Consider the following 58,230-nt stretch of genomic DNA (forward strand, 5'->3'; position numbering starts at 1 on the left):
TGCTTCCTTACTTTGGTCGGATTTCTCATAGGTCAGCCTAACAGTTAAAATGAATGTATAAGTGAATGAAAGAATAGATACATGAAAAAGTTAAAACGTTAATGCATTACAAATAATTAAAAGTTGAGAAAAATCAAAAAATATCTTTATTGTTTTACTACACTCATATTCACTTATATTGATTTATGTTCCTCTCTGAAGAACCAGCACCTTACCGTGGTAGAGAGGTTTGTGTGCCCTGATGAACCTGGGGGCTGTGTTGTCTGGAACCTTGTGTTCCTGGTAGGGTCTCCCATGGCAAATTGGTCTCAGGCAAGGGGCCAGACTAAGATTGGTTCAAAAGACCTCATGAAAGACGACACACGAAGTGAGGATACCCGGCCCGGAGGAAGCCGGGGTCCCCTTCTGGAGCCAGGCCCAGAAGGAGGACTCGTCGGCGAGCGTCTGGTGGCTGGGCTTGCCACGGAGCCCGGCCGGGCACAGCCCGAAAAGGCGACGTGGGCAACACCTCCGCTTCTCCGTCCCGCGGGCCCACCACCTACGGGAAACAGCGATGGGGTCGGGTGCGCTGCCAGAAGGGTGGCAGTGAAGGCAGAGGGTCTCGACGACCAGACCCGGGCGACAGAAGCTGGCTTTGGGGACGTGGAACGTCACCTCTCTGGGGGGGAAGGAGTCGGAGCTTGTGCGGGAGGTGGAGCGTTACCAGTTGGATCTGGTTGGGCTCACCTCTACGCACAGCGTCGGCTCTGGAACCTTACTTCTGGATAGGGGTTGGACTCTATTCTTCTCCGGAGTTGCTCAAGGTGTGAGGCGCCGGGCGGGTGTGGGGATACTCACAAGTCCCCAGTTGGGTGCTTCGTTGTTGGAGTCTACCCCAGTGGACGAGAGGGTTGCCTCCCTACGCCTGCGGGTTATGGGGGGGAAAACTCTGACTGTTGTGTGTGCTTATGCACCCAACAGCAGTTCAGAGTATACGGCCTTCTTGGAGACCCTGGAAAGAGTCCTGTATGGGGCTCCTGAAGGGGACTCTTTAATCTTGCTGGGAGACTTCAACGCACATGTGGGCAATGATGGAGACACTTGGAGGGGAGTGATTGGGAGGAACGGCCCCCCTGATCTGAACCGGAGTGGTGGTTTGTTACTGGACTTCTGTGCTAGTCATGGATTGGCCATAACAAACACCATGTTCGAACATAAGGATGCTCATAAGTGTACGTGGTACCAGAGCACCCTAGGCAGAAGGTCCATGATCGATTTGGTTATCGTATCATCGGACCTGAGGCCGTATGTTTTGGACACTCGGGTAAAGAGAGGGGCGGAGTTGTCAACTGATCACCATCTGGTGGTGAGTTGGGTCGAGTGGCGGGGGAAGCCTCTGGATAGACCTGGTAAGCCCAAACGTGTAGTTCGGGTGAACTGGGAACGTCTGGAGGAGGCCCAAGTTCAGGAGGCCTTCAACTCACACCTCCGGCGGAGCTTTTCGGGCATTCCTGTGGAGGTTGGGGACATTGAACCAGAGTGGTCGGTGTTCAAAGCCTCTATTTCCGAAGCCGCGGCGGGGAGCTGTGGTCTCAAGGTCCTAGGTGCCTCAAGGGGCGGTAACCCTCGAACCTCCTGGTGGACACCGGTGGTCAGGGAAGCCGTCCGACTGAAGAAGGAGGCCTTCAGGGATTTGTTATCTCGGGGGACTCCCGAGGCAGTTGCAAGGTACCGACAGGCCCGAAGGGCAGCAGCCTCAGCCGTGGCCGAGGCAAAGCAGCGGGTGTGGGAGAAGTTCGGAGAAGACATGGAAAAAGACTTTCGGGCGGCACCAAAGTTGTTCTGGAAAACTGTCCGACACCTCAGGAGGGGGAAGCAGGGAACCATCCAAGCTGTGTACAGTAAGGATGGGACGTTGTTGACCTCAACTGATGGAGTGTTAGGGCGTTGGAAGGAGCACTTTGAGGAACTCCTGAACCCGACAACTCCGCCCTCTATGTTAGAGGCAGAGCTGGAGTATGAAGGGGGATCGACACCAATCTCCCGGGGGGAGGTCACTGAGGTCGTCAAACAACTTCACAGTGGCAAAGCCCCGGGGGTGGATGAGATCCGCCCAGAAATGCTGAAGGCTCTGGGTGTTGAGGGACTGTCATGGTTGACACGTCTCATCAACGTTGCGTGGAAGTCGGAAACAGTACCGAAGGAGTGGCAGACCGGAGTGGTGGTTCCCCTTTTCAAAAAGGGGGATCAGAGGGTGTGTGCCAATTACCGAGGCATCACACTACTCAGCCTCCCCGGGAAAGTTTACTCTAAGGTACTCGAAAGGAGGGTCAGGCCGATTGTCGAACCTCAGATTGAGGAGGAACAATGCGGATTCCGTCCTGGTCGTGGAACGACGGATCAGCTTTTTACTCTCGCAAGGATCCTGGAGGGGGCCTGGGAGTATGCTTATCCAGTCTACATGTGTTTTGTAGACTTGGAGAAGGCGTATGACCGGGTTCCCAGGGAGTCACTGTGGGAGGTGCTGCGGGAGTATGGGGTGAGGGGGTCTCTACTCAGGGCCATCCAATCTCTGTACTCCCAAAGCGAGAGCTGTGTCCGGGTCCTCGGCAGTAAGTCGGACCCATTTCAGGTGAGGGTTGGCCTCCGCCAGGGCTGCGCTTTGTCACCAATCCTGTTTGTAATATACAAGGATCGGATTTCGAGGCGTAGTCGTGGGGGAGGGGGTCTGCAGTTCGGTGGACTAAGGATTGCACCACTGCTTTTTGCAGATGATGTGGTTCTGATGGCTTCATCGGTCTGCGACCTTCAGCACTCACTGGATCGGTTCGCAACCGAGTGTGAAGCGGCTGGGATGAGGATCAGCACCTCCAAATCTGAGGCCATGGTTCTCAGCAGGAAACCGATGGACTGTCCACTCCAAGTAGGGAATGAGTCCTTACCCCAAGTGAAGGAGTTCAAGTATCTCGGGGTCTTGTTCTCGAGTGAGGGAACAATGGAGCGTGAGATGGGTCGGAGAATCGGAGCAGCGGGAGCGGTACTGCAGTCTCTTTACCGCACCGTTGTGACGAAAAGGGAGCTGAGCCAGAAGGCAAAGCTCTCTGTCTACCGGGCCATTTTCGTTCCTACCCTCACCTATGGTCATGAAGGATGGGTCATGACCGAAAGAACGAGATCGCGGGTACAAGCGGCCGAGATGGGTTTTCTCCGCAGGGTGGCTGGTGTCTCCCTTAGGGATAAGGTGAGAAGTTCGGTCATCCGGGAGGGACTCGGAGTTGAACCGCTCCTCCTTCGCGTCGAAAGGAGCCAGTTGAGGTGGTTCGGGCACCTAGTTAGGATGCCACCTGGGCGCCTCCCTAGGGAGGTGTTCCAGGCACGTCCAGCTGGGAAGAGACCAAGGGGTAGACCTAGAACCAGATGGAGGGATTATATCTCTTCTCTGGCCTGGGAGCGCCTTGGGATCCCTCAGTCAGAGCTGGTTGATGTGGCCAGGGAAAAGAAAGTTTGGGGCTCTCTGCTGGAACTGCTACCTCCGCGACCCGACCACGGATAAGCGGGAGAAGATGGATGGATGGATGGATGGATGATTTATGTTTATTCTCAACCTTGATTTTTTTTTGTATGCATTCATTTCCTTATTTACATATTTATTATGTATTTATTGATTTTTTTTGTTTTGATTTCTATATTTTTTCCATCATTTATTTTAAATAGTTTTGAATGGACTTATTTTCTTCAGGTAGTATCATGCTCAAGTGTTGAAATGCTTTCATTCATTATTATTATTATTATTATTATGACCATAGTCAATGTTTTTACTAGTATCAACTGATACTTGCAGGAAATGTACACAAGAACATTTCATAAGCTGAACGATAACGATGGAGCACTTTTGGGGTCATCATTTCAGTTATACTGTTAAAGTGCCTCTATAAATGTCACGATCTGTCTGTTGTGTTTTGTCTTGTCTTTTTCTGTCTTTGGTTTCATGTTTATTTTGAAAAGTCTTCACCCCCTGTCTTGGCTGTCACTTTCTGTCTGTTCTATTTTGTATATGGCTTCGCCCTCTAAGGCTATCGCTATTGGGTAATCCCCCTGCGCCCCCGTGCAGCACTGAAACACTTGTAGTCCACGCCCACCCTCGGGCCTCCTTCCGGTATAAATAGGAAGGCAATCTGCTCCCTCTTTTCTTCAGCAACCAGCAGCAGTACTGAAGCACAGGAAAATTAAGTCATGAGCAACAACTGTGTCCGTGATTGTCCCTCATGTAAGACGGGGTATATCATGAGCTATGACCTACACGCGATATGCGAATCCTGCCTGGGGCCAGAGAACGCGTACGCGGCTCTCAGCCAGCAGGTCGCTTGTTCGCATTGTGCACGTCTCCCATCAGCCGACAGGAAGCGAAGAGCGGACGCTCTAGCTGCTGCGGCTGAGGAGGACGATTGGCCCGTCCAGGAGCACAGGGACAACAGCCTGTCTCTGGAGCCGAGTGCTGGGCAGGAGTCGGACGACTCCTAACCCGTCCCCCTCCATGGCTCGCCATGCGGCTCTCCCCTCCCCCCCGGATGGGGGAGACGGGGTCGGAGCGAGGTACGGGTGTGGCGGCCGAGCACGCGGTCCCCTTCTCTGTTGCCATGGCGCTGCCGGCGTTGGGGAGCATCATGCTGGAGCTGCCGGAGATCATCGGCAAGGCGGCAGCCTGCAGAGGTCTCCTCGTTCCCCCAGGACGGGAAAGGGTGGCTCTGGATGACATGGCCGGAGCTTTTTCCCGGGTTCAGACGGGCAGGAGTGACCCGATCTGGCCGCGCTTCCCAGCCATTAGGAGGCAACAGGAGGGGGCTGCGGCGAACCCGAGGACCCTGAGGGCTCCAGTGGCCACCTTTGTTCCCTTCACTAAGGTGGAGGGATTCACTGAGGAGGGTTTCCCAACCACCCCCACTCTGGAGCCGAGCTTGACGGCGTTTTTTGGGGTTAGGCAGGCCAACTTGATCGCCGGACGGGGCCCTACGTTGGCCTCCCCCAAGGACCAGTATGTTGCCCGCCAGGCTGACCGGGCGCACCAATGTGCGGTTCAGGCGTCTGCGGCGGCAAATAACATCGCGTTGCTGGCCAACTCGGTGGTTACGCTGGTGGAGCGGCTCCAGAGGAGGCGGAGGAGATCGGCGGCCAGCACGGCACTCACGCTGTGCGCATCCGTGGCTGTCTCCCAGGCGAGGATTGCAGCGTGGATGACGCAGATCCAGCGCCACCTCTGGCTGCAACAGGCGGCTGTTACAGAGCCGGCCAGGAAGGTCTTGCTGGATGCTCCGATCAGCCCGGACGGGCTGTTCGGACCCCAGTTTTTAGCCATGGTAGAGTCCATGAAGGCGGCAGCGGAGCAGGCGGATGATATCCGCCAGCACGTTGGCTGGCTCAAGCCGGCGGCGAAGCCTCAGCGGCATCAGCGGCAGCAGCAGCAGCAGTGGCCAACCCGGCCACAGCAACATGCAGAGAGACGCTCACAGCAACCGCAGTCGAGGCGTCAGACTCGTCCGTCGGTGGCGGCAGGGGCACCGTCCCGCGCCTCCGCCCCCCCACCAGTGGAAAGGGGGGGGTCAAAGGGGAGTGAGGTACTCCCGTTCGTCGTCTGCTCCACGAGAGCCGCCGAAGAAGCAGAGCCGGCCATGACGGTTTGGGGGGGAGTGTGAAGGAAATAAAAATGAAAGCTTATTTCCCAACCTCTTGTCTGATTCATCAGTTTCAAATGTGTTTCATATATCCCCCACTCTGAGTGAACCAGCTGCCTATTGTTTGTAGATGTAGGTGCATTAATAAACAAGGCAAATCAGGCTGTGTCTCAACGCCGTGTATTCACATTAAGCAGGTAATCATACAACTGGGGTAGAGTCACGTGAGGCAGATATATATATAACACAGGCACAATACGTCCACAGGGTGGAGCTGCAACCTAGCCTAAACCATTCTGTAACATCTCCCTTCCTTTTGTTAAGTAACAACACAGGATCAATACTGCCATTAAACTGTTGACCTTTAAACAGAACATTAATCAAATGATTTCAACAACAAATAGTGCACCTAGCAAAGACACTTCAATAATAGCCGGATCAGAACACATCAGCAATAAACTCAGAACAATCAATCACATTTGTTTTACAATCTCTCCACTTCCTTTTTTTTTTTCTTTTTTAAAATCTTTATCGTCCATGTGTGTTTGAGTGCGCACAGTCCAAGTGTGTGTGTGTGTGTGTGTGTGTGTGTGTGTGTGTGTGTGTGTGTGTGTGTGTGTGTGTGTGTGTGTGTGTGTGTGTGTGAGTGTGTGTGTGTGTGACCTAGAGGTCAAGTCTGTCAGGAGGTCTAATCAGCCGTCCGCTCCGGGAGAAGGCCCGACCCTGTAACTCACGGCATGGTGTACCCCAGGTCTGCGGGGAAGACCGCGACGACCTCGGGGGTGATGGCCTTGGAGACTCCTCGGGGACGCAGACGACCTCTCTGGCGCTCCCCCCACTCGCAGGCTGCTCCGGGGCGGATTCTGAGAGAACTGACGGCTGGAGAAGGGCCGCCTCTGCTGGTCGAAGATCAACCCTGTTGCGCCGATACGTGGTCCCCTCCACACCGACCAGATAGGACCGGAGTCTCAACTGCTGAAGGCACACACCTCTCCTCCATCGGCCCGTCCTGTCTCCCGGGAGCGGCTTCATCCGTATGGGCTGGCCGACGTTCAGCTCCGGCAGATCCTTGGCAGATCTGTCATATGTCAGCTTTGCTGCTTGATGTTTCACTTTCAGCTTGTCAGGAACACCCGTGATGACCTGAGGCACCAGTAGCTGGTCGGCCACAGGGAGAAGGGTTCTCAGTCTCCGCGACATAAGCCGCTGTGCTGGGCCGCAATGCATACCCTCAGTGGGCGTATTTCTCCAATGCAATATGGCCCTCCAGGGGTCCTCTTTGGCACGGTCTGCCCTTCTGCACAGGCTCTTTACAATTTTCACTGCTGACTCCGCTTTGCCATTAGCCTTTGGGTGCCTCGGTGAGGACATGACATGCTCAAAACCCCACTCTCTCGCAAACGCCCGGAACTCTCCACCGGCAAACTGGCCTCCACCATCAGAAATGGCCCTGTCTGGGACACCGTAGCGTGCAAACTGTGCCGTGCATCTACGGATCGTGGTGTCCGCTGATAGGTCAGGGAGCAGGTCGATCTCCCAAAAGTCAGAATAATGGTCCACCACAAGCAAGAAGTTCTGTGCTGCGTAGCTGTACAGATCCATGCTTACTAGCTGCCAGGGACGTGTGGGGAGCGGGTGTGACATCATAGTCTCTTTCTGTTGTTCGTGTGCATACTCATTGCACACAGAGCACTTTTGCACATAATCCTTGACTTCCCCTTGCATACCGGGCCAGTAAAGTGTATCACGGGCCTGCCTGTAGCACGCCTCGCCCCCCACGTGGTTGTAGTGGATCCGTCTCAGCATTTCCGGGCGCATAGCTTTTGGAATGATGACGCGCTGACTCCTGAAGAGCACGCCATCCTGTGCACTTATCTCATCTCTGACGGCCCAGTAGTCCCTGACGGCTACAGGGGTCTCCTCTTTGTGTCCTGGCCATCCCTCCAGCACGACAGACTTAAGTGTTTGAAGACACACATCCTCCTCAGTGTGTGTCCGAATCTGTGCCAGGCGTTGGCTGCTGACATTTAAATAGTCTGCCTGCTGAATGGCCGCCGTGTCACACTGCTCCTGCTGCATGCTGCAGACCATTTCACGTTGGTACAGTGTGTCTGTTCTCTGTGGCGGGGTGGTGGCTCTGCTGAGCGTGTCACTTATGTACATCTCAGGGCCTGGTTTGTATACCACCGCAAGGCAGTAATTCTGAAGTGTGAGGAGCATGCTCTGAAGGCGCTTTGGCGCACTGAGGAGGGGCTTGGTGAAGATGGACACCAGCGGGCGGTGGTCGGTCTCTGCAGTCACATCACCCCTCCCATATAGATAGTAGTGGAAGCGTTGGCAGGCGAATACGATGCTCAGGCACTCCTTTTCAATCTGTGCATAATTTTGCTCTGTTTGGGTCAATGCCCGGGAGGCGAATGCGACAGGCTGTCCCCCTTGAAGCAAGCAGCAGCCCAGACCCGCCTGACTGGAGTCGCTCTGTACGGTGACTGGCTTGCGGACGTCATAGTACCTTAGGACTGGCACCGCCGTGACCAGTGCCTTGATTTCCTTCATGGCGGCATCATGTTTGGGCAGCCAGTGCCACATCACATCCTTGTCCAGCAGTCTCCTCAGCGGCTCACATACCGCTGACAAGCGTGGCATGAATCTGGACAGATAGTTCACAAATCCGACACACCGCTGGACCCCTTTTGCGTCTGTGGGGTTTGGCATGTCCAGCACCGCCCTGACTTTGTCAGGGTCAGCCTTGAGGCCCTCCGCGGACAGTATGTGGCCGTGGAAGCGGACCTCCTTCACTCGGTACTGCAGCTTTTTCAGGCCCAGTCTCAGCTTTACTTCCCTGCATCTGTCCATCAGAGCGATGAGGTTTGTGTCATGGTCGCGATTGGCCTCATCCTCTGTGTCCCCACAGCCGACTACAAGGATGTCATCAGCTATGGGCTCAATCCCTGTCAAGCCAGCCAGCAGCTCATGCTGCTTCCTTTGATACAGCTCCGGGGCAACTGACACACCGAAAGGAAGTTTCAGCCAGCGTTTCCTACCCCACGGTGTCCAGAATGTTGTCATCAGGCTGCTTTCTTCATCCAAGCGGCACTGCAGGAATGCATCACGTGCATCCACCAGGGTGAATATACGTGCCTTTGGCAGCTTATACAACACGTCATCTAAAGTGGGCATAAGGTAGTGGGACCGTTTCAGAGCACGGTTGAGATGCTTCGGGTCAATGCATAGTCTCAATTTGTCTGGCTTTTTTACTATGACTAGATTGCTAATCCAGTCCGTGGGTTGAGTGACTGTGGTCAAGTGTCCCTCCTCTTCATATCGATCAAGCTGAGCCTTAACAGCTGCCTTGAGGGCCACTGGAACGTTCCTGGGAGCACACTGCACCGGTGTCACAGTGCTGTCCAGCTCAAAGTGAATATCACCGGGCAGAGACTCAACAGGGCTGGTGAACACGTCGTGGTAGGTGCTGACAAGACACTCCTTGGTCAGGTCTCCCTTCCTGCAGTGCTCCACCTTATTCAGCTCCTCAGGAATGGTGAAGCGTATCAGACCAAGTCTCTCACATGTCTCACCCGAAAGCAAGGGCCTCTGGCCAGTATGCACGATCTCAAAGTCCAGTCTGTGCGTCTTACCCCTAATGACGCATTGTGTGCTGTACACACCTAATGAGCTCATCCACTCACTGTTGTATAGTTTTAATTTGGTGAGACTCTTCAGAAGAGGCGTTCTAGAAGCCAGTCTCGTCTTGTCCTTGATGCTCATCACATTGCAAGTGGCTCCAGAGTCGAGCTGGCACCTCTGAACCCCACTTTGCAGTGGCAGGTTGACAAACCACTTTTTACCTTGAGTGTTCACAGCCCCCACGCTCTCCGCTGTGTACACGTCTCTCTCATCGCTGTCCTCCAGTTCCCCTGGCAACGGGTCATCCACAGCATTCAACTGGCGTGCCTGCTGGCCTCTTTTCATGCATACTTTTGCAAAATGGTTAGCAGTGCCACACGAGCGGCACGATTTACCAAAAGCAGGGCACAGGTCACGCCCACGCTTGTGCCGTGTGCCACAGTACTTGCATTCGCCAGCGTCTCTCATGCTCTGTGGTTGTGCAGATGTGTTGGTGGACTCGGATGGCCTGCTGGCAGACCTCCGTCCATATCGCTGTCCTTGTGTGGCATTAATGCTGTCCCCAGGTCCAGAGCTGCCCAGTGACATGGTTTTTAACTTGCTGTCCATGACCTCGGCTGCACGGCAAATTTTAATGGCCTCGTCCAATTTAAGGTCCTTTTCCCTTAGTAAACGACGTCTAGCACCCTCGTCAGTTATCCCGAGAACAAGCCTGTCCCTTATGAGTTCATCTTTTATAGCTCCATATTCACAAGAGGCAGCCTTTTCCCTCAGCCTGGTAGCAAACGCATCCAAGAGCTCTCCATCCTCTTGTTTAAGGTTGCCAAAAACGTACCTCTCAAAGATTACGTTCTTTGCGGGCGTGAAGTATTGCTCCAGTGCCACCAGTATATCACCCGCATCCTTTTGTTGGTCCGCGGTGAGTCCCAGGTTGTGTTTGTAAACATGGCGGCAGTCGTTCCCCATTAGCCTCCTTAGCGCAGCTGCTTGTACCGGCTTTTCTTTCTCGCTGAGCCCGGTCGCAAGCAGATAATCCTCAAATTCTGCTCGAAAGCTCACCCAGTTGCCGTGGATGTCCCCCGCCATCTTCATAGGCTCCGGAGGTGGGATGCTGGATGCCATTGTTCCAACGTGACGCTAATGCTAACAGGCTAACTGAAACTGCTAAACCTCACCAAAACAAATAAATGCACGCCGTCTCAGCGACGGACAGTAGCATGCAGTCCACAGCTGGGTCCTATTTGAGCTTCTGACACCATGTTTGTAGATGTAGGTGCATTAATAAACAAGGCAAATCAGGCTGTGTCTCAACGCCGTGTATTCACATTAAGCAGGTAATCATACAACTGGAATAGAGTCACGTGAGGCAGATATATATATAACACAGGCACAATACGTCCACAGGGTGGAGCTGCAACCTAGCCTAAACCATTCTGTAACACCTATGACCTATCGGTTAATAGCCAGCAGGGTTCGTTACAAAAGCTTGCACATTTTAATCTATCGGTTAATAAGTTGCAGAGCACAGTAACTACGCCAGCTGCCTCCAATCTGTTGATTAGTAGGCAGCAGGGTTCGCTGCAGAGGCCTGGTGGTTATAACTTTTCGGTTATTAAACCACAGACCTGACGGCATTCCTCTGTCTGAGATACGCCATATACACACGGTCACAATAAGCCCATGAGCGCCGTGGTAACGCCTCATGTGGATATCACTGCACACACCTCCACTCATCCTCTGAGCGTGTACGCGCCTCATGATGAGAGTCGGAGTGAAACGCAGCGTGTGGAGGCCCCCTCACAGCCCTTTCGCTCTAGGCTCGCTCTGGCGTGGCTCATCGTCATGACGACCACAACACATCTCGAGCATATGCGGCCGCTCTCAGAGTGTTTCTCGGAGTGGCAGCGCTAGTGTCTGATGGACAGATGGATGAGCAGGTTGATCAGCAGAGTGTACACCCTGCAGTTTGCCTCCCCCCCCCCACAGTTCAACGGGATACAGGATACACGCCTGTCATCCCGAGAACAGTGTTGGGCGCTCCGAGCAGAGCTACGGGAACTCCTGTTGAAAGAGGCTATTTCCAGGGTTCCCCAAGGGGAAGAAAATCAGGGGTATTACTCCCGCTACTTTCTTATCCCGAAAAAGACGGGGGGAATGAGACCCATCCTCGATCTGTCAGCTTTCAACGAGGCAATAATGAAAAGGCCTTTTCACATGCTGACGGTCAAAAGGGTGCTAGAGTGTGTTCACCAGGGAGACTGGTTCACCTCTATAGACCTAAAGGATGCATACTTCCATGTACCCATCATCCCACAACACAGGAAATTCCTGCGGTTTTCATTCCAGGGAATATCGTACCAGTACAACCGTCTGCCGTTCGGTTATTCCCTGGCTCCTCGCACCTTTTCAAAGTGTGTAGAGACGGCATTGCAGCCGCTACACAGAGGAGGGATGAGAGTACTGTTTTACCTGGACGACCTGCTGCTGATGGCTCACTCCAGGGAGGAAGTGACTTTACAGACGATACAACTCATATCGCATCTGTCAAAGCTGGGTTTCATGATAAACTGGAAAAAGAGCTGTCCTCTTCCCTCACAGAGTATTGTTTACCTGGGTGTGGAATTGAACTCAGCCCTCATGAGAGCGCGACTCTCACGGCAGAGAGTGGAGACGCTGACAGCTCTCCTTCGACGCGTCACACCCCGCAGCGTGGTGACAGCCCTCTCCGTGATTCGGCTGCTCGGCATGATGGCAGCCGACCACGGGGTGATTCCCCTGGGTCTCCTTCACATGAGAAGACTCCAGAGGTGGTTTATTCGCCTACGCATCGACCCCGTGCGACAGAAGAGGCGCATGGTGGCCATCCCTCTGTCCGTGGGTTCAAACTTAACCTATTGGAAAAGTCCCCACGTCCTGTCAGAGCGTGTGGCCCTGGGCAGAGTTACGTCACACATCTCGGTGTTCACAGACGCATCTCTCTGAGGGTGGGGAGGAACGTGCATGTCGCAGGCAGTGGGGGGACAGTGGCCGGCTCACATGTTCTTCCACATAAACGTGCTGGAATTGATCTCCGTACGGAGAGTAATTCAGCATTTTGCCTCGTTGCTGCAGAATCAGCATGTATTAATTCGCACAGACAACAGAGTCGCGGCAGCTGACATCAATCGCCAACGCGGGCTACGCTCAGCGCAGCTTCTGAACACAGCCAGACGGCTGTTGATCTGGGCGCGCGCACACCTGCTCTCCATCAGAGCACTGTATGTGCCCGGCGAATCGAACAAAGGGGCAGACCTCATGTCCAGAGGAGGTCCTCGCCAGGAGGACTGGAGCCTACATCCCGAGCTGATCGCCCAGGTTTGGAGCCGGTTCGGGAGGGCGGAGGCGGATCTGTTCCCCGCACGCGGGAACGCGCAATACGCCCTCTGGTTCTCCCTGTCAGCGCGGGACCTCCCCCCCCTGGGGGTGGACGCGTTCGCACATCGTCCATGGCCCAGGGGACTGCTGTACGCTTTCCCACCAGTCCAGCTGATTCCTCGGTTCCTGGACCGAGTGCAGGAGGAGTGGCTGTCAGTGATCCTAATTGCCCCGGAGCGCACGGGTGCTTCCTGGTTTCCATGCCTACAGCGTACGCTGTCAGGCAGGCCGTGGGAAATTCTGTGGCGCGGGGACGCTCTCTCGCAGGTGGAGGGAGCGATCTACAGTCACCCAGTGATAGGCCAGCGCTTATGGGCATGGCCCCTGAACGGGAACACTTAGACAGGTTGGGTCTCTCTCAAGACGTTGTACGCACCATTCAGGGAGCCAGGGCCGCGTCTACCAGAGCGTCCTACATAGCCAAGTGGGCAGTGTTCCAGCGTTGGTGTGTAGAAAGAAGCCTGGACCCCACTACGTGCCCCCTGCCTAACGTGCTGTCATTCCTCCAGCTGTTGTTGGACAGGAATTTGGCTTTCAGCACAATCAAGGTATATGCGGCCGCCATATAATCTTGTCACTTGGGTTTCGGAGCCGGGACGTTGTTCAGTCACCCCCTGACGAAACGTTTTCTGCAAGGGGTACGAAGACTCAGACCGGTATCACGCGCACTGGCGCCTCAGTGGGATCTGGCTTTGGTGTTACGAGTACTAAGCAAAGCCCCATTTGAACCTTTAGAGCAGGTTCCCCTTAAAATGTTGTCAGCCAAAGTAGTACTGCTTTTGGCTCTAACATCAGCAAAAAGGGTGAGTGATCTATCCGCTCTCTCGGTGGCCCCGTCATGCCTCCGGATACAAGGAGATGGCAGTTCGGCTGTGCTACGTCCTAACCCAGCTCTTTTAGGTCAAGAGTGATAACCCTGGATGAGTTTTCTCCGCCTCCTCATAAATCGGAGGAAGAAGCTACATCTCATCTCCTCTGTCCGGTGCGCGCGCACGGCGGCCTGGCGCCGTTCTCAGCGCCTGTTTGTGCACTATAGAGAGCGCTCGATCGGGCAACCTCTGTCTGCACAACAGCTGTCACACTGGCTGTGTGAGGCTGTGTCACAGGCATATGTCTCCTCGGGGGTGGAGCCCCCGGAGAACTTCAATGCGCACTCCACCAGAGGAATGTCCTCCTCCACGGCTTTGCACGGAGGAATGTCAGTGGAAGACATTTGCACGGCTGCATCTTGGTCTTCCCCCTGTTCATTTATACATTTTTATTTGAGGGATGTCTCCTATTCCTCTCTGACACACCCTGTACTGGGTGTCCTGTCCAGGGGTGAAAGTGGTTTGAATTTCTTGCAGGTACTATAATGCTACCCTGACCTTCATTGGTTCATATTGTTCTCCTCCCGCCCCCAGCTTCATGCATCACTGAACACAAACTTCAAATGTTTAATGTCTTTATGGGGTAGAAATTAGAAACACTTGACAATATGTATAGTCAATTATTTATTTTCAATTGTGCATACAACTTGTGTCAAAACTTAACAGACCATTAGCAAGGCATGTTGAGGGAGGTAAACTACACACTTTTCCACATTTTCCACAGAGGGCTGAAGTAGCTCTCCTCTTCTGTGTACCGGCGAGCCATGCAGCTTGTTGAGTGGGCTGCTCTTCTTCCTTTGCCCAGCCAGGTCTTCACATAAGGCAGTGGATCCCACTGTCTGCATGGTGGTCCCACAGAGCTGATGAAGAGGAGATTTGCTGCATTTTTTGTTGTAAGTTTGCTCCTATACTCAGTTATGATGTTATTCATTGTGCTGAACCCCCGTTCACAGTCAGCATTGCTTGGAGACAGTGCCACTGCCATGAGCAACTTCTTCATTTTGTTGGGAATGTTTCTTCCTCCACTGGCCTTGTATTCTGTGAATCCAAGATGGGCCTATTGTTGGTTCACATGTAGGACATCACACAAAGCCCTCACCTCATTATCTCCAAATCGAGGATTGTCATGGTCCCAGTTGTCAGGGTTGAGGACTGCCATTTGATTGATAAGGCTGTTATAAGCCTCTTTTCGGTTGGCTGCAACACTGGCCTGTGCTCTGTTTGCTGTGGTTGTGAAGAGTCTTTCTTTCATATTGTCTGCCACTGCTTGGATGAACTGAGCAGAGTCAATGATGGGAGACCTGCCAACTCTTAAATCCTCTCCCTTGAGTTCCATCACTTCCTCTGCCTGACTGGCATCAACTGCATGTTGTCCTGGGTAGCGATTGAAACTTTCTATGCGTTTGACATAAGTCGTCATGATGTAATGGGCCTTTGGGAGTGTGGTCTTCCTGTTCTGAAGAATTTCTGACAAGTTCTTAAGTTCAGTCAGAACATCTGCCATCAGTGCAAGACTTTTCAGGAAGTTGATGGAGCACAACTTAGAAAGCAGACCTTTGAATTTGGCCCTCCCTCTGCTGTCCCTTGTATCATCCTCTGATGCCTCACGGAAATGTTGTGCCAAGGCTGGATAAGACTGCCAAACTGCAGAGACTGCCCTCCATGAAGAAGCTACCCAGCGAACACTGAACACTTTTCCAATCCTCCTGAGGGCGATGTCCAGGTTGTGAGCAAATTCACTCAGCTGCCGCATGTTTTTTGGTGACTGGCTATATAATGAATATAGGCTGTCCATGAATGCCTGGAAGTCCTTTGTTCCCCCTGTCACATCCAGTGCCTGGTCAACAGCAAGCTCCAGTCTGTGATTAAGGCAGTGCCATAGTATGATGCCTGGGAAGTCATCCTGGAGCAACTTCCCAACACCTGACTTCACTCCCAGCATGACACTGGCCCCATCACTGCAAAATCCAATGAGGATTTCTCTCAGCAACTCAACAGTGAAGCCATTTTTAAGCAATCAACCCATAATCTGTTCCTTGATATGAGCAGCAGACATACTATCCAGCTCAACCAGGTCCAACGGAAAGGCAATGGGCTCCATGTCTCCATCAACACTAGCCTTCAGGAACACAATTAGTGTTGATTTGTGCCCAACACTGGTTGACTCATCAGCCAATACTGTGATTTTGCTCTTGGTCTCTATTATCTTTTTTAGAAGTTCCTTTTTCATCTGTGATGACACATGCTCAATTATGTCAACACAGACAGTTTTGCTCTGCAAAACACGCCCCGAATCAGCAGAATTTGCATGCTGCAGGTCAATCAGAATCTCAAAGTCTGTGAAAGGCTTGTTGTTCTTGGCCACATAATAGGCTGTCATGAATACCTTGGCAGTAGACTCAAACACAGGCTCCTGACTACTCGCGTTCATGTTCAGAAGAATATCTTTATTTGCTGTCTGAATAATCTTGACTGCTTCATTATGTGCTGCAGAGTTCTCGTGTTCGCGGATTTTTTTGCGCAGTGATGAAAGCTGGACATCCCTTGATTGACCAGCTGGGATTATCTTTCCATCAGCCCACTGAATAGTAATATTAACACCACGGGAGGCCATGACACCCAGATCCTTCACATCATGGCATGGGGTACAGCCTAGCCTTCCATTGTGAGCATACATCCATCCATTCATGTTTGAACTGTTCATATTGTTATTCTTTCCATATAGAAGGGTATGCAGTAGGGCTAGCATCACCTGTGGTGGCTTCTGAGGGACCTGCTGCCACTTCTTCTGGCTGAGTCTCCTCTTCCTCCCTCTGGGCCTCAACTGTTATAAATTAGAATAAAGATGTATAACTAAATTCACCAGACAGTCAAAAATGTACAAGTCTCTGTCTTTCTTTGAATTTTCAGAATATTGGTTACATAAATTAAAATACTAATAAAATAAAATGTATGCCACAATGTGCAGATTAAAATAGAAGATATCAAAGCAAAATATTTAATGTTAAAATAGTATGCTGTGTACATGTTGTGTTCTGAGTAAGATAGCCATTGACTATATAGAGCAGGGGTGTCCAACCTTTTTTGAACCAAGACGGTGGCAATCGTTGAAGGGGGGGGGGTTATTAACTATAGTTATTTGACCACAATATTTGAACTCAATTACAGTTTATTTTATTTTCAACTATATTCTTCTTCTTCTTCTTCATATTACTACTACTACTACTATTATTATTATTATTATTATTGTTTTTGTACATGTAATATTTTTCACTCCCTTCTCTTTTTCAAGTGAGGGTGCATAACATTCAACTGGGACCCTTATGCACCCCCGTAGAACCGGGCCTGGAGGTGGCCAAACTACGGCCCGCGGGCCACATGCGGCCCGTTGATGTGTTTAATGTGGCCCGTCCAATATTGGTATAAATGAGCCAGGGTTCCCGCACTGATCTTAAAAAGCCTTAAAGTCTAAAATACAACGATCCAATTTTTATTTATGTTATCCCCCACTGTCCACACGCCGCGCGCGCCGCGAAAAGTCCCTTCCTCCCTGGTCGTCGCAGCTGCGCGTGGACGTCGCCCCGCGCGCGGGAGAATGAGATTAAAACAACCCTCAGCCCGACATGAATCAAGACGGAACCAAACAATGCCCCCCGGCCCGGCTGTCACATTGATACATCATTGTGGCCCCTGAGCCACAAAGTTGGGCCACCCCTGTTGTAGGACATTAACGATAAAACAGAATATTGTTGTTTTACTTTTAGACATCTCGAGATCGACTGGGGATCGACTGGTTGGGCACCCCATATAGAGATATACAGTTTGCTAGTTAGCTAACTTATTATATTCATCATGGCCATGTTCATGTCCATTCTCTGGGCTAAATAAGCATCATCACCTGTGTTATCTGTGGGCGTTGTTTTTCAAATTTTAAGCACATTCTGAGTTTCTTCATCTCTCTCCTTTCTCTTAAACATCTGAAGAGTCGTCGTTTGCATTTTTGCTTTAATTACCACGTAGCCTAATTTTCTAGCTGTCATTCAGTTACTCCATTCTTTTCTCCTCCCGCTGTTCTGATCAAGTGGGGAAAAGCTAATATGTGACCCGCTCTATCGAAATCAGTCGGAAGTCGCAACGGCTCATTTCAAAATAAACGTGGATTTGCGTAAAAAAATAGTTTTTCGGGGTTCGGGTGTTTTGTTTGATTTTAAATAAACAAAGTCTTGGCTTTCAGAATATGAAACTTGTTTCGGCAAATTCAGATGATAAATACAACTTAGAAGCTTGTAACGGCATAATTACAAGCGGAGAACGGAGTAACTTGAGGTCACAGCAGGCATAACAGCAGCCGGTGTTTCTCGTTAGTGTTTTCCCCGGGACACAAACACAATACGCACAAACGCAAAAATACACAAACACACACACGTATACACACACACACACACACACACACACACTCGCGAGCTTCCCCCAGACCAGTAATCCAAACCAAAATATCTGCCCTTCGTAGTATAAATTCCACGGGTGGAGCTGTCAATTCTTCCTGGTCCTCCGAACCGCCTGGAAATCTCTTACCGGTACTAAGGACCGGGTAGGACCGGCACACTTTCAACACTGGTCCTGTCGGAGTGAGTGATATCAGGGAGCCAGCTGTGCGCCTCTCTCCTGCCTTTCGGCACGCGGAGAGCGGCCCTTTTTCCCTCTCATAGGAGGGATGTTCCTTTTTCCTCTGACACACTTTGTACGGAGTGCCTGGTCAGAGTGAGTGACGTCAGGGATCCAGCTGTGCGCTCTCCTGCCTGTCTGCACGCAGAGAGCTGCTGTTCCCCCACTACGATCGCAGGACAAGGTGGGACTTTCGTCTCTAATTTCTCACAGCGGACGGTAGGGGTTTCACCAACTAATCGACTAATCGACTAGTCGACTAGTCGACTACCTTTACCACTAGTCGGCGCTGTAGGCCCTAGTCGTGGAAAAAAAATGGAGGTAAACGAGGTGCTGCAAAATGCTACAAAACACGTCCGACATTCTTATGTATGGCAGTACTTCAACGAAGATGTAACCAACTCCACAGTGAAGTGTCAGTTGTGTACAGCTGTACTGAAGTACAATACAAATGCATCTGCTATGCGCAACCATCTGAAGATGAAACACCCACTGCCGACAGCTAGCACTAGCAGTAATGCTAGCACCAGTGAGCAACGGACCGGCGTCAGCACTGAACAGAGGCAAACGAACAGCAAGAAAACACGGGTCAACAGTGATGCGGATGATGAGCTACGGGATTACTGCCAGCGGACACCACATATCCCCACAATGGATAATCCACTGGAATGGTGGGCAGAAAACGTGCACCGCTTCCCCCGCTTTCAAGGAGCTACCTGGCTATTCCAGCCACAAGCACCCCGAGTGAGAGGGTTTTTTCCCTGGCAGGCAACACTGTCACCCGAAAGCGGTCAAGCCTTCTTCCCTCACATGTCGATGCGTTGGTGTTCAAACCAAAAATATGGAAAGGTGGACGTTATCGTGGAGGACAGCGAAGTGTTGCGCAATGCGCTGTTGCGCACTGGATTTACGTGGCATTTATGTAAACAAGAGTTTTTTGCTGTCGATTTTGGTGAGTCCAGTGTTTGTTATTTACTCAGCCATGTAACACAAATTAAAATGCAGTGTTTAATGTTACTTTATGAGTCCCAATAGAAAATACAGTTGTAAACCTCTCTTTGTGTGTCTCTATTATGACGTAACGACTAGTCGACTAGTCGACTACTATTTTGAAAAACTAGTTGACTAGTAAATATTGGTAGTTGTGAAACCCCTAGCGGACGGTATGTATTGTTCCCAGCCTTCACCCCGTCGGGAAGATAGGCATGTTTTGCTATGTTCCAGGTACGGTGATGTGCCATTACGCATGGCACATCAGGCAGGGGGATGTTATTGAGCAGATATGTCTTTGTTTCTAGTGCCGAGCGGACCCAGTGGGGCACAGACTACATCATGCTTCGCCCTTAACCCAATAGCGATAGCCTTAGAGGGCGAAGCCTTATATGAAATAGAACTGAGGTTACCTACTGTAACCCCAGCTTCTATGAGTAAATGGCGCAGCCCTCTAAGTGCGGGCCCCCACTGGCTCTACGAATAGCTGAAGAAAAGTTATTTGGTATGGGAGCAGATTGCCGGGCCGCCTTCCTATTTATACCGGAAGGAGGCCCGAGGGTGGGGCCCACCTTGCGGGTGGGCGTGGACTACAAGTGTTTCAGTGCTGCGCGGGGGCGCAGGGGGATTACCCAATAGCGATAGCCTTAGAGGGCTGCGCCATTTACTCATAGAAGCTGGGGTTATAGTAGGTAACCTCAGTTTTCCCTCCTACCTGATTACCCGATTGTGTTCACCTGGTGCCCCTGAGTTTTCTCCTCCCTCCTTACCTGTGTCTTGTTTGTGTGATTAGTCTTGTGTGTATATAAGTTCTGGTTTTTCTGTCTGTCATTGTTGGTTCATTGTTTGTCTTTGACTGTGTCACGGGGTAGTGTTCTATTTCTGACGCTTTCCTTGGAATAAAGGTATTTTTTGAAATCTGCATTTCTGTCCTGCCTGCTTCACTCAACCCTGACAGAATGAACCAACCAGAAATGGACCCAGCAGATGATCCATTTGAGGTAGAATTAGAGAATTGTACCTTTTTTTTGGCTTGCTGCTTTGATTGGTGGAAGGGAGCGTCCAGTGTTCGGCAGAAGAGTGCCGCTCGGGTAGAGGCGCACCGGTTGGCAACAGAGAAACCATGTTTAGTTCTTACCTGACTGGATTTTGGACTTCCTTTCGACATGTGATTCCCGGCCTGCTAGCTCCAGGCATGCTAGCCCCCTGCCTCCCAATTCCCAACCTGACACCATACGTCTCGGTATGTTCCGTCTGGAGTCAAACCCTGCTTCTTCCCCATTTCCTGCTCCTGTCCAGGACTAGTTTGGCTTTTGGAGTTCCACGGAGCCTCCAAAAGGCTCCTAAGAGAAGGAGTCGCAGGTCCAGGCAAGCAGCCAGAGCCCCAGAAGCCATGGTTCCGGCTCCAGTACCGGCCCACACAGCCATAGTTCCGTGCTCCAGTGCCGGTCCACACAGTCATGACACTGTGCTCCAGTACCATCCCACACAGCCATGGTTCCGTGTTCCGGTTCCGTGCCCAGCAGCCATGTTGCCTGCTCCAGTACCGGCCCACACAGCCATGGTTCCGGCTCCAGAACCGGCCCACAAAGCCATGGATCCGTGCAACAGCACCGGCCCACACAGCCATGCTTCCGTGCTCCATTACCTGGCTCACACAGTCAGGGTCCAGGCTTCTGTTCCGTGCCCAACAGCCATGGTTCCGGCTCCAGTACTGGCTCTCCGGCCGACGCCAGCTCCTCGTGTCCTGTCGGCGTACCGGCCGACTCCAGCCCCCTCTCGAGTCTCTTCTCAAGTTCCCCCTTGAGTCCCCGCTCAAGTTACCTCTCGAGTCCTCGCTCAAGTCACCTCTCGAGTTCCCTTTCGAGTCCCCTCTCAAGTCACCTCTCGAGTTCCCTATCGAGTCTCCTCTCGAGTCCCCTCTCAAGTCACCCCTCCAGTTCCCTCGAGTTCCCTCTCGAGTCTCCTTTCGAGTCACCTCTTGAGTCTCCTTTCGAGTCACCTCTCGAGTCCCCTCTTGAGTCACCTCTCGAGTCACCTCTCGAGTCACCTCTCGAGTCCCCTCTCAAGCATTCTCTCGAGTCCCCTCTTGAGTCCCCTCTCGAGTCTCCTCTCGAGTTCCATCTCAAGTCCTCTCTCCAGTCCCTACTCAAGTCCCTTCTCAAGTCCCTACTCAAGTCCCTAGCCTATGTCCTGTGCCGTTGGAAGTCCCGCCCACTACTCTTCTGCCGGTTTCCTGCCAATCCTATGTCCTGTGCCATTGGAGGTCCCGCCGACTACTCTTCTGCCGGGGGTCCTGCCAACCCTATGTCCTGTGCCGTTGGAGATCCCGCCGACTACTCTTTTGCCAGGGGTCCTGCCAACCCTATGTTCTGTCCCGTTGGGGGTCCCGCCGACTACTGTTCTGCCGGGGGTCCTGGCAACCCTATGTCCTGTGCCGTTGGAGGCCCTGCCGACTACTCTTCTGCCGGGGGTCCTGCCAACCCTATGTCCTGTCCTGTTGGGGGTCCTGCCGACTACTCTTCTGCCGGGGGTCCTGCCAACCCTATGTCCTGTGCCGTTGGAGGCCCCGCCGACTACTCTTCTGCCGGGGGTCCTGCCAACCCTATGTCCTGTGCCGTTGGAGGCCCCGCCGACTACTGTTCTGCCGGGGGTCCTGCCAACCCTATGTCCTGTCCTGTTGGGGGTCCCGCCGACTACTCTTCTGCCGGGGGTCCTGCCAACCCTATGTCCTGTGCCGTTGGAGGCCCCGCCGACTACTCTTCTGCCTGGGGTCCTGCCAACCCTATGTCCTGTGCCGTTGGAGGCCCCGCCGACTACTGTTCTGCCGGGGGTCCTGCCAACTCCTCCGCTGTGCCCCCTGTGTTTGGGACGTCTGGGATCCATCCCTTGATGGGGGGAGAATGTCACGATCTGTTTGTGTTGTGTTTTGTCTTTTTCTGTCTTTGGTTTCATGTTTTATTTTGAAAAGTCTTCACCTCCTGTCTTGCCTGTCGCTTTCTGTCTGTTTCCCCTCCTACCTGATTACCCGATTGTGTTCACCTGATGCCCCTGTGTTTTCTCCTCCCCCCTCACCTGTGTCTTGTTTGTGTGATTAATCTTGTGTGTATTTAAGTTCTGTTTTTTCTGTCTGTCATTGTTGGTTCATTGTTTGTCTTTGACTGTGTCAAGGGGTAGTGTTCTTTTTCTGACGCTTTCCTTGGAATAAAGATATTTTTTCGTTGAAATCTGCATTTGGGTCCTGCCTGCTTCACTCAACCCTGACAATAAATGTATAACTAAAAGAGATCAAACAAAAAGGACAAGACGGACTGACTTCAGAAATATACAGACATTTATTTACAAATACGTTTGCATTTGCATTGACATTTAAAATTCCAAAATAGAAGATATTAAAGAAAACAGATTTAGAAAATATTATTTTATGCAGCATAACTTAGCATAGGCAAAGTTTGTGCTGTTGTCTTTTCATCTGTATCATAAATATACATAAATAAGATCTGTGCGCACTTCAACAGGTGTAATGGTTTCACTTCACCGAGCAGTCGTCCCAATCAGTATGCTTCATCACACTCATCATCCTCATTATTATTATTCATCATTCTTTACCAACAGGAACAATCAATTTGGGTCTTTTTGAAACATTTTTGTCATATATACATAGTTATTATATAAAAGACAGAATTCCTACCCCATGATACCTTAAACATTCATTATCATCTGCAGTGTGCGCAAATTAAGACAGAGTTATGGTTTTAAATAAACCGATATGCATGATGCAGATAAAAGGACACAGCCATCTACAGATGAGGATTAGGGCCACATGTGAAATTATTTCTGAGATCTGACCAAAAATGGAAAAAAAATTCTGAGTAAAAGGTCAGAATTCTGAGATTTGTATTAAGAAATATTATATTAAAATTAATAAAATAATGTATATATTATTTTTTCTCAATTTATAATGCCTTAATCCTCTTCCGTAGCCCTCTTTACATAAAGCCATAATTATTATTGCTGCTCTGAATTTAAGAAAAATAAGCTTTGCAATAAGGAATTATTTTACTGTTCAAAACTCTTTGAAATAGATTCGGCATTTTATTTTACATGTGTACATATACATATATATTATTTAAATCTGACCCTTTCTTCACACTAGAAAAGTAGATTAAAATGATTTTCTGCAGTTATATATTTTTACTGTCACTAATCACGTTTGTTCTGCTTAGTTATCAGTGATGTTGTCGAGTGTTTAGAAGAGACATTATGAGGATCCGCCAGTGACTGTAAGACCTCCTGCTGTCCAGTCAGATGTTCATCCATCGTCATCCTGCGGGGGTCTGCAGGGCAGCTAACAAAGGGGCTTTAAAGGGATGGAGTGAGACCTGAAGGTGGAGACTAAAAATAACCTTAAAAAGACCAAAGTTCTGCTTGTTGACATTTAAAAAATAAATCCACCTTTGTCACCTAGCTAACAAGGTGACATTTGACGCCGAGATCCCCACAGCAGGAGGTCCAACAGGCTGGCCTCATGCCTCTCTGCCCCTCTGACACATTTTAACATCCTCTGACTACGTAAAGCTGGTGCAATTATGTACAAAGCAAGTATTTTTTTAACATTGTTGCGTAATCAATAATGACAAAACAGAAAGGAAACAGAGGGAATATTACGAAGGACATGCAAAAATATATCTCCACAGTGGTTTCAGATATTAAGGACTCTGCTTTACATTAACGGTGCATTGCATGAGTGCCCTACAGTAGCATTTCACTTATGCAGCTTTGGTTATAGTTAATAAATTAAGTCTGAACTGCCAAATTAAATCTGAAACCAAAAACGACATTGAGGAAAAGCATGTTGGGAGGAGCTTATGTTGATTGTTACAAACCTGCAGTCTAACAGAGTGATAGCAGCGAGGCCTTGCAGCTTAATGGCAGACAGAACATAATGTAGACGAGTATTTTTAGGCTGCAGATAGTGGGGAGGAAGGATTTCAATGTAAGTTCACCAGTCATTTAGTCCCTACACACATTTATTGTCACATCATTTCCCTTCCCCATCTTCCAAATTCACCAACCATCTATCACTTTTCCCTCTGTCCTCCTCTGAGGGACGTTTGTGTGCGCTTTCGGTGGGCGAACATTTTCACACAAATGGGTCCGCATTAATTTGCGTTATGCTGTTAGTGATATTTTTTAGGAACCAGGAAGAGTGTGTTGTGAATATTTGTTTGGTTTCTTCAGTGTTTTCTAAAGCATTACAGGATGTAATTCCCTAAACATGCAATGAAAATGCAACAGTGAAATAAATTACATAGAAGCACACCGACGTGTGTCTTTTGATTTTTCGTGTGTTCCTCCCTTTTTATCCATGGTATAACACCTAGCTGTACATAATTGTGAATGGTTATGTGGAGAAGAGCACAGCACAGCAGTAGTAGATGTTGGTTGGGTTGTACAATAAATGGCACAGAAGGGAATGATAACCGTGCAGAAAGATTGCAGACTGGTCTTCACAAAGGTGTAGCAAAATGGAAACAAAAAGCAGGATGATACAGAATGGATCTGTGGAGTAGTTGTGGAGACGCAGGAGTCCTCAGAAGAAGAACTTCCTCCTTGGTTCTGAAAAGTATGGGTGCAGAGATTGGACTAAGGCTGAATGTAGCATGGGGGCTGGGCGCTAAGTCCTGTGGCCCTTCAGGAGAGCCCTTTCTCTGTTAGAATTTCTCATCGGGAATCAATGTGTTGAACGGGTGATCCCAGAATGTGGAGGTGATTCCAAAACCTGGAAAGAGAAATGAAGATTATGGACTGAATTTATATAGCGCTTTTCAAGTCTTTGCAACCACTAAGTGCCGAGCATCCAGAGCCTGGAGAAGTACTCAGAGTTTGTACTTGAGTAAAAGTAGAAGTACCAGATTGTAGGAAAACAGGTTACAAGTACAAGTCCTGCATTCAAAATGTTACTCAAGTAAAAGTACAGAAGTATTAGCATCAAAATATACTTAAAGTACCAAAAGTAAAAGTACTCGTTATACAGATTGGTCAATTTCAGAACAATATATATAATATTGGTATAATGATGATTGATCATTAAAGTGTGAATTTACTCCAGGTGGAACTAAAGTCTGATTTAAGACTTGATTATATTTCACATCATCATCATCATCATCATCATCATCAATCCAAATCTGTAAAGTAACTAAAGATATCAAATAAATGCAGTGGAGTAAAAGTACACTATTTACCTCTGAATTGTAGTGTGGTAGAAGAACATATATATATATCAGGGTTTCCCACTCATAGACTATACTTGGGCGGGCCGCCCAGGTATATTAACGGCCGCTCAAGTATATTTCGCGACCCATTACGTTTTTTTTATAATATATATATATTTTTTTTTTGTCCGCGACCAAGACGCCACCTGCGATCGATTAACTTGTGGACAATTATCCCTCGCTCTACGCCTCCTCTACCCAGTCCCGAACTGGCCATCGGGAGGACTGGGGCGTTTCCCGAGGGGTGACTGGCTGTCTACATGATGTGGCCTGCCGACATGGCCACTGTTATACAGATCATAAATCAAAGCCCTTGATTGGTCTCTGTGTGTCATTCAAGCTCGGGATAACCTCAGCTCAGGTGAGGTAAAGGACTCTCTGAGTGTTTAGATAGTTAACTTAGTCTAAGTTCTCAGTGGGTCTCAAACGGTTTCGTCACCATTTATGTAAACACATACAGTATTTCCATTTGTGGGGGGAGTGATTAGTAAAATATGCATGAATAAAAATAAAAAGTTAACTAGGGGAAAAAAGGTAAGATACGCTTTATGATTATTGAAATGTATACAGTTCTGTTTCATATAGGTGTTCCCATAGATTTAGTCTCTTTATTTTCCCCTCAAAATGCACCAGATTTATGCATTTAACTCCAAAATAAAAATCTTACCGGGGGAGCATGAACCCAGACCCCCCTAGAGGATTTGAGGTCCACCCCCACTTAAAATCACATGAATAGGTTCCTAAATACATTTACCATTTAAAAAAAAAAGAGTAACCCATGTCCATATGTTTATTTGTGGGTAGTAGATTTAAACTATAGGGCTATCACTATGGGCCCTGCCTGTACCTGTTCGCTCTGCCATGGCGTGAAGGGTCTGCTAACAAAATGACCAACAGAAAGGTTAATGTTAATGTTGTTGCACGTCACAAAGGCGCGTCACCTCAAACGGTAAGGAGGAGGACTTTATAGGTTATGCAGGACTTGACCGGCAGCCAGTGGAGGTGGATGAGGGTGGGAGTGATGTGCTGCCACGGCTTTGTGTGCGTCAGTACCCTAGCAGTACAGTTGTGAACATACTGGAGCCTGTCCAGGGGTTTTGTTGTTGACTCCAAACAGGACACCATTGCAGTAGTCCAAGCGGGAGGTGACAAAAGCGTTGACTAAGGTTTCTGCAACAGACTCCGAGAGTGACGGTCGGAGTCTGGCAATGTTCTTTAAATGGACATTTAGAAATGGAAATTTGGTGACAGACTTGATGTGGGAGTGGAAGGAATGGGTGGAGTCAAAGATGACACCCAGGTTGCGGACTTCAGGAGATGGGGAGATGGACCAGCTGTCAACCTCAAAGATGAAGTCACCTTCTGAAGCAGCGCGTTGGGGGCCATAACCATGAGCTCTGTTTTCCTTAGTTACTCATCCCCTGCCCTCACAAACACTGTCGCACATCGCCTAATATGCCCTCTGTGTTCTGGCCCAGATTGTGCTCTCTGTTCCCTCTGTAAAAGTGACCTTGGGTTTATGAAATGCACTATATGAAATAAGTAATTATTACTAAAATCAATCTTTTTACTTTATCATTTATTTGGATTGTGATTCCATTGAGAGCATTTTGGACTTCAGTAGCTTGCCCAAGGACACAATGACATCTTTACTGAGGAGACCGGGGTTGGAACTACTGACCGACTAATTAATGGATGACCCTATCTTGTAATACCCTCTGGTTTCAGGTGCTCACCTGCTTTCTGGTGCTCAAAGTGGTGTTTGACGTGGTAGGCCTTCAGGCCATACATATAGGAGCCCTTCTTTGGCGACCCGTAGTGAAGGTAGTAGTGGATCATATCGTACACCACGTAGCCGCACAGTCCTCCTACAAACACGGAGGTCCCCAGGATCTGCGGGAGCGTGCTGAGGAGGATTAGATAGAAGCTTCCCACCACTAAGGAGGCCAGGCCGGGGGGGAAGACCAGCCGAGCGCCGTCGAACGGAGACTGTGGAGACAGATATTATGCAGTGAGAAAAATTGCCAAAGTCAGCCCATTTTTCAATAAAGATGATGCTGAAAAAATTCATTCATGTGTTCATTTGAAGTAGGATGGACTATTAGCTCTTTTTACAGGTCTACCAAAACAGTCAATCTAAAAACTCCAGCTAATTCAGCACCACCTGTGTCATCCACAGGCACAATTGGACTTCAACACCCATGCAGATGACATTGTACATAATAGTTGTTGTCAAATGAATACACTCAATAGGGGCACTTTTTGAACAAAAGCTAAATGGCCGAGAAAGTAAAAAAAAAAAAACCCTTCTGGGGTCATTTGGGTTCATTTTCCATATCTCTGGCCCCCGCCGGTCGATTTTGATGATTGACACCTCTTTGTAACCGTTAGAGCCAATAGAATCGAGGGGAGGTTCCTAAAGTTCCTATTGAACACACCTTTTGATCAGAACACAGCAACGGTAAGACTTATTTTCCGATTTGGTCCTGTAAAGCTACTTTTTTATTTTTATTGTTTGTTGTCATTTCGCCGCGAGTTCTGATCGCTCAATGATGATACTTAAACGTCTGGAATCTGTGGAATCTCAGCTTGCTAATCAATATCTTATTTGTGCAGATACGATAAGTAATAAGGGTATTTTAACGTGAGTTTTGTGCTAAGTGTGTTAGCATTTTTTCACTCAGGGCTAATTCAGAGCCTTTGTTATTACCCTTATGTTTCGTTTTGCTAAAAATGGTTAATTTTGTCTGATAGCTGAGTTTCTTCCCATTAAGTTAAGTGGATATGACACATTCATAGTTTATTAAATGTTAGGAAGCCCTCAGACGCTGTTTCTTGCAAAATGTTGCGTGTTGCCCCCGGGGTTGTGGGGTTTAACTGGATAATTAAACATTAACCAGCCATGGTAATAAAGTTGTGCAATCTCATTTCCTACAGCGCTAGTGGCTCCCATTAAGATTATTACAGATGTTTTATTTTAAAATTGCAGTTGCTAGCTTACCAAAACTATTTTTAAAAGTATTTAACGCAATTTTTGCTTCTCTTCTTTCAAACCCGGTAAACTTTTGAATTGATTTAAGATATTAATGATAACTTTTAAGGCTGGCAGCTACACCTCAGATCTCGGCAAGGTCCTCAGCTACCAATTCTGCGATCTACGTTGAGGACTGGTTGCTTTCAATCTTATTTAAATATGGAAAATACATTTCATTATTGTTTGTCTGCCATTTATTGTTGACTTCAAAAGGACTTTGAAACTTTGTGTTTTTGCTATATGAACAGTGGCGGCTGGTGGAAAATATCTTTGGTGGGGCTGTTGATATAGTGAGTAAAAAAAATGTTTTGGGGAGAAATTACCCCTTAAATTGGGACTTCTGGTGATGTAATGGCCCCATAAAATCGTGGTTCTAGGGCCAGGAACAACCAGGCTGAGTCGGGCTGAGTATGCTAAACTAACTGCGGGCAAGCCAGCCTCCACTCGGGAAAACCTAGTCAAGCCAGCCCTCACGTGATATTGCGGTGCGCGAATATACTATGCATTACGGTAGAGTAAAAAAAAAAATCATCCCTCTGTGTTTAGATGAGAATAAAACAAAATTTCCAGTATCAAAGACTCATTTCACTTCATGGTGATAGCAGGACATCCCATCTAGTCACTCAGAAAAAATCAGGACATTCTGATGTACAGTTTCAAAATAAAAGACCTTTGAAATCTCTATTGTATGAGCTATCATCCCTGTTTTTAGATGAGAATAAAACAAAAACTGTCCAGTATCATAGATCCATCTCACTCCAGGATGATAGCAGGACACCCCATGTCGTCACTCAGAAAGAATCAGGACATTCTGATGTACAGTTTCAAAATAAAAGACCTTTGAAGTCTCATATGAGCCATCATCCCTGTCCCCAAAGGTCTTTTATTTTGAAACTGTACATCAGAATGTCCTGATTTTTTCTGAGTGACTACATTGGGTGTCCTGCTATCACCCTGGAGTGAGATGGATCTATGATACTGGACAGTGTTTGTTTTGTTCTCATCTAAAAACAGGGATGATAGCTCATATATGAGACTTCAAAAGGTATTTTATTTTGAAACTCTACATCAGAATGTCCTGATTTCTTCTGAGTGAATAGATGGGGTGTCCTGCTGTCACCATGGAGTAAGATGGATCTATGATACTGGAAAGTTTTTGTTTTGTTCTCATCTAAAAACAGGGATGATAGCTCATATATGAGACTTCAAAGGTATTTTATTTTGAAACTCTACATCAGAATGTCCTGATTTCTTCTGAGTGACTAGATGGGGTGTCCTGCTATCAACCTGGAGTGATGTGGATATATGATACTGGACAGTTTTTGTTTTATTCTCATCTAAAAACATGGATGATAACTCATACAATAGAGATTTCAAAGGTCTTTTATTTTGAAACCCTACATCAGAATGTCCTGATTTTTTCTGAGTGACTAGATGGGATGGCCTGCTATCACCCTGAAGTGAAATGAGTCTGTGATACTGGACAGTTTTTGTTTTATTCTCATCTAAACACAGAGGGAGGATTTTTTTTTACTCTACCGTAATGCATAGGATATTCGCGCACCGTAATATCACGTGAGGGCTGGCTTGACCGTAGTCTAAACTAGAGCGAGAATCGCTGTCAAAGGGGCTACAACTACAACAAGATGAACATATATGACCGTGATTTAATTGTAATACACGTTTCAAAATGATGCCAAAGTAACAACATACTGATACCGGATAGTAAAAACCATGAATTAAGGCTTTGACAAGTCTGCAGACAGACGGCAGGCGAAAAACCTTTTAAAATGCGTGTTTTCTAATGGAGATTTAGCTAAGCTAACATTGTAAATGCTCCGACCGTCCACACTCAAAACAACGGCCTATCCAGACATAAATAAACCAGCGACTGTATTCGCCATGACACAGACAGTATGTGGTTTGCACTTGTTTAACTTTTGTCTAGTTTCTGAACAGATATGAAGAGCTGTGAGCTCTGAGTGCTAAGAGCTAACGGCTGTGTTGTTTTTCTGGGGAGCTCACTGAAGATGACGTCACGGCTCCGCCTACACTGCGTTACTATAGATCAGGGGTTCTCAACCTTTTTTGGGCCAGCGCCCCCCTGTCCATTATCCAGGTCTCTTACCGCCCCCCATCAAAAAAAGTAGACTTATTTTCTACCCTGAATATTAATGTTGACTAATATTCTGTGTTATATCATTTAAAAACCATGTCACTGAATGCCAAATAATAGATTTGATTTAACTGGGCAGTTGGAATATCATTATCATTAGTTTACCAGAGAGCAGAAAAGCCATGTGAATGTGAATAAAAATGATATTTATGAGTGTTAAACAAACTCAGACAAGAGCAGAGAATACAAACAGACTGCTACGGAACAGCAGCAATTTCAAACATGTCCAGTGCAGAACAAACAGTAGGCTACAAAACTGTACATTAGGCCTACAGAACTAACAGGTCGGAAAGGTGTTGCATTTCGCCAAATTGCGGGGGGGGGAAGGTTAGTGTGAGCCCTGCGCTTGGTGGTTCTCCGCCAGTTTCTTCACTGCGGGTTGCAGAGAACTTAGTTTCAGTCGCAGTGCACCTGAGGCCGTCAAGTTCAAGCGATTGCGGTACTTGGACTGCATGTGGAAGACCTGGCTGAATCCCTGCTCCACGAGGTATGTGGTTGGGAAAGCCAGAAGAAGCAGCCTCGCTTTCTCCCAGAGAGCCGGGTAACGCTGAGAGTATTTGACCCACATGTTGCCCCAGCCAGAGGTGCGGAAAATAGCCTGGGCCTCATCGTCACTCTGGATGTCGATGAGATGCTCCTGTATTGCTGGCTCGCATTCCGCCACGTCCGCCTGAAAGGGCTGCACCACCCAGGTGGGAACATCGAGGTCCAAAAGATCTCTGAAGCGGATCTTCAAGTCGGCATTCACCATCCTCAGGTGGTCTGTGTAAATGAGGAGGCGCTCATCGGTAAGAGCCTCAAACACCTGCAATGAGTATAACCAGGAAATTGTTATCGGTGCAGAATGTTACCATCCGATTTTAAACTGGTTATTTTATTGCTAATTAGTTTACGAATTGATGTTTCTTTATTCTCATAATACATTCAAAACATAAGGTATTTATACTAACCAGGAACACAAATATAGTGTTGCATAGAGTAGCCTACATTTATTACATGTATTATTTATTATTATCATTATTTAGTAGCCTAGGCTGGATCACCTTGGTCAACAGCTGGAAATGAGCAAACTGCCTCCTGCCTATGCTCTGCCGGTATAGATCCAGCCTGGAGGTGAGACTGTGGATGACCGCCTTGCTCTGGATCAGAGTAACTCCTTTTCCTTGGAGCTTCAGCGTGACTTCATTCATTTTTCCAAAGAAGTCTGCGAGGTACATGATGTCGCAGCGGCTGGATGACACCTGTTCCCCGAGAGCTGCATCCACCTCCTCCAGGAACTCCACGATGCTGTCAAACAGCTCACAAAAACGAGCAAGGCAGTTTCCTTTTGAGAGCCAGCGGACATCAGTGTGGAGAAGAAGACGCTCAAAGGTCTCATCATTTTCCTGACACAGCTGTCGGAACAATCTGTTATTCAGGGCGTGGGCTATTATTTTGTTTATTGCCTTTACTGCAATATTGAGAGACTCGTGGAGACGTGGACCTTTAGATTTGGCCACAAGGTTGTGGCGGTGCAAGACACAGTGGACTGTGAGGACATGCGGGACCTGCTCCTTCAGCAGAGTGGTGAAGCCACGGTACCTGCCAACCATGGAAGGGGCACCGTCAGTAGCACATGCGAGGATGTTGTTGATCGGGATTGACTTCTCCTGTAGATAAGCATCCAGTGCATTAAAAATGGTCTGGCCCTTGGTGTCTGTGACCAGATATTTGGAAAATAAAAATTCCTCAGCCATCTCCTGACTGTTGGAGGTGCTATAGCGGACATAGGCCATCAACAGAACATTGTTGTCAGAAGTGGTTGTCTCATCCAGCTGAAGGCGGAATGGAGTTTCCCGCAGGATGGCACACAGCTGCTCCTCTGTATCAGCACCCATTTCATCAATCCTGCGTGCTACGGTGTCCTTACTGAGTGGGATGGATTTCAGCACCTGTGTGGGATCACGCTCCATCACAGTAGATATGACCTCTTTGATGGCAGGGAGTACCAACTTCTCTCCGATTGTGAACGGCTGCCCACATTTGGCTATCAGCAAGGAGATGTTATATGACGCTATTAGCCCGCTGTCAGTCTGGGTGGTCTTCCTAGCGAAGAGACTGCTGATGGTGCTCCTACCATGTTTCTCTTTGAGGGCCTGGAAGAACGGACGCTCCTTATCTGCCTTATCCGGGTGGATCTTGGTAAGGTGCTCCTTTGAACGTGAGGGTTTCATTCCCTCATTGGAAAATACATGTTCGCAAAGTAAACACATTGGGAGCTGTGCATTGGTAGGAGACGGTATGAAGCCATAGCTAAGATATTCAATAGAGTACTGTCTGCATTTTATCTTTTTTCGCGGCCATTTTGCTGATGTGATATGATTTTTGTTGTTTTATGATGCTAATATTTAGGGGGGGGGGGGGGGGGGGGTAGTGTCACGATATGGCGGCAAACGCTAGAGGGCTAGCTGGTGACATGACAAGACATCGTGCCGGGAGCGGACCGGAAGTCGTTGTAATTTTGAACAAACAGAGCTCTGTGTGGAGCAGCCTGGCTAGCCAGCTCTTCCATGTCGTAGCAGACATAGAAACGGGTATTATTTTCATAAACTGACCACTTAGTTTGAATCTGTCAGTGGAATTTGTCATATCAAAACATATCAAAATTTAACAAAGTGACACAGATTATTAACAGTCGCGATCCCAAAATTACTACGACTTCCGGTCCGCTCCCGGCTGCTTTTTGTAGGGTACGTTCGTAAATGCGCTCAGAGCGCTCCGAGCGTCCCCGTTCCACAGTCCAGAGGGCTGCGCTCTGAGCGCTCACAGCTGGGTGCTCTGGCGGAACAGACGGGTTGTCCGAGCGGACTGACCGTTCGTGCATTTACGAACGTACCCGTAATAACACTGCTGACAGCTGACCAATCGCAAGCAGAGTTGTGGTTTCCTATAGCAACAAAAGATGCTGACAGCTGCTTTTTGTACAGGAAAAGACGCTGTGGCCAGCGTTTTTCATGACAAAAAGACATTATGCGTGAACGCCCCCCAAGAACACCTCAACGCCCCCCTTTCAAAAATATTGCTTCCAGCGCCCCCCGATGTTCTCTGAACGCCCCCTGGGGGGTGGTACCGCCCCAGTTGAGAACCAGTGCTATAGATACTACCCCAGTTCCTCACGAGTCTAAAAAACAACTCACGTGAACGCACGTAAGCAACGTGGGCGCCAACGTGAGCGCTCTCGTGACCAAAATATTTGACGGCGCTGATTGGCTGAAATTATGTTTCGGCGGCACAGTTTACTATTGAGACTTTTGCAACGTGCTGGTTGCTGCTGTTTGGCTCGGGGGCAGCGCCCCGTAATGATAAACTAATGCCAAGGGCAAGGCCAGGCAGGAAACATGTGACTTATCAGTAACTTTAGACATCGTAACACAATTTTAAACAAGATTTTATTGTAGATTATACATTTTACTGATACCAATTGTATGATATTTACCTTGTTCATTAAAAATAAAAAATATATATATTTTTGAAATATATATATATTTTTATATATATTTTTTAATTTAATAATTTTTTAAATAATTTTTTTTGTATGTGGGAAGAGGTGGGGCGGCGCCCCTAGCGCCCCTATGGGCCGGCCGCCACTGTATATGAATAACGTTTATTACTGCTATTTGTTTTTCAGCTTTAAAAAACCACAAAAGAAAGTTTGTTTTAAGAGAATCATAAACGACAAATGGCCAATTTTAACTACTGATAACAGTACATGTGCACTCAGATCAAAGTAAAATAAAAAAGTAAAATTGAAACTACTCTATGGAGATTGGGAAGCAGTTGTCAGAAACAGAAAAAGATATTCCTTTATTGTGCCATAAAGTACTAAATGTTGATTAATGATTAAACCAGTTTCATGCTCATGCGACCTGCTCGTCCCGTGTGTGTGTGTGTGTGTGTGTGTGTGTGTGTGTGTGTGTGTGTGTGTGTGTGTGTGTGTGTGTGTGTGTGTGTGTGTGTGTGTGTGTGTGTGTGTGTGTACACACCTTGTGGTGCTGTCCGTGCAGGAGGAAGTGTATCGTGATGAGGTAGTAATTATGGGCCGGGGGTCTCATGTGGAAGACGAAGCGATGGATGCAGTACTCGATGAACGACCACAAGAACCAGCCCATCAGAAAGAGCAGGGGGAACAAGTACTTATGGATCGGGATAGAGATGTCTGGGAAACACACACACAAATGACTTAGATTAATACACACCTTAACTGGACATAACAAATTATAACAATATATTTTTAATATATGTCTTTATTATGCCTGTGTGTGTGTGTGTGTGTCATGGCGGCCACGCGTGAGTGGTGAGAGGAACTCGCTCACCTTTTTTAACATCTAAGCTCACATACATGTACACCCGTTGTAACTGCCATCGCTATTGCAGTGGGGATATAGGATGCACTGGACGCTTTTGGTACACAATGTGTCTCGTTACCACACTGAGATTGGCCTTTAAACAAGCCCTGAACAGCGGGCGAGTCTACAAACAACGCCTGAACGTCAGCGACCCCAAGCCCAACACCGGCCGGAGATGGTCGGGTAGACTTCGAGCAATATGCACGATTATTGTCAGATTGTGAGTGGACTACTTTCCAGAGAGATGAAAGAGCGTACCGGGGGACACTGGACACAAAACTGCTCCAGGTAAGATCTAACTTTGCTGTTACTCACGGAGGCGCAGAGAAGTGGGGCAGGCTGGGGACAATCCTGACCAGCGCTTTTTTCATTAATGGAATATTCTCCGTGACGCAACGAAACTCACGTCCGTACGGATTCCAGCTTCTGAAATATGTCGCCAGAATCCTGAAGAAATTCCCTGTTTCTGCCGACTTCCCGGTGGACCTTACACCTGACTCGCTGACACCTTGGATAGAAATGCAGCTTCGCTTCATCCGTGAGAGAATACAACCAGCGCTGCGGGCCGCCGGGACAGAGATACAACGGCAGCAAAGAAAAGTTTCCAGGAACAAGCTGGCATATCTCTGGCAACACTGCAAATCAAATGCAATCAATATCATTTTAAATAACAGCTGTTTTCCGGAAACCCCGCCCATTGTTAGTGATACAGCCAATGTGGTATATACCACTATAAAGCCAAATGTCAAACTGTGCCAAGGGCTACTCCCCTGGCCACGCCCCCCTGGTACAATTTCATTGACAGAATAGAGCCAGGCTATTTCCCAGATAGCCCAGGACTTTACAACAGAGGAGGTGGATGCAGTTATGGCTTCTCTTCCTAATAACAAGGCTAGTGGATCTGTTGGGGTCATCTATGAGACGCTGAGAGCTACCAGGCCCATGTCAACACAGACACTCACACACATCTTTAATGCCTGCCTGATCAATGAGAAGGTGCCTGCTTCATGGAAAGGGGCCCTCATTCACAGGATACCAAAAAACTTGGCGTGGCATTTCACTATTGCCCACTATATACAAAGTCTTTATGAAGTGCCTACTCACCCGCATCTTACCCTGGCTGGTGGAGACAGGGATTCTCTCCCCCCATCAGAAAGCATATATCAACAGACAGGGAATGAACGAACATGTGTTTTGCTTAAAAACCGGAATAAATTATTTCAAACATGGATTATCTAAATTCTACGCGGTGTTTTTGGACTTTAGAGACGCGTTTGGTACACTCTCCCATGAGGTGATGCTAAAAGAATTAGAGAAAATACACCTGCCTCAGCCTTTTGTGAATATTGTATCCAATGTGTACCAAGGACTATTTCTCCAGGTTATCTGTGGGCAGCAACTCACAGAGCTGGTTGCACTGAAGGTGGGAATAAAAACTGGTTTCCCCTGGAGTGTCGTGAAATTCATCCTAGCACTCAACCAATCGATGAAGTGGATTTACCAGTGCGCTCCTTTGTATGTAAAATCCCCTAATCCTGTTCAGGGATACGCTGACGACGTGTCATCACAACAAGAGGATGTCATCATTAACATGCTGGCGCGCACTGATGAGTTCCTCCAATGGTCAGGGCTGGAGGTGAAGCAAGCTAAGTGTGCCATACTCCATGAGCGCCGCAGTGGTGGCAGCCGCTGGTATAAGGCCAAGAACGACAAGCCCCGCTCCTTTCTTGTAATCGGTCAACCTATTAAGGTGTATTCCCGTAATGATACCATATCCATACCTTGGCCACAGGTTTAACATTGCTGGCGAGTGGGGGGAGCAGGTAGAGGAGCTAATTACAGAGTTTCTCTATCGTCTCCACCTGATTGACTTGTCCCCCCGCCCCGTCCTCATGAAGTTCCAGGCTGTGAGAGAGGTGGCTTTGGCTAAAATTCAACATCCCTTTGCCAATGTACACATCCCTCTCAAGGCACTGAGAGAAATGACAAACAAAACTGTTCAGCTGGTCAGAAAGTGGGTGGGCCTAAACACACACTCCACACGGGGCATCATCTTTCTCCCATGTGGAGAGTGGGGGCTGGGAGTCCCAAATGTCGAGTGGACCTACATAGCCACCAGGCTAGTCCACCTGATCCACATGCTTAACAATTATGATGTCACCATAATAGAAATGGCCAGGGCCTCTCTCCTGCTGGATCCACAAAGAAGGAAGATCCCCCTAGCCAGCGCAGACCAGAACAACTTCCTCGACTTCAGGGGGAAAGACTCTGGGAAACTGGACTCTCAGGCCAAGGGCTTCGGGGTCTGGTCTGACTGGCCAGATCTCAATGACCTCTGCAATCGGAATAGAGTCCAGCTGTAATGGACAAGACTCAACACACAGACTGAAGTCCCCGTCTCTGATGAACTGATCACAGATCCCAGTGTGGTTGTGAAGGCCGACATCACAACACCTCAGGAAGAGACTGTGGAACTGCACAGAGACTCTGCAAGGAGGGTTCTGCTCAGCATGAAGCAGTCTGAGATCAGGCAGCACTGGTGTGGACTCAGATTATAGGGAAAGCTAGCCTGTTTGGGGTTTGCTGACCAATCAGTCTCACACTCAGTGTTTAGGAATGCCGCTGTTGGTGAGGATGTTCTGACATTTACCATCAAAGCAAGACTGCAGGTATTACCCACTAAGTACAATCTGTCAACCATGGTACCCTCACATTCACACTCCATTCTGTTTAAACCATCAGGATTCACAACAACACCTAGAATCCACTGCACACATAACAAATGGATGTAATGCATACAAACGCCTGTACATAGCCCGACATGACCGTATTGTGGACATTGTGTCTGATGTGGTACAAAACATCTTACCATCTAGCGCAGCAATGTACAAGCCAGAGATGGAGTACTCGAGTCCTGGACTCGGACTCAATGCCGATTTTCAGGACTCGTGACTCGACTCGAATTGACGCAACTCGGACTTGGACTCCTGAATTCTCGCGTACGCTGACTTGGACTTGGACTCGTGAATTTTCCCCCCCCACGATGAATCGGACTCGACTTGTACATTGACGCTCTGACTTGGACTCGGACTCGAGCAAGTTTTCTCTGGAGTCTGATGTCCTCTATCCTGGCATGTGCACCTGTGAGGTGAGTTCACGGACTGGGCCCCGCTATTCCTGTCTAGAGATGTCTAGAGACACACCCCGCATCGTGCTGTATGCTTTCACACATTCTGCTTCCACATTGGAAAAGAGCGGCGCAAAATACACATTACTCTAAGGATCGAGTTCAGACATATAGGCTGTCTTGAACACTATCATCAGAGTTGATCTAATCAATAAATAAAGATTCAGCCGATAACACGAAAGCACATGGCTACTTAACATGCAGAATGACATCATTTTGCATGCTAAGTAGCCATGTGCTTTCTGGGGCTAAATCTTTATCAGTAAACCGATTTAACCGGTAAAAGTTTCTTCAAAATAAGAGTCCCGATCTTATTACTATCAAAATAAAAGTGCAAAACGAAAACTTTACCATAGGAACATATTGGCATACAAATATAATCACTTCTCTAAAAGGTAACTCATTTTAAATATAGTTAGACATATTAAAGGTAATTTACAATAATAATAATAATAATATTAGTAATACGATTTATATTTGTATAGCACCTATTACAAGAATTGTAGCCAAACTCGCTTCACAGCAGTTCAATAGACAGATTAGTATAACATGACAGGATAAAAGCAATGTAGAGGAGCAGCTACATTTCAACACATATATCCATGAAGGTTAATACATGAAGACTTGTGACTCAGACTTGACTTGGACTCTTCTTGGGTGACTCGGACTTGGACTCGGACTCGAACATAGGTAATGATGACTCGGACACTCCTTGGGTGACTCGGACTTGGACTCGAACGCAGGTAATGATGACTCGGACTCGGACTCGACTCGGAAACTCCTTGGGTGACTCGGACTTGGACTAGAACTCGACTATGACTCTCCCTTGGTGACTCGGACTTGGACTACTCGGACTCGAAGAGTGGTGACTCGAGAGTGACTTGGACTCGTGAATTGGTGACTTAACTACAACACTGGTAGAAGCACATTAAAGTGTTACCAGAATGGTTTAGTGTTACCAATGATGTCTTTGCTAACATCCCAAATACACCTGATGTGGTTTTTGTTGACACCAACCACAGGGAGGTGCTAATATTAGAAGTAGGCTGCGCCTTTGACCTGTACATGGACCAGGCTTTCCAGGACAAGTATATCAAATACCAACCACTGCTCGATGTGATAACCAACTTTGGGTACAAATGTAGATACAGTATACTCATATTCGGAAGTCTTGTCCATGTATATAAATGGAACATGATTGGTCTGAGAATTGCTGGAATGTCAAAGAGAAAAGCCGAACAAATTGCCAAATATTGCTCTGTTTCAGCTATTATTGGCAGCTTACCCGTGTGGAGAAGGAGATGCTATGTGTTCCCTTAAGGCTGCTGCTTAGCCGTGTGGAGAAGGAGATGCTACGTGTTGCCCTAAGTGTTCTGTGCTGCTTAGCCCCGATATATTTGATTCCCTCTCTTATTTAATATAATTTGTGGGGCCAAATAAAGTATTCAAATGTGTGTGTGTGAGTAAAGCCCTGTAGTACCAGTTTGAGTGTTTAGGTGCCATGTCAAATAAATCATGTGATTCGAACACACCCATCACAGAGCTCTATTGTGGTGTGGTTTCAATAACCAAACCCACGTGCCACATAAACAGGCGTGTCATGTGTTCTACTGAGTGGTACACATGCACAAGATTAAAAAGTCTGTCATAAACAGATAAGAATATTTTATTTGAGTCTATAGGTTTGCGAGTGTGTGTGTATTTAAAGATTCATCTTTTTTTGTCATGTACAATAGCTACACAGTATAATTGTTGGCTTTTCCCAGGCTTTACCAGTGCAAGATACAAGGTATGATGTAATAGTTATATATTATTTTACGTCAGAACAAATATTCACACCAGATTTTTGGACATGTGGCAAAACTTTGTGTGTTACCTGAAGTGAGTTCTAGCCTGGTGGTGCCCTTTGCCAGCGTGGTGTAGCAGTACCAACTGTAATAAAACACAATAGGAAGCCACACCGCTGGAACCCAATACCTGCAACAAAAGAGCATTTAGCCTAATGGTCACACTTTTATTATTTTCCTCATGTTTGTTTTATATATCATAGCACACTGAGTGTGGTGCGGCCTCAGAGGAGCAGGAACCTTAATCTTAAAATACTTAATGGGTTAGTTAAAAAGCTGCTTACATGATTGTGTAGAACACTATAAAAGGGATTTGGAGTGCAACAACTCATTGTTGTCAGGGTTCAAATATGTTTAGGAATCATTGACTACAACTGTTTCTTTATGGTACAATGTTCAAAACATTTTTTTGTTTTGTTGGACATCCCCCAACAGCCAATTGAGATGGCATCCCTTCATTACGATACAAATGTTTCATCAGACACTGATAATTATATAGGAGTGGACTTTTCATGGGGATATAGGGGTTTTGTGGTTCATGTTTAGGTATTTGCTTAATTTTGTTCCAATAAGTTTGACCTAATGTGCTACCGTAGACACTTTGAGGGAACACGACTGGACATTTCACAATTTATTCCGCACTTTTAGCTTTGTATTTTCACTTAGAAACAATTTTTAATAAACTCTCAATCCCAGCATGCAATGCTATACTGACTCAGATTAGAGGTAGGCAACGGTGAATAAACTAAGGTTCAGCGTCACACTGTTTGAGGATTTTTCCGGATGAACTGAGGATCTTGGGACCTTTCCACGTACCAACAAGTGTCCTACTATAAGTCCCCTGCAGCAACACTTCAATCGACATTATTGCATCACAACCTATCGCTTTAGTTTTTGTATCATCCTGGAACATTTTTGTCAATAAAACCAATGCATATTTTTGATTGGATAAACATCATGTTGGCCGTTTACACAACCCTATATATATATACATATATATATATATATATATATATATATATATATACTGTATATGCACACTATAAGGAGTTACTTTACACTATTAGGATTTTGTGGAGCTAGCCCAGCTAGAGGGGAACGTTCTCACAACTTTGGCTAACATTACCTACAGGTTCTAATAATGTTTTAAAGAAACGTTTTAATCTGAGGTTCAAATAACCTTTTTGGGATATTCATTATTTAAAATAATGTTCCATAACGTTTAAGGTTAACTAAGACATAACGTTTTAACTGCAACATTCAGAGGATGTTTTGAGGATGTTATTAATGCCTGAGATGACAGAAAGTTTTTTTTATAAAACGTTCCTTTAATGTGATATGTTAACAAAGGTGGAACGTTTTGCCTGCAACATTCTAAGGGTGTGTTTTGAACGTTGTTGGGGTAACACATTAAAACATTTTTTTTTTAAACGTTCCCTCAATGTTACATGATAACAAATTAAGAACATTCTCCAAGCAACATTCTGAAAATGTTTTCAGGATGTTATTGAGGCCTGAGATGACAGAAAGTGTTTTATAAAATGTTCCTTTAATGTGATATGTTAACAAAGGTGGGACGTTTTGCTTGCAACATTCTATGGGTGTGTTTTGGACGTTGTTGGGGTAACACATTAAAGATGTTCTTTATAAAACGTTCCCTCAATGTTACATGATAACAAATTAAGAACATTCTCCAAGAAACATTCTGAAAATGTTTTCAGGATGTTATTCTTTTTTTATTAAACGTTCCTGTGATGGCAAATATGAACACGGTCATGGTCAACATCAGATTTATTTCTAGAGCGCTTTAAAAAACAAACTTGTTGCATTTGTTGGAAAGGGATGTTTTAAAAAAAAATCTGATGTCACCATATTTTTGTTTTGAAAAAAACAAAAAAGCACTTAATTCATGATAAGCTGTAAGGAGATATTGCATGTTTGCGGTGGCATGTGCGAGTTCCCAGCTAGAAATGTTTTTTACCATTCATTGTTCTAGGAATGTTTTCAGCGGGACGTTTTATTTTGGTTCTCAGAATGTTCTTCTGAAAGGTAGGATAACGTTCTTTAAAAACATTCTTGAAATGCTTGGTGATAACCTTCTTAAAACTTTTTTGATAACCTTCTTAAGATGTTTTTGATAACATTGTTAGAACATTATGCCAGTGTTCTTAAAACGTTTTCAGCGGGACGTTTTATTTTGGTTCCCAGAATGTTCTTCTGAAAGGCAGGATAATGTTCTCTAAAAACATTCTTAACATTTTTGGTGATAACTTTCTTAAGATGTATGAGCGCATTGAGACAATGAATAGGACGTATAAAAACAAATTTGCATGCCAATATTCACTCACATGCACTTATAATCACACTAAGGTATGTAGGCCCACAGTATTCATAATATCATATGTGTAAAATATCACACTTTTTTCTGACTATAAAGGTTGTGTCTCGTACGTAGGTTCTAACTGTTGGATAAGCTATCTGGCCATGTGTGGTTTGTGAGGGCTGCGTATAAACAGTGTCCGCTGTTTATGCATATTGGATAAAAATCGTTATTACACCCTTTAGATTTGAGACCAACAGACATATAGAAGAACGGACCGACTGTCACTGCCCGTCCCTGAAACCCCTGTTAGTGTTTGTATGTGTTTGTTTTTACTGTGTGTCTCTCTCTCTCCCTCCTCTGCCTGCTGGTCTGCTATACAAAGCTGGGAGCAATCTCCAAGCACTATGAAAGCCTGCAGCCTGCACTCATTCCCTGCCGGATTGTTGCCGTGAACGGATTGTTGCCGTGAACGGTTTGTTGCGTTCCGCTCTAGCTTTTTACCGGCATATTCTTTGACAACTTTGCCTGCTTTTGCCTCACACTCATTTGTATGTCTCTCCCAGGAGGCATCCAATGCCTTCCACACTCCCAAGACCAGCCAGGCCTCTCTACCCACACTGGAACAACTGTTTCCCATAACCAACCTCCACTCCCAGCTCCCCTTTTCTAATAAACAAATGTTACTTTCACCAGCTGATCCCGAGACTGATTCTGGGTCCCCTCCAGTACATGTGACAGCGACAGTGACTTGTACTAGCTGCTGGTCGCATTACAAAAAAAAAAGAAAAGACTTCTGATAAATTGGAACGATAAAGCACGATATCCTACTCTAAAATAAGAACATTCTGGCAACATAAAAAAATGTAACTTGCAGCTGAAAACGTTTTAAGAATAGTAGGGCATAATGTTCTAGCAATGTTATCAAAAACAATTAAAAAAGGTTATTACCAAGCCTTTTAAGAATGTTTTTAGAGAAAGTTATCCTACCTTTCAGAAGAACATTCTGGGAACCAAAATAAAACATCCCGCTGAAAACGTTTTAAGAACAGTAGTACATAATGTTCGAACAATGTTATCAAAAACATCTTAAGAAGGTTATCACCAAACCTTTTAAGAATGTTTTTAGAGAACGTTATCCTACCTTTCAGAAGAATATTTACTGGGAACCAAAATAAAACGTTCAGCTGAAAACGTTTTAAGAATAGTAGGGCATAATGTTCGAACAATGTTATCAAAAATATCTTAAAAAAGTTATCACCAGAATGTTTTTAGAACCAAGCATTTCTAGCTGGGAGGTCTGCCTCAATGGACCGAGCTCAAGCACAGGGCCTTTGTGCGAGTTTACTTTTTGAGCGTTGTGATTGGAATTTGTTGTGAGTGGTTGTTAACTGTTGGAAACATGATTTGCAGATGGGTGGGGACAGTTGGTGGCTACCGGTATATTATTCATCAAGTCTCTTACCATGAGGTTTTGGTGCCGGCCTCCAGTAAGGGGTTTCCAAACAGTCTGATGGGTCTGTCGACTGGCTGGTGGACCCACGCATCGTATTTCTCTCCCAGGTGGCCCACCTGCCATGCCAGGGGCTTCCGCCAGTCTACCAAATCCTGTTGAGATACAACCAATGAGAAATTAGTCAAACATATTCATTACAAATAAATATGGCTGTGCTGGAGAAAGCACCAAGAACAGTTATCACAGAAACGTGGTTGTCTCAAGCAGGTGGCAGCAGAGAGTTACAAACTGAGACTTAGCAAACCAGGAAGTGACTGCCTGGATGTTTGTATTGTGTTTGTGCCAGAAAATATAAAACATTTTAAGTCAAAGACCATCGGATTAGATACTATTATAAGTGCTTTACAAAGTCCTCATGCCTAAAGCTAGGGCTTGCACAATTAATCTAAATGTAAATATATACAATATTATTATACAATATTTGAAATGAAGTATTGTGGAGCTGCAGACATATCCCCACCTACTAATACTATTCTACAGTTCCTCTACTACTGATTATTTACTTTCATTATAATGAGAATAATGCTGCGAAAATGATCCATCCTTCCTGAATTTTTGGCTTCATATTAGTCAAAACTATTTAAAATCGTTTTTTTTCAAATTGAGTATCCCTTCCTACGTGAGACATGCACACAAAAAGTGGGTTGTACAGTCAAGTATCACACTGATCTGTGACTATAAAACCTATAAACCCCTCTGAGCACATCGGTATCAGGCACGGACTGACAGTGACCTCAGGTTGTTTATCTTGTCCCACACAGATTCAAATAAACAACCTTTTTACCACCTAGGTGATATGCGTTTATCACCTTCTCTCGTTTAAACACAGAGAAATCTGTATTGGTATATTATTATTATTATTATTATTATTATATTATTCCGCATTATTGATTTACACTATACATTACCATCAGACTGGCAATAACTGACAGTCAATATGGACTCCTCATATTAAGGCCTGTCATGCTGATGGTATTCTAAAATGAAATACAAGGATGCTGGTGTGTGTACCTTGAATGATTATGTGACACACCATACAAAAGAACCACATGCATTTGTGAAATATTGCCTTGCATTCCTGAGGGTTGGCAGACTCAAAGTTAATGTTGTGAACACACACACACACACACACACACACACACACCACCCCCCCCCCCCCCCCACACACACACACACACACACACACACACACACACACACACACACACACACACACACACACACACACACACACACACACAGACACACACACACACACACACACACACACACACACACACACACACACACACACACACACACACACACACACACATATATAACTATTACATCACACCTTGTATCTTGCACTGGTAAAGCCTGGGAAAAGCCAACAATTATACTGTGTAGCTATTGTACATGACAAAAAAAGATGAATCTTTAAATACACACACACTCACACACCTATACACTCAAATAAAATAATCTTATCTGTTTATGAGAGACTTTTTAATGTTGTGCAGTAGCTCTGTTTTTGTCCTGTTTTCCAGTGTACGACTCAGTAGAACACATGACACGCCTGTTTATGTGGCACGTGGGTTTGGTTATTGAAATCACACCACAATAGAGCTCTGTGATGGGTGTGTTCGAAACACATGATTTATTTGACATGGCACCTAAACACTCAAACTGGTACTACAGGGTTTTGCTCGTCAATGACTTTAGAAGAATAGATTGGGAGTAGCTTTACTGATGGAAACACTGTGGAGTGTGATGTGGCCAAGGCGAGGTTTACTATGTGAACAGTGACGCGTTTTACTAATTACATTGATGCTTGGCAAAAGGGATAGCTAGATGGACTGATTCAATGTGCCATCACTATGTGCTTTGTGAGGAGCTGGTATGCTGATACAGCTGAAGACTAGAAAAACGTTCTTTGTCAAACTGCTCCATCACATGAACATGATTTAACCCTCCTGGTATCCTCAGATTTACATTACACCCTTTATCCTCTGGGGTCAATTTGGCCCCGGTAGTTTAAAACTTAAGACAATGATCATATTCCAAATTTTAACCAAAATGTATGTCTCTGGTGCTTCAGGTATCTTAGTTGACTGCCTAAATAACCATTTAAATATAATATTACCCCAACCTCCCCCCACAGACCCCCTTATACATCCAGAATTCCTATTATGTGACTATCGAAAAATATATAAATCACCATAAAATCTCACTGACTGAAATAAAATGTTAAAGTAAGATATTTTGATGTTGTTAAAGGACCAATAATTAAAGCAGAGGGTAGTTTTTTTTACAATGATACATTTGCATGTAATAATCACCTCAATATCATCCTACACAATCAACACAAATATGTGTAAAATATTGACATTTTTATATGTTTTATGTTACTAAAACAGCCTGGGGTCAAATTGACGCCAAGGAACACCGATGCGTACAAAGTGTGTACAGGACATTTAAAAAATATCTTCATGTTCATTTTATGTTTACCCATTAGTCCTCACTAAATTAGGAAAAGTCATGAAATACTAAGCAAAAGAAATAATGTGAACCATTTATTTTAGATAAGTTAAACATTGAATGGGGTCAAGTTGACCCCAAGGATAACAGGAGGGTTAAAAAGCATCATCATGTGATATCTGAACGAACAAACATATGTTTGTGTCTTACTGAGATTCCGACAAAATAACTTCTAGCAGATTAAAAAACTAAAGAGAAACCTAATCCAATTATAAAAGTTACTTAATGAATTAGTATACTTGGAGTTAACTCAATTTAAAATGTCAACTACAGACAAGAAATAAGATAATCATTTTTTTCCATGCACTGTATCTATATGCTTTGATGCCTCTTGGCACAAACAATAATCTAGAAGAACTGGAAATAATATTCTAAATACATTTTTAAATTGTAATCTGATCTGATTGTAATCCCAATTACGTAACAGCATTCCAAGTATTCTGTTACTACCAGCCTGTGTGCGGTTCTACATGCTGTTGTCTCACAGTGTGAGAACTCCAGGGTCTACTCACAAACAGGCCAGTCAGATGAAAGGAGGCAGGGTGAATAACCTGAAGACTGTTCACCTTTATTCTACCCCCCATCAACAGCGCATACACACTGCTCGATCTATTCTATGTTATTTGGTCGCTCTCATTCCAGTCCAGAGTATGCCATTACAGATCAGCTCAGCAAACACACACATACAAGAGATAATCTATGTAGGAATACACACGTTCTCCATGTGATCTTGCACCATTTCTCTCACACACACACACACACACACACACACACACACACACACACACACACACACACACACACACACACACACACACACACACACACACACACACACACACACACACACACACACACACACACACACACACACACACACACACACACACACACACACACACACACACCTTGTCCATGTCCACAGTGCTGCAGCGGTTGTACGCGTCATTCTCGTCCTCCTCTTTTTGTTCTGTCGTCTTTTCTGAAGTTTTTTCTTCTGTCTGCTCGCTGGCCTTCCTCCTCTCTCTCAGATTCTGAAGATAAACAGGACAAAACACGTCATATAACTTCATCAACAACAGGTACAGGTAGAAAGGTGTTTGAATTGGCAGTCATTGAGAGAGTCATCATAGACAAATTAAAAAACGTTGAAATAGGGTCCATCAGATGGTGGTCAGATGCACAAACACTTGTTGCACCTAAAAAATAAACAATGTAAACATTGGCATGTACATTTATCTTTCTGACCTGATGGTAGCTCAGGTGTTGGCCATCCTGCTACTTTCACATCTCTGTTGAGTTGTGCATTTGTGCAGTACTAATTGGGCGATCTCAAAATGATATCAGAATCAGAATACTGGAATTGGGTTTTGTGTCAGTTTTAGAATTAAATAAATAATGAATAGAATAAAACATATTCATGTAAAATAAGAGCCGGCAACAAAAATATAAAATTAATAAAGATAAGCAGTAAAATTCAAATATAAAATAAAATAAAAATATTTATAAAAACATGAAGTTGAAGTAGGAACATGCAATGAATACATATATATATATATATATATATATATATATATATATATATATATATATATATACATATATATAACAATCAAAGACATTAACCTAAAAAAATAAGCTTAAGTAAAATGTCAAATAAAAGATAAAATAAAATAGCGAAAAATATATATAAATGAAGTCAAAGTAAAATTGTGAACATTGTACAGCAATATATTAAATGGATATTACAATGAAGACAGTCGTGTATCAGTATTAATAAGATATTCCTGTATTGCCCTGTTAGCGCAATTTGGCTAATGATAGTGAAGTAAGTCCTCAGGCCATTAGTAATACTAGTGAGTATTGACTCAGAGTGACTGATGCTTTGAAGGAGTTCAACAGTCACAGATGGGAGGCAGGTAAAGAAAAATTTAAGTAGCTAAATGCACGAGAGCTTTTCCAATTCCCTGGAACGGGAGATTAGTTGGGTGGAGTTATAGGATGCGGTTGAAACTCCAGATTAATTTAAAAAAAGATGAAGACTCATTTAACTGCTAATAACCTATATAAAAACTATTAGTACAGGGTCGTGTGATAATTGACTTTGGGCAAGTGGATTTCTGACCAACTTCCAACCTACTCAGAGTGAACCTGGTGTGTGTTTTGTGGGGCGAGTCACACGGTCCATTTCGGGACTGCTCTTTGCTCTACTCTGTGGGATGTTACAGCCATACTTAATGCTTATGACCATGTGACATAACAATAAACATTTATAATATTCAGTTTCTGAACATCTGATCTCACGAATACATGGTCAACATTTCCACAGATACAGATACAACACACTAGCATTGATCACTGATTGACATGATGTCTGCCTTTAGAGCTAGGGGAGGCAATCTCTCCAAATGTTGTTTTATATACATTTGTTGAGAAAATAACCAAAACTCGTATTTGTACTCGTGAAGACAGAAGTTAGTCCCTCCAATAATTGTATTCGTCCTGAATGATAGATTCAGGGACGCTTGGAGATAGTGCTGCTAGCTTATTTAATCGGAAAATGGTTTGAAACAGTGGGCTGGGTTTTTATCTGTAAGATGAATCAAAACCTATTTTATTTCAAGTACAGACAAGAGATACATATAGGACAAGACAGTATGATCAGATGAAAATACCAGCTTCGCTGCAAAAAATAAATAAATCCTAATATATAATAGGATCCCAACAATTCAAATAACAAAGTCAACAGTCCAATACACCCAATAACCACAAACACTCACATGACACACAGAGCATCTTTTAGTTCCATTTAATTCCACTATTTGTTAGAGCTCACTTTCACTCTTGCCACCCAACCTAGTTTTAGTGACTCTGCTGCATTGATTTTAAAATGTGAGTTACAGTAATATGAAAAATAGTAGGAAAATCCAACCTTTCTACAACATATCCAAATCACACAATCACACCAAAAATGACAGATATGCATGGTCCACACTATAACCGTATAATCCTTATTACAATTTAGGCTGTAGTTGGAAATAAGACCACATCTGCCATGACGTAACAGTAAAAGAAAAATGTGCCTACCATCATATATGCCACATTTAGATTGTTCCTAATCAAATAGAACCGAAACAAGGGTATTGTGGCCTTGTTTGACTGAAACAACAGTGGCTTCACACAGTCACTTACTGTGACAACTCTCCATTTGCCTCACACACACTTCTGTGGGTGTATTTGGGCACAGCATTATGCATAATAATAATAATAATAATAATACATTTGATATATATAGCACACTTTAAAGACAAACGTCATCTCAAGGTGCTTCACAAAGCTATAAGGAAAAATAAGTAAAAAGATATCTAAAGGAGCATATTGGATCAAATATGGCAATATAAAAAAGATACATCTCCAGCTGTCGATGCAAAATGCAAATAATTAGATGTTATCCGAGGATGTAAAAAGGCTTTTACAAGCTGATCTGTATTCACTTGATGTTAGACTATGTTGAACTGGAAACATTAATTAGCCACTACCCAAACTGTGGTGTAGTAAAGAGTGCTAAAACCCGGATATGAGTTAGCATTTTACCACTTCCTGTTCCCTGGTCTCAACCATAGACTGTATATATAAAGGGTCTCAACATGTGGTTGTTTAGACACCTGAAATATGATCTGTGGTTAAAACAAACTGAAAAGATGGTTCGTTTTTATTCATCCACATTAAATATGTCAGTAAATACCTCACTTGTGAATGTCTCAAGCTTCTACTGTATGTGTCAAAAAATTGGCAGTGGCCAACAAGTAGCTAAATGAGAATAAACATCATAACACCAAACATTAGCTTAGCAGTGGTGATGCACAGTCATGACGTAGTTGGTTTGTTGCTTAGCTTTTTTACTTCTGTAGATTGCAGAAACGCTTCAAAGCGGTGTTAATATGAGCAGATTATCCTGCTGAACAAACTGCCAAAAGTAATATTTTCAGTATTGTTGCTCAAAAAACGAAAGCAGCTGTGGTTTGCTTGAGTTCATGTGTGTGTGAGTTCAAAATATTCTCAGTTTCCTTTTGCCGCTACTGTGGTTAAGTTTACAAGCTGCTCGGCTGAGATAAAGGCAGCTCAATTTACCAGTGGCAAGTGAAAGCAGTGAATTCAGCCTTATGTTGGAGAATATATGAGAATCATAAATACATACAAATAGAAGAATGTAGGAGTAAATCAATAAAGTATTATTTTATGCGTTTTATTAAGTTTGACTTTTTCTTTCACTCATCATTTATAATGTGTTCAGTTGCTGTTTTTCAGTGCATTTTAGTGTCTGTGTTTATTCATTCTGTTCAGTTTTATTGTGAAAGCACTGTAATTGTTTGAAGGGGCAGTATAACTAAAGATTATTATTATTAATTCAAAAAGTTAACATTTATGTACTTTTTCCCGTAAACTTTCTTAATGTTGGAATTCAACCCAAGTGGAGTTTTTTTAATGTGAATTTAACTAGCTAATTGGTTCGAGACATGTAGATAACACCGTTTACTCACACAAGTCCCCTACGGTTTGTTATTAGAATTGCCATGGCAATTCAACACCTACTGAGGCAACGTTACACCCCCCATCACACACTGCAGTAGAACAATAACAAAAAAGAAGAAACAAAAGGAACATTGACCTGTCTCCTCCTCAGAGATTATTTGAGGTTGTAAGTAACTCACTCTAATAATATGAGATCAATACATCTTTAATCCTGTTTTTAATGAGCGTTCTGCATAGATCCTGTATTACCCAGCGTTATTCAGCATCAACACCGACTGGTGCTGCGTCATTGCGTCATCGTTTGCGTCATGACGTAACCGTTTGCGTGCCTGCTTCATAAAGCAAAACCGCGCAGATGAAATCAGTTGCAATTATTTCTTATGGCTCTATCTGCAGCTTTTCCGGAGTCATTCTGTGGTTATATTCTTATAAAAAAGTGTACTCGTGTCAATAAAGTTTTTTTTTAAACAAAACTGCTTCCGAGGTCGGTCTTATTTCTTAAGGTGGACTGAACCATGAGCGTGGAGTAATGTTGTATCTCATTTAAATGAACTGTAACCTTCACCCAGGTATGTAACAGCTGTTCTCAAATGAACAAGTGAAGTAAAGTTTAATATTTATAGTTTTATAGATTTATAATGAGAGGTGATCAACGTGAATGCTCAGGTTCCACCTTGACACGCAGACACGTTGCTTCACCATGTGCAGAAACCTTTATATATACAGTCTATGGCAGAAACATTGAAACTCTGAAACTCTTGTTAAGTTAATTTATCATTGTTTACAAACTGGATAAAACGCTGGCTTTTTGTTGTTGTTCAGGAGTTGATCCCGCCCCTACCCCTGCCCCCGCCTCGACTTAAGCGTGACGTATGCGGTGCTTTTGCTCTGGCCGGACAATTTTTTGGTGCTTGAAACGAACCGGATTCCGGAGCTAAGAGGCTGCTCCGCTGCGGTGTGAACACGAAAACCCGGTGCTTTTCAAGCTTCAGCTCCGAACCGGCCCTGAAACAACGTTGGTGTGAATGAGGTAAGACAGAAGGTCGAAAACCTGACATCTTGGTGCCAGGATAACAACCTCCATCTCAACGTCAGCAAAACCAGAGAGCTGATTGTGGATTACATGAAGCAGCAAAGAGATTGAAACGCCCCCATTGCCATGAATGGGACTACGGTTGAGAGAATCAGCGGATTCAGGTTCCTCTGTGTCCACATCACTGAGGACCTGACATATACTCTTCAGTGAGGACCTGACATGGACTCTTCACTGAGGACTTGACATGGACTCATGAGTGAGGACCTGACATGGATTCTTCACACAACCACCATCACCAAAAAGCTCGACAGCGGCTTTTCTTCCTCCGCAGGCTGAGGAGGTTCAAAATGGACTCCAGGATACTCTGCAACTTTTACAGGTGCACCATAGAGAGCATCCTGACCTTCTACAGGTGCACCATAGAGAGTATCCTGACCTCCTACAGGTGCACCATAGAGAGGACCCTGACCTTCTACAGGTGCACCATAGAGAGGATCCTGACCTCCTACAGGTGCACCATAGAGAGGATCCTGACCTTCTACAGGTGCACCATAGAGAGGATCCTGACCTTCTACAGGTGCACCATAGAGAGCATCTTGACCTCCTACAGGTGCACCATAGAGAGGATCCTGACTGGCTGCATCACGGCCTGGTACGGCAGCTGCACCGCCCTCAATCGTAAGACTCTACAGAGGGTGGTGAAAACTGCACAACACATCACCAGGACGGAGCTGCCATCCATGGAGGACCTTTACTCCCAGCGGCGCAGGAAGAAATCCCTCTGGATTATAAAAGACCCCCATCACCCCAGCCACAAACTGTTCTGTCTGCTGCCGTCTGGCAGGCGTTACCGCAGCATCCGGACAAAAAACCAGCAGACTCAGAGACAGCTTCATCCCAAAGGCCATAAGATGGCTAAACACCTGAACAGCTGAAGCAAAATCTGTTAAACACCTGAACTGTTGAAACAACATCCACAATATTAATCTGGCTGCTACTTTAAAATGATTTAACTACTTAGAAATTCTAGTGTATTTACCTAATATATCATATTCCAATAACTTTCATGTAGACTCTTACGGCCCCTACACACTGTGGCGTGCGTTGAAGCTTCAACGCTTCTGCCCATTCACTTTGAATGGGGTGACGTCATGCTTTGCCGAACTGCATTGTGGGAGCAAAGCTTGGCTTGGTCCGGTGTAGGGGCCGTTATTGCACTATTTCACTTTTTAAACAATTTTTTTTTTATTTAGTATTTACTTGCACTATATTTTTCTGTTTATCTCTGTTTTGTGCTGCACTGTTGGAGAAGCCTGTGACCTAAGAATTTCATCGGCATAACAACACTGTAGCAATGTTCGTATGACTAAATAAAGAACCTTGAACCTTGAACCTTGATACAGAAACAATCACATCAGGTAGCTACACACACACAACACACACACACAAACACACAATATCTTTGTGATGTTGAAAGTAATAAGCGACACGCCCTCTGTATCAGCGAGCCGTGGCCTACGTGAGTGAGGCTGTGACTAATGTGATAGTCTGATATTGTTTTATAAGTGGGAAACTTTATACATGCTGGATTAACAAAGGTGGCTCGAGAGCTGTTTCATAAACGAGTTCTGCAGGTGTGGTGCATTTTAAAGTCGCTGTATAGAGTAGTGCAGGGATGACGTATTTACCCGGAAGTAAGCTGCGCATGGGTTCCCTCGACAAAAAAGCAATGGGATTTCTCCATAGGATTTTGGAAAATAGCTCTAAATAAGGTCTATGGAAAACGAATCTGTTTGATAAATGCACATTTTTTTCAGCCGGATAATATCCACATGTCTACCCTTTCGAATCCTATATCTAATCGCCAGAAGCAAAATGCTAACGTAATGCTATAAACGAACGACAGCCGAGTACAGCAGGGTCGCACGACTTTAACGTCACGGCAACTGAAGATCGATATTCAAAAATACAGATTCAAAATTGTACAAGTTGAAGCGTTTGTTTTAACAGTTTGCAGGAGGCAGGTACTTGCTTTCAAGCAGAACAGGGGCAAACAAACTTAGCGGGAGTGTTTACGTGTTCGGCGTAATGACGTACAACATCCTTGAGAACTTCTGTAGTCCTATTCAGCCACTTGTTAACAATCATCATTTTTCAGACACGTAAACTTTTCTTTGTAAACCGCTGATGTATTTAATGTCGTAGGACAAAACGTGATCCGTCTCTTAAATTTCCGGAAGTGGTAAAATGCTAACTCACTCGTCACCCCAACTAGCGGGGAATGTTCTCACAACTTTGGCTAACGTTACCTATTGGTTATAATAAGGTTTTAATCTGATGTTCAAAGAACCTTTTTAGGTTGTTTATTTTTTCAAATAATGTTCCTGTAAGGGTTAAGGTTAACTAAGACATAACGTTTTAGCTGCAACATTCAGAGGATGTTTTGAGGATGTTATTGAGGCCTGAGATGACAGAAAGTTTTTTTATAAAATGTTCCTTTAATGTGATATGTTAACAAAGGTGGAACTCTTTGCTTCCAACATTCTAAGGATGTGTTTTGGACGTTGTTGGGTAACTCATTAAAGATGTTCTTAAAGCGTTCCCTCAATGTTACATGATAACCAAAGAAGAACATTTTGAAAGCAACATTTGGATAATGTTTTCAGGAGGTTATTCTTTTTTTATAAAATGTTCCTGTGATGCGAAATATTAACACGGTCATGGTCAACGTCAAATTTATTTGTAGTGCGCTTTAAAAAACAAAGTTGTTGCATTTGTTTGAAAAGGATGTTTAAAAAAAATCTGATGTCACCATATTTTCCTTTAAAAAAAAAAAAACAAGCATGTAATTCATGATATAGAATGTTTGTGTAGGCATGTCTGAGTTCCCAGCTAGACATTGTTGGTTCTAAAAATATTCTGAGAATGTTACCATTCATTGTTCCTGGAAAGGTTTCATCGAGAAGTTTTATTTTGGTTCCTAGAATGTACTTCTGAAAGGTAAGGCAAGGCAAGGCAAGGCAAGTTTATTTATATTGCACTTTTCAACACAAGGCAATTCAAAGTGCTTTACAAAAAATGAAAGACATTAAGACAACAGCATTTAAAATCAGTTATTAAAAAGAAAAGTTAATAAAAGAAACATTAAAAGAAAAAATACATGGATAACAGTTACAGTGCAGTCTAAGATATGAATAGTTCAATTAAAAGCAGCGACAAAAAGAAAAGTCTTCAGCCTGGATTTAAAAGTAGTAAGAGTTGCATCGGACCTGCAGGTTTCTGGGAGTTTGTTCCTGATATTTGGAGCATAATAACTGAACGCTGCTTTACCATGTTTAGTTCTGACTCTGGGAAAAGAAAGCTGACCAGTCCCTGAAGACCTGAGAGATCTGGAGGGTTCTTAATTTAGCAGTAGGTCAGAAATGTATTTTGGGCCAAAACCATTCAAAGCTAAACCAGCAGCAGTATTTTTGAAATCTATTCTTTGACACACAGGAAGCCAGTGTAAAGATTTCAGAACAGGAGTGATGTGATCCACTTTCAAACGGCCCGTCTACACGACAGGCATCAAAAAATCTTGAAGCCGGGTGTGTCTGAAGCTTTGCGATTTTTTGCGAGCAACGCGACCAACAACCAATCACATGAATCTCCCGACCCCGACATACAAAGCAATAGCAATGTTAAAACGAATTAAACTGGATATAAACTCTCCAAACAGGCGAAAAACCTACCAGTTTCACCAACTGTCTCTGCCACCTCCCTCCATGTCTGGTTCCTCCGGTTTGTATCCCGGTAAATAGTTCTGGTCGTAAAGAACCGGGTGATTTGCTACCGTAATATCTCGTTTGGAATATGAGGAAATGAACTGCGGTCTGGCTCTCCCAGCTTGCACGCGGTTTGATTGGCTAGCGCTTGCACTGGCGGGATTTGCATAAACGGGATTTGATTGGCTGATGCCAAGCATCGAGCCTCAAAAGTTGAACATTGTTCTACTTTTGATGCCGATAGATGCTCGTGATGCTTGCAAAGCCATGCCATGCTCCCCACAATGCAGTTCGGCGAAGATTACAAATATTCTACGTCACCCCATTCAAGTGAATGGGCGAAGCGTTGAAAGAATTTTTCGATGCCTGTAGTGTAGACGGGCCGTTAGTATTAGTAAGGACTCGAGCAGCAGCGTTCTGAATCAGCTGCAGCTTTCTAATAGATTTTTTAGTGACACCTGTAAAGACACCATTACACTAGTTGAGTCTACGGAAGATAAAAGCATGGACAAGTTTTTCCAAATCCTGCTGTGACATTAGTCTTTTAATCCTAGATATGTTCTTTAGGTGATAGTAAGCTGATTTAGTAACTGTTTTAATGTGACTGTTGAAACTCAGGTCAGAGTCCATGACTACACCTAGATTTCTGGCTTTATCTGTTGTTTTGAACATTGCTGACTGAAGCTCAGCGCTAACTTGTATACGTTCTGCCTTGGCTCCAAAAAACATTACCTCAGTTTTGTCTTTGTTTAATTGGAGAAACTGACACATCCAGTTATTGATTTGTTCAATGCACTTACTCAGTGTTTCAATTGGAGCATAGTCTCCTGGTGAAATTGTTACGTACATTTGTGTGTCATCTGCATAGCTATGGTAACTTATTTTGTTGTTCTTCATTATCTAAGCCAGTGGTAGCATGTAGACGTTAAAGAGAAGAGGCCCCATGATGGAGCCTTGAGGTACCCCACATGTCATATTTGTCAACTCAGATGTGTATTTACCTATAGAAACAAAGTTGTTTCTGTCCTTTAAGTAGGATTCAAACCAATGTAGAACTGTTTCCGAAAGTCCCACCCAGTTTTCCAGTCGGTCTAGTAATATGTGTTGGTCAACAGTGTCAAACGCAGCACTGAGATCTAATAATACTAACACTGAAGTTCTGCCACTGGCTGTGTTTAAGTGGATGTCATTGAAGACCTTTACAAGAGCAGTCTCAGTGCTGTGATTTGGACGAAAGCCTGACTGGAACACATCGAAACAGTTATTTAAATGCAAGAAGTTACTCAACTGTTGAAAAACAACTTTTTCAATGATTTTACCTAGAAATGGCAGGTTTGATATGGGCCTGTAATATTTAATTACTGAAGCATCTAGATTATTCTTTTTTAAGAGCGGTTTAATGACTGCAGTTTTCAGGGCCTGTGGAAAAATACCTGAGTGATGAGATTTGTTTACTATATGAAGTAGATCTGAGGCCATGCAAGGAACATTTTTTTGAAAAATCCTGTTGGAATAATATCAAGGGGGGGTTAGTTAGTCTGTCGACGGTAGCAAACAAGGCACGTGCATTGTTTTTGTTTTTGGTAATGATGTCAGAGAAGAAAGACTGTCGTGCGTTTTTCAATTCAAAATTATAAAGGCCAAGTCTCTCTTTATAGATTTCAAAGTGAAACTGGATATTTGTTTTTCGCCACCTGCGTTCAGCTTTTCGACATTCTCTTTTTACTGTTTTCACGGTCATAGCCTTTCTCCATGGAGATATTTTCTTGCCAGACACTTCCTTTACCTTAGTTGGAGCAATGGCATCTATAACATTTTGAATTTTTTAATTAAAATGATCTACTAGCTCATTTACTGAGATGTTAGCAGGGGCGAGTGTGGAAGAAAAATTCTGAGTAAACATTTCCCTAGTATAGGTAGGATAACGTTCTCTAAAAACGTTCTTAAAATGTTTGGTGATAACATTGTTCGAACATTATACCCCAAGTGTTTTTGTCGTTTATGCACATATCTCTATTGTCATATGGATCGAATAACACTTAGAAAACCAAATACAGACATATAGAAGAACGGACCGACTATCACTGCCCGTCCCTTAAACCCCTATTAGTGTTTGTATGTGTTTGTTTCTACTGTGTGTCTCTCTCTCTGCCTGCTGGTCTGCTCGACACGGCATCTCCAATCAACCACACCTGCAACCTGCTCATCAGCCACACTATGAAAGCCTGCACTCATTCCCTGTCGGAGTGTTGCCGTGAACGGTTTCTTGTGTGCCGCTCTAGCTTTTTGCCAGCATATTCTTTGACAACTTTGCCTGCTTTTGCCTCACACTCATTGTTGTGTCTCTCCCAGGAGGAATCCAAGGCCTTCCACACGCCCAAGACCAGCCAGGCCTCTCCACCCTGGAACAACTGTTTCCCACTG

The 58,230-nt window shown here is 45.1% G+C and overlaps 1 protein-coding gene across 1 annotated transcript; it reads right to left on the reverse strand.

Annotated features, from left to right (window-relative positions):
• Positions 1-22,529: 22,529 nt before the first annotated feature.
• fa2h (fatty acid 2-hydroxylase) lies at positions 22,530-48,705 on the reverse strand (the record flags this gene model as incomplete). The annotated part of the gene is made up of 7 exons (XM_079680466.1): positions 22,530-24,995; positions 27,225-27,477; positions 34,721-34,893; positions 40,147-40,247; positions 43,903-44,045; positions 47,382-47,507; positions 48,700-48,705. 7 exons carry the CDS (start codon positions 48,703-48,705, stop codon positions 24,928-24,930), a joined length of 870 nt encoding a protein of 289 aa, XP_079536592.1. The 3' UTR covers positions 22,530-24,927.
• Between the last annotated feature and the right edge of the window lie 9,525 nt (positions 48,706-58,230).

This window comes from Notothenia rossii (assembly GCF_949606895.1).
Source record: "Notothenia rossii genome assembly, chromosome: 5".
NCBI classification, from domain to species: Eukaryota; Metazoa; Chordata; class Actinopteri; order Perciformes; family Nototheniidae; genus Notothenia; species Notothenia rossii.